This window comes from Acanthochromis polyacanthus, chromosome 19, assembly GCF_021347895.1.
Source record: "Acanthochromis polyacanthus isolate Apoly-LR-REF ecotype Palm Island chromosome 19, KAUST_Apoly_ChrSc, whole genome shotgun sequence".
Classification (NCBI taxonomy): domain Eukaryota; kingdom Metazoa; phylum Chordata; class Actinopteri; family Pomacentridae; genus Acanthochromis; species Acanthochromis polyacanthus.
The window spans coordinates 5,199,007-5,266,563 of NC_067131.1; the positions used below are offsets into that span (position 1 = coordinate 5,199,007).

Here is a 67,557-nt window from a genome sequence, read left to right on the forward strand (position 1 = left end):
CAGGGCTGACAATTAGGAGCTCAGTGGGAGGGGTTGAACCTGGGTGAGATTCATTGAGAAAGGAGGAGGGAAAGGAGGAGGAGGGTTTGGATGACAGGAGAGGAGAGGGAGGAAAGGTGAGGAAAGACGAGAAGATTTTAGTGGAGGGAGAAAATACAGGAAAAAGTGCAAAAAATACTAAGATGCAGAGAAGGAAAGGGAGACGCAACTTTCTCTGGAAATAAAACGTAGAAATGCGTCTTCTCTCTGCAGCATTACGTGTCTCTAAAAGCATCTTCGAGGTGGTTTATTTTGGACTGAAGCTCATAAAGGCGCAGCTTGTTCCACTGCTCCAACAAGCCTGAATGTTTGGCTGTACACAGATTAATCATTCATCTCTTCATTAATTAGACATTAATAAAACTCTCAGTAGAGACATCCACCTCTCTAACACCTCCCTTCTTCCTCATTTGTATCTAGCTAATGTGTTTCACCAGAATCTGAAGTATCTGGTTTGAATAAAGTGATGTTAAAGTTTCTTGGCGTCCCTCAGAGACTTGATGAGTGCTGACAGATGGAGGCTCTTTCATTCAAACACTGCCCTCTAGAGGGAGGACAAACAGATCCAGAGGAGGCAGGAGCTGGGATAAGACCTTCATCATATGGAGAGTGGAAGATAAAGACTAAAAGTGGAGATATAAAGCGGTCAAACACCAACAACATCCAGTCATTTCAGATGCTTCCATAATCACACACGTCCTCTTCGTGCTCCATGTAGTTTCATACCAGTCTTAAATCAGGGTTTGGAGCTGCAGCCACAACTCACAATAATGGATGGAATCACAGGCGACGCTAAATTAAGATAATTTTACTGCAGAACAACGTCAAGGCGGTTGGAAATGTGTTCTTCTAAAGACCGATGAGCTTTTTTTGAAATTGCAGTAAACCATTAAAGAGCAGCCTGGTGATATGAAACGCTGTATGAAGGACACCGTGTTTCATGTGGTGAGACACGATTAAAGAAATGAATCTAATTAATTAGAGGCTTTGTAATTAATTGCATTTTTGCACAAAAAGTGAAGTTTTTCAGTTCATATAAATGTTGTTTGAGACTGAATGGATAAATAGACATAGATGTTAACTTAAACAACTAAAATGTTTATGCTTCATTTCTATTTATCTGCATTTTTTATCCGTTTTCCACGTTCACAGATTACTGCAAACTCAAACTGGCATTATAGCCAATTTATTCAACATTTCCAGATTTTTTCCAAAGCACTTTCAGCGTCTTCTAAAGTAGTCTATTATGGGATGGCTACACCGTTAACCGCTACCAGGACTGTCCTAGCTAAAGCATGGTATGTTGCCCCAGAGCTCATTTGCATAAAGTAGCTTCATTTATACTAATGCAGCGCAGGAACGGAAGTCCGACGCATCGCAAAAGTAACTTGCATTAAACTAAACTATCCATCGCTTCACTAAACTAGCCGTTGTTTAACTAGACTAGCCGTTGTTTAACTAAACGAGCCGTTGTTGAACTAAACTAACCTTCGGTGAACTAAACAAGCCATCGTTGAACTAAACTAGCCCTTGTTAAACTAAAACCAGGACAGATTCAGCAGATTATTTCTCTGTACGGTGACCTTGAGTGTTCTGAAAGGCGTCTATAAATAAAATCTATTATTATTATTATTATTATTATTATTACATGCTTTCAGAAATACCTTGTGCTGAACAGTTTTTGTAACAGAAGAGAAGGTTTGTGACCGAGCCGCCATGTTTGTCTGACATTTCTGTGCTGACACCTCTCAGTGTTTATCTTCTTCACGGCTGGAAAACAGACTTTAGGTTCACTGCCGCCACCTACTGGGCTGGAGTGTTCATTGGTTTTAGCAGTGGGCAGAAATTAGGGAACTGAGGAAGGTACTATTAAATGCATTATTTTTTTACTGAGTCGATCCCCATGGAGCTCCAGGTTAAACTGCACAACTTCTCTCTGACAGAAATATGCGTAAAACGCATATAAACAAGGCTACAGTATAAACACGTGTACAGCCTTGTCCAGAAACCAGTTTCGGTTTTTATAGAAGCTAAAACACAACGTGTTTTTACACATAATTTATTAAATTGAATGGTCATGTGAATATTTTCGGAAAATGGTCTTTTATTTATTGTAAAGTGAATATTTCTTTGAATTAGCCGTCAGACAACCATTGAAAATTGAGCTTCAAAGTAACAAAATATAAGCAAATGACAAAAGTTTTGCAATTTAGCTAATATTCTAAGAAAAAAAACAACTTTTTTATGCATTTAGTCATAAAGACTAACAGTTGGTGGTGCTAATTCGTCACAGCAAAGGAAAAGGGGACAAAGAAATGGCAAAAAAAATAATGTAGAGCCAAAAACTGCAGTTCCTCAAATGTCCACTCGAGGCTGCATCCAAAAACGAGTCAATCACTAGCTCCATGTTAAAATGTACAAATTTGCAGCAGAAATAAACATGACTGGAGTCTGATTAAAAAAAGAATTTTTGGTCCCTAGAGATAATTTGCTCATTCATGACAACCTTACAGGAAATTATTTTTAATACAACTCTTCTTTTTAAATCATATTGAGGATATGGAGAAAGTTTGAGCTCTCGTATTTGCTGCACTTAAGTTAATAAAATATTCTCGGTGGAAACCTTGAGTTCACTGATGCTTTTTAAGAATGAAAAACAGTAAAAGCCAAAATATATATCTGTAATCTCTTGTCCAACTTTTCCATCTTGAGAACGGATCGTTTTCAACCATCGATGGGACTTTTCTGTTTGTGAATCCCGTCTTTGAGCGCGATCCTCCTTTTCTGATGCACGAGGTTTTAAAGTAAGTGGAGCAGACAGTTCTGTCCTCCTATTGTGTGGAACCCTCCAGCTCTGAGGTTGTGCCAGATTTCTTTTATTTTTTTCCTCATACAGGGATTGATGCTCCCTCTGTCTACTGAGCCAGCTCTGATTACAGCCTTCGCGCCGACATCGCGACGGATGTCAGTCATGCTCTCAATTTAGACCTCTCTGGGTTTCTTTATGGAGCCCTCGGGCTCCAACGCCGCGTTTTTATCATGATAACGGCACAATGAGGCCTAAATAACAATCAGATGCTCGGCAGATTGCAGGAAAGCCTCCAGCGCTGCAGACGACAGCAGACGGAGCTTCGTTGTTTTTGCAGAAAAACACTGTTTTCGGTCGGTAAACAAAGTGTTCCAGCTCCTCGTGCCGGCTGTTCGCTGGTGTGATTCATCACTCGGAGGTTAGTGATAGTGAATACAGAGATATTATTACAGCGTTTGGAACTGTGCAGCATTTAACTTGTAGTGAATTATTCATAATGCGTCCTCCACAATTATGCAAAGAAGGTTCAAATTCAGCTTTCTGGATTCTAAATCAACGCTGGACAAACGTTGCGGTCGGGGTTAAATTAACATGTAGGTTTGCTTTTTTCTGACACAAATGGGAACATGTTGAATAAAATGAACTGCGACCCTGAAGAACATTAAAAATCCACCGAGTTCCCATCGTGACTTAATGAGGAACTCCATGAAACTTTGCAGCTCTCAGGTGGAAAAGAAAGTCGTGCTTTTTTTTATATCATTAAGGTGAAGTGTGGGTCAGGATTCAGTGGAATCTGGTGAAGAATAAACACTGTTCAGTGCTGCAAACTGGTCAAACTTTCGTTTTCACATCTTTGGTTTATTCTCATTTGGAGAATTACATTTTTAAATGCCAATTATTTGCTATTTAAGTTCTTGAGCCTTTTGGTTTTGTGTTTATACAGCATCCAGTGGCTTCTTTTGTCATTTAAACACATTTTTTATTATATTTCTCGAAGTAAGTCATCAGAAATAGTACGATTTTGGTATTTATACAGAAATTTAGGTTGAAAAAACTGCTAAAAGCATAAGAAACCCTGTGGTGGTTGTTTATTTACTGTATGTTGCAATAGGAAGAAAGACAGAATTTGTTCAACAGCGCTCTCCAAGAGAAACACAAGCTTATTTATGGTATGACAATCAACACAAAACTCTTCTCCATTGGCTCGTTTTGACCAGTTTGAAAAGTGTAACCAATAAAACTCCAAATCTACATTATTTAAATTTAGAAAATAGCTTCTTTAGACTAGAATTTAACTCCTCATGAGAGCTAACTGTCTCTATTTTTGTCTCTATTTATTTCACACAAACACATCTGCTAAGTTGGAAGCAGCAGTCAGCTTTAACCTGAAAATGCATTTAGTTTCTCCCAAAATGCTGACTATGAATCGATGATTAGTATATATATATTAATGATAACTTGTTTTCATAGTATGTGCACTAGTATTACTAAGCATTATTTCGAAATTTTAAGTAATATCCAAAGTTAAGGCTGCAAAAATGCTCCGTTGTACCATTTTATTTTGGAAAAATACAGGAAACGACAGCTGTATCTCCAATTTAACTAATATTCTATGCATTTCGTATGTTAAGAATACCAATTGGTGGCCCTAAATCTTCACCACAGCAGAGGAAAAGGGCACAAAGAAATAGCAAAAAATAAATAAAATGCAGCACCAAAAAGTTGCTGTTCCTAAAATGCCCTCTAGAGGCTGCAACCAAAAGTGAGTCAATCCCCATAGAGCGCCATGTAAAAATGTCCAACTTTACAGCAGAAATAAACAAGTTCACAGTCTGGAAAAAAAAAAATGTTAATTTTAACTCACCTGCTTTAATGTCAATGCGGCTTAAAGTTGTGCATAATTAGGGATGATGTCACAGAGGATTCGTCCATCTTTACATGCAGTCTATCGGCAGAACAAATCCAGCTCCTGTCAATTATCAAACAGCAGGAAAAAAAGCAGTAAGTATACTAGAAATGTCACATTTACCGTGAGTCCAGTGCATGAGTTAATGTGAGGAAAGTTACAGACCATTTTTCTAACTGCCAGTTTGATGCTTCTACTACAAGTTATTACATATTGCTTCTTTTAAAACAGTGACTCTTCCAGCTTTGTGACATTAATGGTGAAGAAATAATAATAATCATCTCACACCATATCTCCTGATGCTCTGACCTTAATCCACCTCAGAACAAGTAGATATGAAACTCAAAACATGCCTGAAGTGGTGCAATCTCATCATGTTCTGTTGACTTTTCTATCTCAGCCAAGAGCAATAAGGGTTTCACAATATCTTAAAGGGTTTTTTATATGCATAAATTAAAACTGTGCAAAGATCTGCTGGTACATTGTTCAGTCTTGATCCATAAAATACAAGAGAAGAAGTTTCATAAACTCCATGTGATTCTCATTACAGGATCCGATACGACACAGAAGAACACAATCTGTTTAGAATGGAACCTGGGCTCCGTCACAAACTGGATACTTATGCTCCCCTCTGTGAAACATGATGTTAAACACAAGGATTCTGATGGGTTTTTGATACACGGTGATTATTAATGCGCTGATGGCTGTACGTCGTCTGAAACATTCTTGAAGCGCCGTCATGGAGCGTTTATCTAAAGAGAAACTGGACCGACTCCTGAATCAGGATCAGACCTGCAGGAAGGAATCTGTTGTGACGGGAGGAAGATAAAGTTACGCAGCAGAGCCACGATTCATGCAGATATTTATCCAAGTGTTTGTGGATCGTGTTTGCGTTTCAAGAAGCTGCACATCTGGACAGATTTAGTTCCGTTTTTAAAGTGAAAAATCTACTTTTAATGTCACACTATGGGCCGGTTCCACTCTTTAATCTGTCGCCGTCTCTTTTTTCACAACAAATAGTCTAATAACCACTCAGATTTGATGAATTACATAAATGTTTTCTGACCAGGCCTGGTTTAATTTTAACAGGATGCAAAAGTGAAAATCAAGCCGCACCAAAATGATCAAAAGCAAATATGTTCTCGCTCTTTCATCGCCTCCACATGTCGGGAATTTAAAAACCGTAACAAAGAGCCTCGTTCTGCTGCGAATGATCGATAACTGCATCGACCTGGACCTTTTTGAAAGAGTTTCTTTATTGATGGCTGCTCTGCTTTGCATCACTTTGTATGTCTCACTCTCAGATTTCTGTGCATTGTTGTGTAATGAAAATAATCTATCACGGAATAAAACCGCCGTGAAACGTCCTGACATGGATTGAGTTCAGTTTGGAGAAATGTGCAGACAAGAGGAGTGGAATTAAAAAGACGGTGAAACGGATTATAGCTCAGGATGCTGCCAGTAATGTGTATTTTCCTCATCCTAACCCGACGCTCAATCTGTTTGTCTGCTGGCAGCCCAGCCGGGTTCTTCAGGAGGTCACGGGGAGGCGAGCGACTGCTCCGATAAGCCTCTGAGTCCAAACTGGAATTCTTCTTCCTCCCTGATCTTTCATGTGATTTTCCACACAGGAAAACAGGAGATTTAACCATGGCTGTTGGAAATCACACCGCAGCCACTCCATTGTTTGTCTTTCAGCTTTTCAGAGAATCGTCAAAATAGAAAGTACGCCCATTGAGTTGAGCCTCGCAGCCAAGAAGAAGAAGAAGAAGAAGAAATTGTGGGAACTCGTCTGGCCGGACCTCAGAGACCACACAAAAAAAAAGCGAGCTTCCCATCGCACCGCTCGCCACCGGCACGCTGCTGCCAGCCGGCCATAGGCGCTATCCTCAGCAGCGACAGATTACCCAACAAATTATTCACTGCACAAAGTGGAGCGCTATCTTTGTGTGAAAGTCGCTTTTCTAGAACATAATAGTCCGGTGTGTTGTCGCCTGTTTGGTCTCAGAACAGGATATTTTTGCTTCCATTTCCTGACTCTGTAAAAAGCGTTTTTTGACCAAGTGGTGATGCGTTGTTGCACAACTAAACAAGAAGTAAAGACTGAAAATCTGCAGCACAGAAAACTAAATAATAAAAAATTCAACTTTAAGGTCATTTTAAAGCCATACAGACTGCTTGTCCAAACAAACGTTGCCACCGGGATTTAAATGAGCAAATAGGCAAAAAAACCTTCCATTGGATAATTACTGCACTGATGACAACAACTTCTTTAACCCAAGCTGATGCCGTGAGGAGCTTCTCATTTCTTAAACAACCACGTTGGAAGACATATCCTGTGGTCATGGAAAGGACGTTAATCTGTCTCTTGATCTGCATCAAGCCAAGAAAACAACTAAGGAGATTTCTGAAATGACTAAAATCAGGTTAAGAACCATCCAACGCGTTTTTAAAACCTGAAGGATAGCGGAGAACCATCATCTTCCAGGAACAAACGTGGTCGGTTGTGTGGTCTCATCATTATAGTCAATCATTGATGAGCTGCTACATCCTGTATGAAGTGCAAAGTTCCAGGCTTTCCAAAACTTCACTGTAGGTTGTGTATATGTATGTCTACGCTCCTGTCCTTGTACTGTAGTGCAAGGACAGGATGTCCACAAAGGGGATTGTGCACACTCTCGTAGAAATTGGGGAAGGATGAAAGTTACGTCAACAATGCTTTCTAAAGTATCTATCTATCTATCTATCCATCTATCTATGCAGGTACGAAGAAAACATGAAAGCTCAACACAGAAAGACCTTCATCAACTAGCAGGTTCAAATCCAGAACCTTCTTGATGTGAAGAACTGTGATAACCACCGCTCCACAGCACCATCCTGCTGTCTAAACTGTGTTATTAATAATTATGCATGTATTTCTAAGACTTGATTGTACATCCTATGCACAGGACGTAGTTGTTGTTTGCAGGAGTCCATTGGAGGACGCCGTTCTATAGCTGTAGGTCATATCTGCATATTCCGTGCATGTCCACTGTTGTCCTCGTCCTGTAGCCCCCATGTGGACACAAATTCTAGGCTGCATGTGGACGTACATGAAGGGTTCTGCTTCGACTCTTGTAAACTTTGGAACATGAAGGAATCAACCTTACATAGACCCTTGCAGACAGTACATTTTGTGTCTCTCTAAATACACAAAAATCCACATGCAGTCCAATATTTCTGTCCGTGCAGCGACTATGCTAGAATAGATGCATTCTCATTCATGCATAGACATGATCTAATGCACATGTATGCAGCATAGTTCTCTCATCAAGTTCCCACAGACTAGACAAGTAGTATAAAGTCCAATTAATGGTTGCCGCGTGACCAATGTGACTTTGGAAGCAGATGTTGTTCTGTTCGTTCTACAGTAGGTGTTAGTCGGTCTGCCATGCAGATGTCCATACAGATAAACACATGGAGATCTGGAGATGTTTTCCCAAGGCTCTAACTTTGGACTAGAGTTGTTGTGGCTGCTGAAAGACTGGGCTGTAGCACTCTGTCCAGGATGATTCCTGAGATGAACCGAGGACAGTCGGCAGAAATACCACGCAAGATATCTGGAGATTTTGGAACTTGGCACTGTTTGGGCAAAAGCATGCACAAATCAAAGTGACCCCACAGTCCTGACACAACTACTGCAATTACAACTCTTGCAGTGATGGATAAAAAAGGTGGGGATGACGGAGAATCTTTTCTTTTCAGAGAGTATTCGTTATTGTTTCATGTGTAATCCCGACTGTAGTCTAGAAGTGGATGCATGTCAAAGCCTAAACCACAGATAGGAGAGTAGTATCAATGTTCTCACTTTACAAAAGTAAAGATTTATATTTCAGAACATTTATATTTTCATTTAAAACCTCTAGAATTACTTTGACACGTTAATATGAGTAAACTAACTGTTCATTCAAGCCCTGATTCAGACTTGTACATCCTTTAGTTTCAGAGCATCTGACTGTATACAAGATCGACACAGGACAGTGATCCCCCATCTGTTTCTGCTTTACAGGTTAAATGAAGTAAATAAAACCCAGGATTTATCCACCCAGCATACACTAAATGTTTAGCAGCCTGTCCTATTAGTGTCATTCTGAAGGTGTTTCTAGCTGCAGCGTTCTGCTGACTCATGTCGTCCTGCAGCTTCCCTACAATCTCCACACTGTATTATCAAACAGCAGCGCCATAAAATGTCTAAATATAACCTGAGCAGCAGTCAGAGAGGCCAGGATTGTAATTTACACTGCAGCAGGAGGAGGAGGAGGACTGGAGACTGCAGTTTAGTGTCCATAAAGAAGCTGCTTTTAGCCGAGTTTAGACAGAGATGTTCTGCTCATATATATAGAAATACAGTGAGTTGTGTGTCCTATAAGGAGTAAAATACACTCTACTGCTCAAAAGTTTGGGATCATCCAGACAATTTCATGTTTTCCATGAAAACTCACACTTTTATTCATGAGCTAACATAACTGCACAAGGGTTTTCTAATCATCAATGAGCCTTTCAACACCATTAGCTAACACAATGTAGCATTAGAACACAGGAGTGATGGCTGCTGGAAATGTTCCTCTGTACCCCTATGGAGATATTCCATTAAACATTTCATGCTAGAACAGTCATTTACCACACTAACAATGTGGACCAAGGGTTTAGCATTCATTTAATGTTATCTTCATTGAGAAAAAAAATGATTTTCTTTCAAAAATAAGGACATTTCTAAGTGAACACAAACAGTAGTGTATGCAAGTTTCATGCTAATTTTAAAAGAAAAAGCTTTAAGAAAATCAAAAATTCACCTTTTTCTAGCAGATGAACAGGTTAATGCCACTCGCGTCTTTTGATTCAAAGATGAAATGCTCACTTGTGTTTTGAGCTAAACCAAATAGCTGAACTGTAATAAAACATATTAGTGCTGCTGTTAATGCTGATATTTCTTGTCAAATTTATAAAAATGTGCATTTTATGGGTTGAAACTGGCGAAACATGCCACCTGCTGTTGCTTTAAATCTTCCGAACCTTGTAAGGTGCTGACAAACGGCTAAATGTTTGAGATTCAATAAAAGAAGAAAATAAAATACGAAAACATACCAACCTCAACTTCATGCAGCCTTGTTTAGCCTTCCGTTTTAGTTTTTTCTCAGTTCAAAGTACTATTAGAGGAAGCTGTTGCACCACAGTCCACATTTTGTTTCCCCATGAGATCACGCGAGGTGCTGCTCTGCTCCCTTTGGCACCATAATCCTACTATTATTTCTAATTATCCTATTATAGTGTCATGCACTGTTACTCTAAAGTCTTGCAGTTTCAGGATTTCTGATATTAGGAGAGCATCTGTGAAGTTTCTCCTTAGATATTTCTATTTAGAGCTTTATTTCAAACACAGATAGTCTACATTAATAAAACCATTCTGTAAATGTATTTTAGTTAGCATTGGGATAAATTATAGTAAATATAAAATGCAAACCTCGTCTCTGGGTCTGAGAAAGGTAAGTAGAAAGAAAAATATCCAGTGTTTAATGTGACAAAATGGAAAAAGTTTGTTAAACCTGCATTCTTTCTTTCAGCCAGCAGGGGGCAAATCCTCTGTATAGAAGTGTATCAGACAACGAGCCAACTTCTCACTTGAGTTGTTGCCTCAGTAAACATTTTTCTGATGAATTTATGGCCTCAATAGTTAGCTTCAAGTCTATTTTAGTCCAAAATGATGTGCATTTCGTGAATTATGATCCCACTTAGTGGAAAATATTCGATACATTAAGGTATTTTTTAAGTCTCCTCGCTAGAAAACACCAAGTAGGCAACGTCCAAACTCCAAAACAGTAGTTCAGAAACCAGCGTGTGACGTCATGGTGGCCTCATCTAGCTTCTATATACAGTTTATTCCTTAAACTCATCAGAATCGTGTCAATATTTTCATCTTGCTTTCAACACCAACGCAAATAAGCAGATTTGCCAAAATATCCCCATAAACTGCAGACACTGTAAATACAGTTTGATTTTTCCTTTAAACTTTAATTTATACGGAGCTGGAGTCATTATTCATGCAACGTATGACGGCTATAATATACGTTGGAGCTTTTTCTCTGTTACTGTATCAGATGCCAAGTACTGACTGACAAGTGTTTTTGCAAGCAGAGAAAAAAAAAAAAAAAATCGGCAAGTTTATGGAAATATCAGCAGGAGCCGGCGTGATGTATGGAGGCGCTGAATGAGAAATTTGCTGCTCGTTCCTCCACATGTCAGATATCTCCCAGAATACTTTGCAAGGTGTGCTAATTAAGCATGAAAGTACAACCAGGCTGGGAGTCGTCGGATGCGAAGCTGAGAGTCGCTCCTGACTTTACAAGATTAATAAAACAAGATAACAAGCGTGTGAGAATAATCGTGTTTAATCCAATAAAGGCTAATTATAAGCAGAGGTCTGAGCAGCGGTCGTGCCTCGGCTCGTCCTGTAAAGGTGCTGCAGCTCGCCGTCGGTTCCAAGCCCACCCACTGAGCTCTGTCTGAGAAAGTCCAGCCTTTGTTTTACGCACAAATGTTGCTTCCCTGCACTTTTACACAAAGTTCGAAAGGGTTATTTGTGACTCACACTGCTGCACGCACCGCAGAAACCATCCAAAAAAGAAAAAAAGGAGCATTTGTTGGCTTTGAAGACAGATTTCTCCATAAACAGGGTGGATCCTTTTCCCTGCATGTGATGTAAGAATACATCAGGTGCACTTTGCTTGTTGTTGAAGGCTTTAAAGACGGCTTTATGATTCGTCATGAACAGGATATCACTCGGCTTCCGATAAAAGCTGCACACACATGCTTTCTGCTTCATTCCTAATGACTCAAATGAGCTTATTAAAACGGTAAACCGTGCCTTCTAGAGGAAAGAAAGGCTTCCATTAATGAAGTGAACACTGCTGCAGCCTGCATTAGCAATATGAGCCAGTTAACTCTGAGCAGGTGAAGCTAATTGAGTGGTACAGACCATCTGGAGGCGATTAAGGAAAACGTATCACTCAAACACAATTCCTGTAACAGGACAGGCGCGATCGCAGCAACGCAGACGAGCTGCAGCGCATTGTGTTTGTATAATGAACAGATATTTGAAGGCGGCAGTTTGGGGAATACTTACTTTTTTCTATGGTTCAGTCAAATATTCGACGTCTGGTGACACAGCGGGTTGACGATGTGCAGATTTTTGCAGTTAAATCCGTTTCAGAGCTGAAAACGAGGCCTGTGTTCCAACAAAGACACCCGGGTAGTTTCCACGACTGTTAAACGTCACTATGCAACAACAACGGACGTTTCTTTATGTTTGTGTTTATGGATAAGTTGAGGATGTTGTTCCTCCAACAACAATCCTATTACCAAAACTACACAGTTAAGCTAACCTAACTCTTTGACCAATTGGTTTCTTTTACTGAAAATTTGTCCAAAATTCTTTATTATCGCTGAAACTCTCACAGATTTTTCAACCTTCTGTTCAATTTCAAATGTTCCTGGTAGTTTCGTCCATGGTTTAGAGAGTTCTGATGCACTATAAAGGTAGAACAGCTGATGCAGTAGCTCTCTAGTCAGTTACTAGTCAGTTCCACCGTTTATGGATAAGTTATACTGTTAAATTAATGCCAACTTCATTTATAGTGAATTTCTGTTGGACTAATTGGTTTCTTTTGGATGGAAATGACATAAACAAGTAACAAAAGATGGTAAACATCAGGTTTGACTTGTAAACTGAATCTGAGCTATTTTTGTGCATTTTTTTATTCAAAATGTGTCACTGAAACTCTCAGATTATTCAACCTTCTGTTCAATTTCCAATGCTTCTGGTAGTTTGACGACTTTGCATGATCTTGATGAGATTCCTGCACAAGACAGGGAAAGACTATGAAGACATATCCAAGTAATTTAAGGTTCCAGTGGCCATGGTGCAAAGTATCTTCAAAAAGTACGAAGAGTTCCACATTTAAAGAATGAAAAAGGCCTGGTAAGAACATAAATGTGACCCAACAAGAATCCAAGGATCAGCACCAAGATCATCCTGATGAATGTGAGCAGTTCTGGTAGAAACATCGCAATCAATCAGACTGATCTCCATGAAGACCAAAAAGGACTAAACTTCTACTAAGATCAGTTGGTCAAAGAAGAAACTAGCTGATTGTCAGTTCTGTGGCCAAATCAGATGAAAATCAAAGAAATTAGAAGAACTTCCAACCCCTAAGAGCTCCATTAAAACAGTCAAACATGCTGAGCCATCCAGCATATCCATTGGGTTGATTTTATTACCTTTAATGAACTTGAAGTGTGTTATCCCGGGAAATTGTACAAAACTGGGACTAAATTGAATGGTTTGGATCTGGTTGGGGAAAAGAAAAAACTATTTTAACGACATTCCCGACAGAAAAAGTTAACATTTACCACTTAAATCTGTAACACATGTCCCATGTCCTATTTACCCCCCCCCAAAAAAAGAAAAAAAAAACTCTTTTTGGTCAAATAAAAGTTGACTATAAATTAAAACTGGCCGTTGATAATGATAATTTAGGTTTTTTTAAGTATTCAGGAAGAGAAAAACTATGGTTTCAGTTGATATTTCAAGAACTTCTTGAGTGTTTTTCTTTGGCAGCTTTAAGTTCTCGTCAGTCTACGGGTTTACGTCCAAACATCGGCCCTGCAGGATCAGCATTCAGCACAGCAAGTGCACCGAAACAGCACTTTAGAGATGAAACAAGCGACACCAGCCGTTTGGAAGAAGATCTGAGGATTGCTCAGCTCCGAGAGCCCATTCTCTCCTTCTCCCTCAATATTTTCTAATAATTAGCGCTGCGCCACAGATGTGCTTTTTTTTCCCCTTTTTCTTCTCACCACACTCCGAATGCGGGATATTAGGACTGAAAGCGAGCATCATGTGCTTTCTATTTGATAGAGCCATTAAAAAACGAGGACAAAGATTAAAGCCGTGAGCAAAAAGTAGTTTGACGAATCCTCAACATGTGGGTGAAAAGAAAGAGAAGACAAATGTAAGTAAATCAGCTGACTGGGTTTCGTAAAGCCGAAGGGAAACGGGACAAATGAGTCAACTGGCAGTAAAATTCTGATAACTTTATTTAGTGAAATTATGGGGAAAATTCAGCCTCATTAAGGCCTAAAATATCTGCAAATGATTAGATGTCCTGTTTCTCACCAATGAATCATTTCCCCCGTAAACAAGAATCAAACACCAGCTTCCACCCATATTATTCAAACATGACTCAGGTATGAGGACGATGAATCAGAGCTCACTTTCATCTCCGAGCAGAAAAAAAACCTGCAGATGTTCGGTTTCTCGCTGAAGCATGACACTTTATATTTGAAACTTCCTAAATCAAATCCGTCCTGAAAGTAAACACGCGCTTCCGTTGGAGTCGCCGGTTAAAAGTGTCGCAGGAACTGGTCTGCTTCGGTTCCGTCCTTGGCTATAAACATTTCCACGCAAAAAAAAAAGAAAACCTGCATAGCTGAAATAAATGGCACTTCATCACACGGGGCCTGTTATTGATGAGAAACAAGCATCCTGGATTCCTTCAAATAAGCAGCAGAGGGGGACCTATAACCTGCTGCAACACATAATCCCTCGTTTTCAACTCCCAGACCGACACTGTACCTGGAATATTTCTCAGTCTGCATGCTGAGGTTCTTTTACTTCCTAATTGTTCACCTTTCTCTGTGCAGTGAAATGTCATTTTTCTGTTCTGAGCTTGCAGGGATAGTTTGAATGGAGCCGGAGCAGGGAGGAGGTGGTGGTCCCGGTTTACTGGAGGCCCCTGAAGGGACCACACAGCTGGTCGGCAGTAATTGCAGTGCAAGAGAGCATGGAGAGAGAATACCAGAGCAGCGGGTAGAGAGAGTCACTCCAGCCCTGATGGATGTCACGCCGGTCCATCCCAGGTGTGCCGGGCCAGGCTTGTGAAACATAAAACAGCATTTGCATCAACAGTTGGAGACTCGGTCTTGGAAAGGCCGTTTCCTTCCCCTGTCATCTCCTTCCCACTCTTGATGTAATTTCCCATCAGACCCTGCTGCGTTCTCTCCATCTTTCTCTATTTACTGTCATTAGTTCTTGCTGGTTACGTCCAAGCTGAGAGTTTAAACAGGACGTTGGCTCCACCTAGTGGTCAAACTCTGCATCCTACAGCTGTAAACCCGGCAGCAACAACTTTAAAACCACTTTAAACCCAGGTGGAGTTAATAACACTTATAATCTCATTAAAATGACATGTTCTGCTGGGAATCTTTGGGTTTTGGCATCTATGCGAGTCCAGGTGTTCAAAAAGATTCATCTGGATCAGAGGTATTGAAGTAAATTACTGTGAAAATGCAGCCAAACTAACAGTAGTGTGTCGTTTCTCCAAAATCCGGTCAAACACTGTAAAGTCTTCAGTGAAGCCACTTACGTTGGAGCTGTAATGTTTACATGACAATTTATTATGCATCAAATGGAGGTTTTAGAGAAATTAGGCAGAAACGTTACTGAGGCAGCAGAATGACGTTAAAGGAGACGTCTGGAAATATTGACTCTCTGAAGCACTTCGACCAGCTGCTGACAGCTGCTATATAAACTTTCCTTGCTTTTAACTGAACCACGCTCATTTTAAGGGTTTTGTCTGCAGTACAGATCAATGGACTCAAGGTTAAAAGCTTCAGACAAGTTGGAGAAGTCAAAGTACTAAAAAAATAAAATTGCTATCCAGACGTAAACTTAACAGAAGCTTTCTTCTGTCATATGAGTTTTCCATGACTATATCGATCACTTTGTTCCTGATGGTGCCATATCATGCTTTTGTAAAATATATCAATATATTGTTGTCCTGAGGGACTCAAAAGCTCCTAGTTCTGCCCAAGTAGTTTAAACCAAATGAAACCATTTATTCCAGATAAAATCAAACACATCTGAAAAGTTCCAACCTGAATCCCTCAGAATCAGCTGATGTTTTTAAATGTACAGTAGTGTAGCGCAATTAATAAATCCTCGGAAATTGTATCTTCCTTTTTACCCTCCTAAAGTTATTGTACATAATAAATCCATTGATTCTGAGGAGGCCAGGTTGATTGTTTTTTCATGGACCGACCCTACTGAGATTAGTTTGCCAAAGGTCTTAAACTAAAGAAGTCTCCACTATCATATGGAATAGGGGCACAGGCAAAGCACTGACACGGATTGTATTTGGAATAAAAGCTACAATTTATAGTGTAAAAACTAAACGTATTCTAATTTTACATGATTTTTCTTCAAAATACTGTTTTGAAAAGAAAATAGTTTGCATTTTGCTATGATGGTTGTTTGTCATCTTGGTGGGCTGAAGGTTTCGTGTATGCATCCTTTTTGTTTTGTTTGCTGTACTTTCAATGTAGGTACCCGTAGCTGCAAAAAGGTATGAAGAGGTTTTCTTTTATTCTTGGTGGCATAAAAATATTTTTTAATTTAATCCTACATTAAAATGCAGCTCAACATGTGGGTGCCTCAATTGAATTCATGGATGTTTTTTCGGTATATTTGATGGATAGAATATAAGCAGGTACATGTGCATAGACTGAAAATACAAGCCATCCACCACCGTCCAGTGCAGCTTTAATTTCAACAGAAAACACTGTGCCGTAATTCACCAAACCTTAAAACCACATGCCTGTTATTGTGAAGCTTCCTCAGAAAAGACCACCAAGGTATGAATGTGGGACCTCTGTCGGTGTCCTGGTGCACTGGATTCCAAGATGGGGACTTTCTCAGGATTGTTCTGGTGCATTTTGTAGATCCTAGATTGGATTCAGATCTGTGGAACTAAAAGACTATGTCAGGAATTTGACCTCTTGGTTGTGTTCCTTGAGTCGTCCCGGTAATTTTTGTTGATTGGTGCTGAAAAAAAAATTCTGAGTATCAAAATAAACCACTCAAAGCTCTACGATGTTAATACCTCAGATAATTAGCAAGGGGGCACAATGACTAAGACTTCTGTAGCAGTTAATGGGTTCCGATCAGGGCTCCCATCTTAAAAACAGGATGAATTTCACCTGGACAACTTCTTGGAACTAAGTCAGTTCTGCAGCGGAGGTGTCCTTAGCCTGCAACAATGTCAAGGGCAAAAACATTTTGAACACCAAAACAACAAAGCACTCGTGACTCTGAGACATTAATACCTCAGCCATTTATTTCTTAAACATAAGAAAGAAGGGACTTCTCCAAGGTAAGAAAAATAACATTGCAATTTAAAATCAAGTGCACTTCATCGATGTGTCGCTCTGTAAGGGATTGTCCCTTCCTACTGTGTGAAGTGAGACAGACAAACTCAAAAACATATCTGAAGAATCGATCGTTTCCTGTAAGGCTTTGGGTGCCGAGTGCCGTGTCGTTGTGATGCTTTCGTTGAGATGTCAGCGGCGGTGACAAATATACAGTATATATAGATATCTATATTCAAATAAGTGAATATACCCATTGGCAGCCAATCCAACGTCACAACAACGTCCTCTGCGACATCTGTACACGAACAGAAACGGCGTGACAAGACTGTAATGGACTCCAGGAGGAGTCAGGCAGTGGGCTCATTTGTGCTAAAACTCCTGCTTTAGGCCAAGAAGATGACAGCTCTGCAGTCAGAACCTCACCTGGGCCAGACAGTATTTGTAAATAATCCCAGTTGTTTGTTGGAGGCGCCCTCAGGAGCTCCAGAAGGATGCAGCTTATTGCATCATAAGCTCAACCAGATGAGTTTCCATGACGTAAGGAATCAGCTGTCGGTCACTTTTCAGCGTCTTGCCTCCAGATGTTCGAGCTGTGCCACACGGGACGGCAAATTTGAATGAAAATCACAGGAAATCATTCGTAATGTACTTTTTTCCGCGATAATAAACACAACTACCTGTGTGATTGATTTAACAGCCCTCTTCTCCACTCTGGTTTTTGAAACAAACGGCGAGTTACAATTACAGCCTGGCCCAGGTCTGACCACCATTACGCAAGTAGGCGACTACATCCAAAAACAACACGTATCAAACTGAAAAATTACGTCGGAGAAGCAGGTCACAATCACACTTTCATGAACATTCCCTACTGTACGAAAAAATAGCCTTCTTTAGTTAAAATAATCAGAACTTATGCCCTTGCAACAGGACAAAAATCTAGATAAAGACAAACATATGTCACTAGGAGAAAGTAAGTCAAAACGAATGTTTCATCAAGATCCATTATCAAACTATGTCCTATCTTTACACTGTAATAGGCCAGTTATGACAGTAAAATGCAGCAATTCACAATTGCCTTATAGTGCGTGTTACATACTCAGTATATATAACAATATACATCAATGGCATTTCACATTTGACATTCTCGATAATACTTAATGTACTGTATAACCCACAAAATGATGCTGGTACCTTTGAAACGAACAAATCCATTGCTTAATATCGACGTTACAGGGTTTCACATTTGGGAACACGGGATTGGATTGTAACTATTTACTGTATGATGCCATGAGTTATAATCACCATAAATCAAAGAGTGTGCAAACTACTGGATTTGTTGAACAGCAGGTGGCAGTGTTTATCTGTTACTCAATGCATAAAGGAGCCAGCAGTGTAGCCATGATAGACATCTTCTTCTTCTTACGCGTGATTAGTTGCATTTTTGCTTCATCCAAAGAGTGTTTTCAGCGGCGGCAGAAAACGTCCACCATGGCTAGTTCGGCCACCACAGAGTGTTTGTGTCTCGGAAGCCAAAAACTGTCGATGATTTACTCAATGGGCAGGTCGGTGTAGGCAGTTGATGCTATAAAGTCAAGTCTGTCTCGCAAAAATGACATCGTTATTCAAGTAAACTGCATTCTCATTTACGATATGAAAGAAAATTGTATTGCATATTAGCTGTAGTACCTGGTAACACCATCAGGTGGAGCCTCTTACTATTTAAAGAGATGGAATACTGCACTTTGGGATCCCAAGAAGGCAGTCGCTCAGGCTATGGGCAGTTCTCGCTTTAGGTTTTTGTGCCATCAAAAGCATTGTGGGGCTTTAGCTAGCAAGGGGCACCATGACCAAGACTTGTGTGGCACTTAATGGATTCCCGCCAAAGCTAACATGTAAAACGAATCAAAGTTTACCCAGACAACCTCTGGTAACCAAGTGGCTAATGTATTGTGGTATATTAGCCACATTACATTAATACTTTGGTCAATTCTGTGGCTACATCAGGGATAGGGGTTGGCTATGCATCACTACAAGTGAAGTAGGAACGGTCACAATATCCATGTAAGGAGGTAGAAGTTAGCAACAAGACTTTACTTCAGTACTTTTCATTTTCACTTGTTGCTTACTTTCAGTTTTAACCCTTCACTTGGTTAAAACTATGTTTGGACATTTTTTGGGTTACCTAGGTATTGAGTTCCACCTTATCTAGTGTACAATAGGTGGGCTATAAAGGAACAACAGCAAATCAATACAATAAATGGCAAAGATAGGTTGATCTTAAATATCCTTGTGGTACAACATAGATATCATTTGGAAGAATATCACTAAAAACGTAAATAATAATGCAGTTTAGTTGTATAGAAATGTGATTTTTGGGAGACAGTGGTGTATAAAGTACGTACCCTCATCCTGGACCGATTTGAACAACTTCACCCCAATAATTCCCAAATTTAAAGAAACACCGTGTGTAAAACTGAACAAGGAAACTGTGCAGTTGTTGCTTTTTGTGTATTCAGAAGGAGGGCAGTATTGTAGAGCAGATGCAAACCCCAGGCCATTTGAATGACAACAAAGCCAATCATGAATGTTAACAGTACATTGGCACGAACAATTCTGGTAAAAATATGTGAGAGGTTTGTAGTTCTCTCCAGCTGAAGACTGAAGTCCAATCCTTCAATCTTCATTGCTGTGTGGTGTGGGGTTCATGGTGAGGTGATGGGAAAATGAAAGTATGACGCCATGCACTAAATTACACTCCTTAAATCTGAACTAGTGCACCTGATTTATCCTGCCAGACACTTTGGTGATCCCACAGGAGGAAGCAAAGGTTGCAAGATGTCTGAAAACGAATGTATTGCTGTAAGGACTTCAAACATTGTATGAAATGACCAGATGACAGAGGTCAGAGTTGACCGAACAACCTGCAGATGAACCTGGACCGAGACACTCACTCTGCAAGCTTTGCCCTCAGCTTTAACTCCCTGTGAGAATATTAACTTCTTCCTGGCCAGTAATGAGTCAGAGGCCACAGCAGAGCTGGACATTTCAGTGAATGTTTCTTTGGGATCTAAACACTGGATTTTATGACATCAGGGGCCTTTAAAATGGCTCCTCGGGCTGTTTTTATGTGCACTTGTGTGCACTTTATGCACACTACCTGGACAAGAAAGGCAATTACTCACTTTATCATTGATCTGGTGATTATTTTTGGGCTATAAAACCTCAGAAAACAGTAAAAATAAACTTTATATTGTCCTAGAGCCAAATATTTGTAAGAACTGACAGTCCAAAACCAGATGATATTAAATGTTCTTTGCTGTAAGACAGGAAGACAACACAATATACTTAACATTTTTACTTCCTGTCAGTCACCTAATCAAATAATTGAACCTTTTCTGGACACTTTCATACCTACTTTAAAATCTTAATTCCAAAGTAGCAACTGTGCATCTAGATCTGAAATCTAATCCACCTAAAACGCAAAAATTAGAAGTCTGACTTGTTTGATGGTCAAGTTTCTAAATGACTTTGTGCCCTGCCCTGTTGATTGATTGTTTAAGAAGGGACACAGATATAAAAAAAATGTAAAAATCCATTGTCTGCTTGTAAAACGACAGCTTCTAATACTTTGTTTGCCAGTAGGTGGTGACAGAGACTCATCTGCAGGTCTGAGCTGCAGGGATACACTGAAGGTCAACATGTTTAGAACTTCACAAAGTTATTCTACCTCAGACTGTGGCCTCATTTAAACTTTGTTGTCACACTTCAGGTCAATTTTGTCTCCAGATAAAACACTTTTTAGTGTTTAATCTTAAGCATAGACTGTAAATAAAAGATGGAGATGGATCTGAAGAGTGAAGCCAATACAGAAGCGACATATCTGTCCAGAAGGGGGCGACTCCTGGAGACGTCTATGAGAAAACGACCCTACTTTGCCTTTGATTTGCTACATCAGTAAACATTTTCCTGATGAGTTTATGGACTCGGTCACTAATTTCAAGAGTCATTAAATACAGAATGGTATTTATTTTGTAAATCATGGTCCTATTTCGAGTTAAACAGACGACAAAGATGTGCATAGTTAGATCCACACCTTGCTCGTCCGGTCTGGTTTCAAGATGGCTTCAAAACAAACCAATGGGTGACATTACGTCCATCTTTTATATACAGTTCATGATCTTAACTTGGACCATTTTGCCATGAATTTGGGGTAAATTAAGACTTATTTCAAGCTTTTTTCAAATGTTCAGCTCTTTCTGTTTACTCTAACAGAACTTGTTCGTGTTTTGGAAGAACTCTATAGTTGAATAATTTAGCAGTCAGTGTGACAACACAAAAACTTTAACCCTCTGAACCCCCAAAACCTTCCAGCAGGTTTGAACGTCATGTTGCCTTTGAAAAAAAAAATGAGCAAATGACATCATTCATCAAAGTCTTTCGAACAGTCTTTGAGCTATTCATCTGAAAAGTGACATTCAGTTGGAAAAATCAACCAAATCTAAGCTTAAAATAGTGGCAGGCAGTGTTTATACAAAGCAGAAAGATGATGAGAATCGAACCAAATTGAAAATGCAAATAGCAAAATATCTAAAACATGTAGAGCCACCATTTTTTTCGGCACCGCCTATGGACGCTTGGAAATATGTTGTACTTGTTGATTCCAGTATTTTCCTATTTCTGGTTCATGGCATTATACTTTTAATTTACTGCACAGAAGGCATTTCTTGGTTCTTCATGAAGGTGCCGAACTTAATATTGGCATGTAAAATGAGTCAAAATTGTGATCGAAGCAAAAAAAAGTCTAGAAACTGCTTGGAGTTCAGAGGGTTAAGTAGCATAAAAGTCTTTCAACTCGATAAATCTTTATCTTTAGCTCGTATTAGACGTATTTGAAGACTAATTTAAGGCTAACCAAACACTGAAATGTCTTCAGCAGCGAGCCTCTAATTCCGCAATAACTCAGCTGCTCCCCCTAGTGGAGAAACTGCAGCCTGCAAATGCAAAGAAGTTGTAGATCTGAACAGAAAAAAAATCTGATTCCTATCAACAAAGAAACCACTGAAAATGCGTTAAAGCACCATATAAATGGTTGATGGGACGATGTGATGGTTCGTACGCATATGCAGGACAATCTCATATGCATCTTATGCTGCCACCTGCATCCTGCTGTATCTGATGAATGAATCAGCATCACTAATGGAAACTCAAACCTTCACGAAACACTAGTAGAACACCATGATTACATGCCTCAGTATCCCAGCTAAGCCTGGACGAAAAAAACAAAACAAACCCTGCTATCAAGCTAGCGAGTTTTGCACAATTGCGATACCGAATATCACAATCACACAGAACGTGTTACATGCACATCGTACCTGAATACCAATGTGCATGTAGTTAAAACAGAAAGAAAGGAGGAGCTACTCCGTGATACGAATATAACATGATATATAAAGACATACTGACGATACCTACAAGTTATAGACACATTGCTCATACATTCATATATGTCAACACTTAAATATGTATATACAGTATACATGTATATATTTAGATGTATACAGATATATCAAAGGAGGAATAAATAGTGCCAATAATGAGGTGAGGCAACCTAGTTTTCATCTATCTTCCTCTGTCCCTCTTGGATTCATGCTAACATGCCTCAGACCAGAGAAATATGCGTCTGATGTGTTGGACATAGCGGCTGAACTGACTCTTTCCTGACTTCCCGTCTCACACTTTCCTCTCTAAACCCGGAGGAGTGATGCTGCGCAGCTTCTAGAGACACTCCATCACCCTTCCCTCCTGGCACTAGGTCTAGTTTACAGTATTATGTCCAGTAATAAATACAGTGTCTGTCAAAATGTACTGCAAAGTTGCCGTGTACTGTATGTGGCAACTACTGCCTGGTTAGTGGGAGTACATGTGGTTACATTCTATATATCTGATGGGGTATTGACATATATTGCAATGCTTTAGTACAAATGAAAACAAAGCTTTGTGAGGAGTCGTGTGTGCATAATTTAGTGTATGACACACACAGTCGGGAGTGAGACATGTTGTGTATGGACCTCGGACAGACTGTGTGGATGAGCAGTGTCAGGGAATTGGCAGTGGACAACTCTCTGGCGACAATGACTGGAACTTTCTGTTGGGAGCGGGTGGCATCTTTCCCCGGTGGAAACTGGAGGCCTCTAGTTTGAAGCTGAGCATTATCGGCTTTAAACAACCCGATCGCCGCCATGTCGAGCGAGACGCTGTGAATGGCTCAGGAATATTCCGCTAAAAGCGCTAACTAGCGCACTAGACGTCGGATAAATCTGAAAAGATGTCCGATTCTTTCCATTTAGGCCTTTTATTCGTAAAAATCTAGAGCTGAAAGAAGCTGGCAGATCAACTCAATCAATGAATCTCCTCTTTGTAGTATCCTGGTTGGTCGAGGTGCTCCCATCTGACCAAACCCTCATTAGTTGGACCACCTCTGGTGCTACATCAACAGGTTTTCCAGGATTAATCCATTATTTTTGGTGATGGTTAAAATAAACAACCTGTGAAAACCCCCAAGATGTTTTAGATACCATTCACCAGCAGATTTACAAAAACTACCAAGGCAGTCTTCATGAAACTTGGTGAAACATGGGCTACCGACTAAACTTTTTGTGCAAATCTGGTTTGGTCTGTGAAATACCGTGTCGTAGAAGAGTGGACTATTAAACTTGGAGAAAGTCCTTCTAGTTATAGTTTAATTTTGAGAGAAGCATCTCCGAATATCATTCCAGGTTTTAGTGACAAACACAGAATCATGAGCAAACATTTGGCCTCTTCATTAAAGAATTGGGATGGTTCCTTGTAGTGCAATGACAGCTCTGCTTTTATTTTAGCTTAGCATTTTAGCTGTGTGATAGTTAAACTAAATAGCCCTAACCAAAATATAAAAATTAAAAAAAAAATGGTCAAAGCAGCTACATTCTGAGACTGCAAGCATTCACCAATTAATCAGTTGTCAAATAATAAAATATTTGTCTATTGTGATTGTTGTTTGATCGGTTTCACCAACTTTCCAAGAAAAAAAAGTTTGAATTCACTGATTCAATGTTCTTAAATAAGAAAAAAAAAAATTTCCTTGCTACATTATGACAGCAAACTGAAAGGATTTGGACTGGGGACAGAAGATATTTCAGGATATCATGTTGAGCTTTGATAAACACTGACATTTTTTTTTTTTACAACAAATGAACTGATAAGTTGAGAAAATAATCTGCAGCCCAAAGAACTGAAAATAATTGCTCCGTTACAGCACGACAAAGAAAACATCATGAAAAATTATTGAAAATGACTGCAACCTTCAGGAATTTAAACCACATTAAGGTTCTTTTTAAGTCTTTATCCAGACTTTATAAACTCTAGCAGGTAAATAATAAAGTGTTGCTTATAACACACAAATTCAATCCTCAATTTTGTTTTAGATGTACACTATTAAAGAAAACAGAAAAACAGCCTTCTGGCTACTTATGCGAGTAAAATAATGCAAATCCGAAGCTGCTTTTATGGCAGAAAATTAAAGCAACTTCACATGAATGTCTATTTTAAGCAGAAGGAACTGCAGGAGAAACATTCGGCGCAGTGTTTCCCTCAGATTTCTGTACCGTGGAGGCCGACTGTCGAGCTAAAAATCAACATCCGTCATATCTGCTGCTAACTACGGCCGCCACACGAACAGCCAGCGCAGCTCGTTATTTTTAATTAGCTCGACCTTTGCTGCTCCCGGCGCCGCTCCGCTCCGTGTCAACAACCGATAAATTTCATGTCGCCGCCGTCAAACTAGAGGCCGGAGGACCGAGACGCTACGCAGAGCTGCAGCTTTGGAGTCGTTTGTGCATTAAACATCCGCCGCTACGGGCAGAAGAAGGAAAAGAATCGAGGGTTTTAGAAAGAATCTGGGCGTGTTTTTTTAAGTTTTCATGGAATGTTTGGGATTTTCCTCCTCCATCCACTCTTTGTTGCATCTCGTGTGGCCATCGATGTTTAGGAGTTTGGAATCTGAGGATCACTCCTGCTGGCGGTGACATCACTGACATTCCCGGCAGTGGAAAACTATGGAATGATTGTGCTATCATCGTTTTTTTTTATTTTTCCTACAACTCTGTGAGAAAATTCCTAAAAATCAGGGCAAAGTTTTCACCTTCTTACCTCGCGGGGAATCGAAGGAATGCTTCAAAGTGGCTCGAAAAGTGACGGAAATTTGGTTCGAATGGCGAGTTAGAAAAAGAGGGGGGGTTTTGTTTTTGTATTTTGAGATCACACTCTTTCGTAGGACAGCAGTGAGAGACTAAAAAGGAAACGGAATAGGCGTGAGACGATTATCTACACGGATAAATGCATGTATGTTTGTGTTTCAGATACCCCTGGTGTGTCGGATGGGTGCTGGTTTGGTCTCCGAGAGCAGCTGAAAGGCATGATGGGAGGAGACGGTTCGGAGAGTCTCTTTCTGCCTCCTTTTGCTCTCATTTGGTCTTTAGTTTGCCCACCTCACCGTTCAGCTTGCCCTCCTTCGCCAGCTTCTCGTTCAGCTGGCACAGCTGGCGGAGGAAGCCGTCGTTCGGCCCGATCTCCCTCTTGTGCCTCACCGTGGCGACCGCCAGCCGGGCGTCCATCTTGTGGCGCAGCATGAGGTAAGCGACGACCATGGTGGGGGAGCGGCTGTAGCCTTCTCTGCAGTGAACGTACACCTTCCCTACAGGAAACAGGAAACAAGAAGATTAATGCTGCTGTATAGCCAGCGTCGACAACTCCGCAGTAAGGAAAGTAGCTATTGGCTGTCCTAGAAGTCACTAAATTACTTCATCGTTTAATTTGTATGTATTTGTAAAGGACGCTGTATGTTAGAGTATCAAATTTAATCAAAAGATCTAGCCTAGCCGCGCTAGACAACCCACAGCAACGAATTTAATTCTCTGCCAGGGTGGGTCTAGTTACCCTCCATAAGGCTCGAGGCTGGATTCTCCTAAAACTGGCCGGACCAATCACCATGAAGTGTAGAGTCAGAAGGCGGACGTAACTAAGTGACGACAGAGGTGCGACGATTCTGACAGAAACAACCGGCGCACAATAAACAGTTATCTTTCAACTTGGCTTTGGCCACAGCCCTTAAAGATTTGAAGCTAAAATTCAACTTGAAAGATAAACAAAGGACGCCACTGAAGTGTTTCATTGAGAAGAAAGACGTATTTGGACTTATGCCGATGGGATATGGCAAATCCTTAATATACCAGTTGGCTCCGCTGGTTGGGAAGCTAATGGGACTTAGCCACAATCCGCCAGCGCTCTAGGAACTACGTCAGCCTATTCGTTGTGCTGATTAGTTGTATACCTACCCAATTGCTGCAGAGTGATTTGAAAGACCACCTTTTAGCCCGCCTCCCTCCCTGTCGAGCGGCCCTAGACCCTTGTGCCTTCAGAACATGGGCCTAACGCGGCTAGGCTACAAAAGATCACTACATAGGGTGGAATTTCCAGCATTCTGTTTATTTATATATTTCTTCTGTGTTGTTATCTACACTATGAAGCATCCCTGAGTCTCTTAAAAAGCACAATACAAGTATTATGCATTATTTTTATTATTATTCATAGTTTAGTTATATCCAGGAGTGACTCTACCTTCCAGATAAAGGAGTCTTTATACTACAATCAAGAGACACATTCACTACATTCAGACTCTTTGTTTTTACTGTGTGACTTTTAGCACCGATTGGCTACACCTGTGTGCACGTATGCAAGCCATTATTTTACACTTTTAATTCATCTGCGTGACTTTGTATAAATCTGCAAAATATGTCAAGTATTTTTTGTAAATTTTTGTCGAAAAAAAGTCAAGTTAAATTGACCAGGATTCAATGCTAAAAAATAAAAAGGGCAAAACGTCTCACTCTCCAGACGCTGAGTCCAGATATAAGACACCCCAAAGAAGAACACAAATCCCACAAAAAGACCAAGACTAAACCAGAAACTGCTAGGTAGTGTATTTATGGTAAACAGACTGAATTTACTACCTGCTTCGAATTAGAAGAACCTCAAGGAATTGAAGACAAACTCTAGGAACTGTACTTGGTCGTGGGGTTTCTAGAGGAACCTTTAAGACCTGAATGAAGAGAAGATGGTATTGGAAGAACCTTTGATGATTAAAAACTGGTTCCTGGAGAATTTTTGGTTGAGCTACACCTCTTTCTTTTAGCTGTTTTATTTTCCAACCTGTATTTTAGTTCATTAATCTTGCCCCCAAAAACTGACAAAAACAAAGAGAAATGGGAATATTTACATGATTAAGACCTAGCGAATTCCATTTTTTTCTCCGCTGTGTCTAAAACACCATCCGGAAATGTTAAATGTCCAGTTCTGTATTAAGACCAACAGGGTTTTTCCTGCATTGTAGCTTTTTCTGTAGGACTGCGGCTAAAGAACACGAAGAAAAATGAGGAAAGAAGTTGAGAAAGAAAACAAAAGACAGTAAGAGTAGCTGGGGAACATATGCTGCGACTAAAGTTGCCGAGCGAAGCAGCTTCTCTGCCAGGAGATGCAAATACTCGACCTGACCTCTGCTGCAGACTCGGCAAAGTCAATCATCTTCACTGCAGCCACAGAGAGGGAAAAAAAAGCCGCTTCCTGCTAGAACCCTGTCAGCTGCATGTCCACGCTCTGTGTTTGTGTTTTCGTACACGTTTGTCTTGTTTGTTTCAGTACGCCGAAGCCCCACCTGGGATTTCTCTTGGCAACCTTCACAGAGCAGCTGAGCTCAGGTCAGATCTGCACATTCTGCACTTTGTCTGAAACCCAACACCTCTTCTGGTATCGTCCCTGATGTCTCCGTCCTCAGTACCTCCCTCTAAACTTGCCAATGACGCGACCTCTTCAATACCTAATCAGCCGTCTGCCAACGATCAATGTAGATTCCTCTGTAGCCTCTTGTTCGACACCAGGAGGATCTTTGGCTCGTTTTCTCTCCATCACTCTCCGGTTGATAAATCTCCCTGTCTTTACTCTTTTCTTGTTGCCATTTAATGCAGTTAAACACTGGAGCAAATTGATGTTTGATTGCAGTTTTGAAGTCAGATCGGAAATTTTATGGATCGTAGTCGTGGATCAGGTGCAGATTTAACTGAAATTGGAGGGATTTCGAGACTCTATTTTTAACAAGATTTTCTTCTTCAGATTCTGAGTGCAATCCTAGAAAAAAGGTGTGTCATGTGACTCCTCTTTTTCACAACAGTGACCAATCAAACAATAAATACAGAAGAAAAACAGGAAAAGCACTCAGGCAGCACAGTCCTCCTCCAAGGCTGCTCATTCCCTCATAGGTCAGAAATGTAGCATTTGTTTATTAGTTATTGATGATCAGAAATCACAGCACCATAGAATGTGTCCATTTAATGCGTGTCACGCTATGTACTGATACCAAATCATGTGACCTAAATATGCAGTGGGCGGCAGGAATTGATGGAACTCAGAAGCACCCCCACAATTTAATCAGTTGTTCCTTGTATGATTTCCAGTGGATAACTCCCAATAAGTCCTCAGCGGTGGATTTGTAGTAGGATCACAATCGTGATCGTCAGCAGGCAGCTGATGTGTTCACTTGTTGTCATGGTTACAGTAACGCCATGCCGCTATCTCACAATAATACAGAAATCTTTAACAAATGCGTGGATCCAGACTATAAGCTGCATCACTGCCTAAATCTAATCACTTGGTCCTTGTATCATTTCTGACCTTCCCTGAAAATTTCATCCAAATCCATTAGTCTGTTTTTGAGTGATGTTGCAAACAGACAGACCAACACTGACAGTCACGCAACTCTGTCGAGGCTCCACCTCCTACCAGGAGTAATAACCCCTGCAATGCTGTTATTTTGCACATTTAGAGGAATCTCTGCAAAATCAGAATTTCTACAAATGCAAAATTGCTGGAAAACCGAAAGAACTTATGCATATTCTATGTTTATTTCTTATTTGTCCACTGCATTTTTTGCACTGTCCTCTTTCTTGCCATAATAATGCAAATCTCCAGGGATTAATAAAGGATTATCTTATCTCATCTTAAGCCACTTGTTCTATTCTTATGCATACAAAAGACACACCTACGGATGACCTTGCAACACCTGCTGAACCCATTCATCTACATAAACTGGCAGCAGAACACAACATTTGCCGTTGGAATCAAGGTTGGTAGATCGGATTGATTGGAAAACCTTGATGCAGAAGAAGCTGAAGTCCTTCTCAGAGCAGAGTTGAGTCACATTCAATGTGCTTCAGTGTGAAAAGAGCAGCATGAGCTTGAAACATGTCCACTTCCACGCTGCAGCCTTGTGTCTTCATTACGTGGAAGCTCAAGGGGACGATACATCAATGCGGCTCCTCATTAAGACCTCGAACCTGCGACCTTTTCAGAGCCGAGGGTCCCAAAATGTCACATATAACGTCGGACAAACTGCAGCAACACCACACGCTTCTTCCTTGTGATTTACCGCAAACTGCCGTTGTGATTTGTCAAACTGCCGGCAAATTAAGATGCTTTTCTGTGTCAAAGCTGCCGATAAATCCATCCGGGTTCAGCACAATAATTGAACACATCCATCACGTGCCGGAGACTAAATTTAGCTTTGGGAGCATTGATGCCTTCTGGGATTGATTATTTCTTCAATCTTTAATACTCTACTTTCCAAATAGCACGTGAAATGTAGTAAAATGTGCTAAATTCTCTCTAACCTCGCTGCTAAATCAAATTTCCCTCATGATTCATGCTTTGATTGCATCTCAGCACCTGTTCGACGTGGCTACAGGTGTTTGAAACAGTTTTCTTGCGTTCGGGGACTTGATCTGATAACAGAATATGGAACAGGACTCGGGAGGACGTCAGATTTAGCCTGAGGTGTTCAGGGGCCGCAGTGATTATCTCCTGTCTTCACTCCAAGATCCACAGCGATGAGATCGGATCATTAAAAAGACGCCTCGAATCTTGTAGCCTTTGTTGGACGAGCAACAAGAGGAGCTTGTTTTCACGTCTCAACTTGTGGGAACAAATTACTTTCAAGCGCCAGCTACTGAAGTGAGACAGACATTGTGTTCCCCTTTGATCTCTTGCACCTTTGAGGGCTTTTGTGAAGGAATAAATTGTTCTTTTTGGGGGTTTAGATGCATTTGGGTGTACGGATATCAGGTTTTTCTTCTAATATGAAATAACCTTAAACTTTTACAAATATTTTGACCATTTTAGGGGTTTTCTTGGCTCAGAATGGGCCTTCAGACACATTTTTTGGAATTGGAGGTCCACCTACAGTAAATGAATAAACTTGTGTTACTTAACAGAAATCTATGTAGTTTCCTGTTGGTTTTAAGGGTCCATGCAAGGTACATGGACATTACCAGAGAAGGAAGCAGCTGACATGGCTAAACAGTCCAAATAGTGGTAAAACTGAGAACAAATCATTAAACCATTAAAACCACTGGGAGCCACTTTGGATTGCTGGATGTCAGATTTAAGTTGTTTATACACCAATCACCCACAACATTATGACCAATGACAGGTGAAGTGAATAACATCGATCATGTTGGTTCTATGTGGTGTTCTGCTGGAAAACTTTGGATTTTTTCGTTCGTGTTGATGAGACTTAGAGACCAAAATAAACATTGTCTCAGAACAAGCACGCCCCTTCAGGTAAATGCACCCCACCGCATCGCAAACATCAAACTATCAGGAACATCTTGGGGAACATCAAAGTCATCCAAGATGTTGATTTCACCTCCAGACATCCTAGACACCATTCTGATCAAGCATCAGCAGGATGCAGTGGAACAAGTTTGATTCTCAGAGCACCCAAAGGATCAAACGTCCTGGTTCCAGACCCAATAGGACTCCCCGAGAAGGCCCTCTGGTCCAGGTTGAATGGTTTAGAACATTTTTGACCACATAAGGGGGAACAACACAATCTTAGGCACGTGTTCATGTTATGTCTGATCGGCGTACGTTCTGTTGTTGAACAGTTGATCGTTCAGTTGCTATTAAAAACACTTTGGGAGGATTTGAATTGCTATTTCGATACTCAAATAATTCCATTTTTCCTTTGTTGCCGACTAGAACCTCTTCAGGAAGTACCAAAAGTTCTGCATAATTAAACTAATACATTCACAGAAATACATCAGTTCACTTTCCACCACTGGAGATTTCTTGTCAGAAGGAACACAAGCCAAACCGTCTTTGTATTACTAAAATACAGCTGAGTTTTTGGCGATTCTGCAAGTTTCCGCCATGTTGGTTGGGTTTCATATCTAGGAACAGACAGTTTTGGTCTGGTGCATCCAGTGTTTACATGGTTTTAGTAAGATGTAGCCTGGATTGGTTTCCTTTTCGAGAGCACCTTTCAATCAACTCGAAAAAAGTTTCAACAGCCTTAATAACAACCAACAGGTTGATTATATTTTAGGTACAACATTGAATGTCCTTTTTGCTCTATTTTTGGTCTGTACCAATTCCTAATGTTAACATTTGGTTCTTTAAACTGCTAAATGTTCCACTATATTAACTCACTAGTTGCTAATTCTGTTTGTCTGCAGATTGGTGCTGAGCAGGTAGTAGGAAGTGATTTTTTTTTTGTAGAAAACATCTAACGCTACAAAGCCAAACAGGGAAGAAGTTGTGAGATGGAAAACAAATTGGATGATTCTTCTAGCATTGGGCATCTTTATCCTATCAGAAAGACCATTCCTGCACCTTGAAACAGAAAAGGGTAACAAAAAAAACCTCAAAGTAAACTCACCTTTGCCATTATTGTGTGCTAGGGCCTTGTCGATAAAATCAGCCCCCTCCTCAAAGAAGGCACTGAGGTCGAACTGCTCGGTGTCGTTGGCCTGGATGCCGTGGTACGTGATGCCGGTTCCGGCGTAGAAGTCTGCACTGGTGTTGACGTGCATGAAGGAGGTTCCCTCGGCCACGTTGAGGACATGCGTCACTCCGAGTTTCTGCAGTCGCATCGCATTCTGGGCAACAAACCTGCACAAGAAGAGGCGAAAAACACATTAAATCGGTTGCGCTAGCAGGTTGCTGATGTCTGTAACAAACCTGTACACCAGTAAAAACTCAAGAGTTCCTCCACTGACAGCAAAATAAAACTTATTTTGTTCCCTCACAGCCCAGAATGATGAGCACACAGCAGCAGAACAAGACATCTGAGACAAATAACAGCACTAATAATAACACCCAACAGATACAGCGGAGCGGTGTGTCAGCACAATTTATTTTAAAGTGATATTTTGACAATATAGGTTGCGCCTTTCACGACAGGCAGGATCACAGCATCTCCAGAGACGTAGCTGAATGCTGCAGCGCTGCATGTTGCTGCTTCAAAAGTAGGCTCAAACTAAAATACTGTCGCTAGTAGGACAGATACAAATGAACGGATAGATAGAGGCTTTAATTAGAGACTGAAACTGAGGAACACCTGTGAGTCTTCTGTCATCTGTTAAATATCTTCTGTTGAAGGTGTGGGCCTAGAAAGCTGCAAGAAAACTTAAAAACAGGCCCCTAAAACAGGAAAAAAAGGTGATAGAAAACAGAAAAACAGCAAGTTGTCACACACCAGAAGCAGAATTCCGACATGTTTGGCATTTTGATTCAACAAATGTTCATTATCTGGGGTAACAAACAACATTTTTTAATCATTTAATGCACCACTGATGTCAAAATTAGCCTCCCCTCTGCCTGCACGTTGAAACTATTGACTGGATTAGTAAATATAACTCTAGATCTTTATTTTACGTCATGAATTTTGGCTTCTTACAGGTACAAATGCTGATGTGTTCCTGTTTTCAGTTTCCTTTTTGGTTCGTTAATGCTCTTTGTCTTGCTTTATTTTGAGGATGACGATCTGGTTTCTCCAGATTTTGTTAGACAGGTTAGTTTTGCAGTAATTTTGTTAAGTTTGGGTGAAAATTGTCGGTCTTACAGCTTCACTAGTTCAGTTTCCCTCCAACCTTTTAGTCTTTCTGGCCTCTAGAGTCCCAAAGTTTCAGTTAGAATCTGGAAAAATAACTCCTCTCCGTATGTTGTTGGTCACTGGGTAAAGTAAAATGCACTTGTTTCACGCATCTAAAAAGCTGCAATCCCCAATACTTCAATCTTTTTAGATTAAATAAAATTGATTACAGTATTTTTTAAAAGCGACACCATGCAAATCCTAAAGGGCAGCCTTTGCAAGTTGTTGGATCATAACATGACTGTGCTCACTGAGGAAAGACCTTAAACTTCAAAAAACAGTTCTTTTCATTTGGGAGTAGAAGAATTTCAAGAATCTCAACTCAACCCAACGTATTTTTAATGAACTTAACATTGATATTATCATCTAGTACCATTGCTGGACTTTCCTGCAGCTGGTTTCAACATTTTCTGGAAATCTTAAATGCTTTGGTGGTTTCCTAAAGAGAGAGAGCGATCCAACAAACAAAGGTGTCCAAATACTTCATAAACTGTTTTACAAGTTGGCCAGCTCTGGCAGAAGCCCATCGGACACACAAATTAAACGGAAAGACCAAGTTGAGGAGTCTTAGTAAGGTGTTGGGGTACCACGTAAACTGTCCAAAGATATTCCTTCATTTAAGGTTTAAATGACGATGGTTCAAGATCTCCCTTAGGTGTTCAATTTCATCAGACCATTCAGTGAACCTTGTGAACTGTGGATTAAAATGACCACTTCCACCAGGACAGAAGTGCTCCATCACAGAATAAAGAGCAACTTTGTATTGATTTGCAGCGACCCTTCTCTCTGAGGGAACCCAAAGCATGGCAGGCAAGAGTTATGGAATAGACGCTGGAAAAAGACACGCCAACACATCATTTCAGAGCTTTTGCATTCATTAATTTCAAGCACAACAGATTAAAAAAAAGACCATTCTCCTCTCTGGCAGCTTTACCTCCCTCTATACCCACAATAAAACCACTTCTGTTTACCTCTTTTCTAATAATCTTTGATTTTTAACAACTACAATCCTGCAAATTAGAGCCAACGAGTCTGTACAACAAACAGAACACACAAAGCAATACGGGGTTCTGGCTGCTCGGTCCCGCTTGGACCGATGCCTACATCCAGTGTTGCCGTCCAACCTGGCCAAAGGCATCGATTCTGAATAAAGCTGCTCTTTGTAAATGTTATTAAGGTTTTATGGAACATTTAGTGTCAATAATTGTACATAATTTATGTTTGAACAAGAAAAACTGCACCATATTGTTGCTAGAAAAGACAACCAGAGTACACATAACGGAAGATTGGTGGTTGAAGCAGAAGATATCTTGCTTTAAATTCCACACAAGGATCAAAACTATATTTGTGTTGCTTTAATTCGGGCCCAGTCATCATAAATCTCCATAACCGTGTAAAACGCTCAACCTGACAGCGTCATGTGCTTTAATTTTACTGCTAGATCTGCTTACAGTCAATACAAGGCGGGGTGAGGCGAGGCTAGATGACCCTGGGCAGCTCCCTGGAGGTGGTGGGTGGAAGAACTGAGAATAAAGAAATCCTCTCCACCACCATTTTGCTTTACGGTCATCGGGGGAGGGATGAAGGAGGCCATCTGTCTGCATGGTAGCTGAAGGGCAGGGACTCAGACATGTGGTGGAACAAAGCCAAACGCTCCTTTTTCTACCAAGTTTCATTCACGATACGCATATTTAGGCCGAGTTCCTCTTCATAAATGATTCAATGAATGCTTACATATACAGTACAAGCACTAAAAGCAACAAAAGTAAAGAGGGAACAATGCTGAGGTGTCCGTGTGCGAGTGGATGTGCCGAAGCTTTGTTCCTTTACTGTACTTCCACACAACACAATGCGGTGGGTTCACCTGGGTTCGCCGCCACCGGTTTCCTTCCTCCTGTCCCAGCCTCCTCACCCTGGGATCTGCAGTCCCAACACATCCATTATTAAAGAGCAGCTTCACAAAGAGCCAGAGTGTTTCTCAGAGCAAACAACCACACCTTTCAGTCTGTCCCCGAGCTGCTGACTACAACCCATCTGAAAAGTGTGCAAAGTGCAGCCGTAATCCATTTACGGACCGGAACGTTTTACCGACTAGTTAAATAAAGACGAGTGCTGCTCCGGTCGGCGTCTTGTTTTACTGAAATTATTCACAGGTAAGCATCTTTAACTTTGCGCTGGCAGTCTGCATTAAAAGTTGAAGTAGGAAGTTTGCACGCACCTCAAGAGGCCATGTGATGTTTGTTGAGGTACTTATATATATATCTGCCTTTACGTGCACGTAAAAATGTCCCAATCAGGTTTTTTATTTTCCTGAACAGAGTCATTGAATATTTAGTATCACCTGATAACATTTTACTAGATTTCCTACAAAGTATATTCACTGTAGTACCTTTTATTTACCACCAGGTGGAGCTTTTTACTGTAAATGAACATCGTGACAAAGACTTAAATAAGACCTATGTTTTTTTTTAAAATATGACATAGTTTTCCTGTGTTTGGTTTTAATATTAAATTTGTATCCATTGGTGTTTGTTGTATTGATTAATTTTGCAAGTCTTTCACCAACGTTAACTTTTGTTTCTTTCGGTTTGGCCGCCTGTTGCAGTTGGTTTTCCTTTGTTAACCCTGTTTGAAAGGTGCCATATTAATACGTTCATTAAATTATTAATCAAACTATAGTAAATACCATGGGTTATGAGAATAACAACTGTTTAACTGTGTCTTGACCTGAAAAAAGTCTTGTATTTATAGACCTCATGCTACATATTGAAGCCTAAAAATGGTTAATGGGTCTGATTCTTTGGGGAATCTAACATAAAACGGTTAATTTTAAGGTCAGATCTTTTTTTCTATTTGAGTCACGAGCTGCAAAAAGAACAAAACGAGCTGCACCGTGTACTCGCATTGTGTTAATCGCTGCATTTGTTTTGATTTCGCCGGCCAGCTACACAATTAGATTTGTACCAGAGAACAACTAATAGGATGCATCAGCAGAGAGGCTTACTGGGTCCCAGCGGTGGAAACGGTGGACGAGGTTCAGGCTTTAATCAACAATCGATACCGCCCCGGCTGGCCTCAGTAATATCACTTTACACTACACGCCGCTTTCAACCTGTTTGGACACAATATTCAGTGTTTACTTTATAATCAGCGGACATAATTTCCTCGTCAGGCATCAAAATCTTCCCTTCAAAGCGAACCACAGAGCTGAACTGGAGGTTCTCTCTGATGGGCTTCGGGAGTGCCAGCACTTTGTCTGGAGACTTGGCCGCACCGTTTGGCATATTCAGATTGATTCTGTAGCAGCGCCGAGCTACAGTAATGTGCTTGTATTCAGGGCTGGAGCCACATGATGGACTGCAGAGACAACGAGCTTCTCGGGGGGCATCGCTGCATCGCTTCTCTACCGGGAATCCATAAAAGTAGCATCAGGAGCAGCTCCGGAAAAGCTTGCATCACATTACAGCTCAGAAAAATGTATCAGAAAGGTAGATTTTCTGCAGCTGTTGTTGTTATTTATTCAGATTTGACACTAGAAAGCAGAGAATGTTCGATATTTTTTGCTTTACGCTGCAATAAACCTGAAAGTCCACTACTTATGGAAAGGTTGTTTTGTACATTTAATCTTCTAAATTAGTGTTTATCTTTGTCACAAGTCCTGTTCTGGTCATTTTTTATTGAAAATATGAACAGTTAAGCATCTTCAGCTTTGTATTTGTTGTTTGAATGTAGAGCTGAAGTCAGAACTTTACAAACTCAAAAAGCCAAACGACAAATTTTGTATTTTTCTATTTCCATCAATGTGCTATACAGCTGCTTTAATGTGCATGTAGTAATGTACCAATCAGGTTTTATTTTTAATTTTTTCTCCTCATCAGAGTCGTCATATATTTAGTCTCTCATGAAACCCTTCCCCTACATTTCCTTGACTGCACCCGAGCTGTAGTGCCTTTTTGCGCCACCAGAGGAAGTCCACTGCAGGAGTAGTCTGTTATAAACATTATTTTTCCTTCAACAATTTCCTGTTATTTTACCAACCTTATTCCCCATTTTGTTAAATTTCTGATAACCAATAAAAAATCACAGAAAAATTGTTCTATGACTAGCGTAAACTTTGTCGAGTCTGACTTGCTTTAAGCACCTGAGATGTAAAAAAAAATAATGTCTAATTTTTTTACCTGTAATTTCTTCAACAATTTATGTTTTTTTATTCTTATTTTTTACAGATTTCCCCTGTTTTGTTAACTACAGGTAAGAGCTTGTAAAATCACTGAAAAACTGTTTGAATTTACAATTATTGAATTATTTATATTTTTACAGTGTAAAGCTTTTTCTATAATTAGGACTGGAATGTGGTTTCAAAAACATTTTACTATTATCATTTTTTAAACAGATTTTCCCAGTTTTGTTGAATTACAGATAATAATTAATAAAATAACAGGATTTTTTAAAATTCCCTAGTTAACTATAAAATAAACAAATAAGTAAAATAAAACAAAACCTGCAAAATCTGTATTTTTACACATGAGAATTGATGGATGGATGGATGGATGGGTGATGGATGGATGGATGGATGGATAGATAATGGATGGATGATGATATAGACAGACAGATGGATGGATGAATAGATAGACGGATGATGGATGGATGAGGAGCGTCTGGAGAAGTAGTGATGATGGAGGGATTCTCTGAGTTGAATCTGGTCCTGAATGTCCTTCACGGATCCGTTTCTGTGGCTGATCACCGTAGCCCGGTTTCTCCGGTACTAACACCTCTTTTTTCCGGTACTAACCCCTCGTTTCTCCGGTACTAAACACCTGTTTTACTCCGGTACTAACACCCCCATCCCGGTGCTTGTTGTGGGGCTCCGCCGTTACACAACGTCCACCTGTGCGCCGCTTCCTGGAGGTTATTTGTTGACAACAACAGGCGGTCGGTCGGAGGGAGGGAGGGAGCGGAGCCGCCACAACAACACGCCGCCCAGCAGGACCTGCGACACGGCCGTGACCGCCCCAACCTGCCGGTGCACCTGTCGGGCTCCGGTGTTTATTTATGATTTTATTATGTGGACTCACGCGTTGCCGACGTAGATTCTGGGGAAGACCTCGTTGAAGTGCTGCGTCGGGAGGCTGTAGAAGCCGCTTCCGTCCGACAGCAGCTCGTTCAGCGTCTGGACTGTCGCCTCGCCGCCCGGAGGAGCCGCCGCCGGGACGTCGGGCGGCGGCTGCGGCTGCTTGGAGGGGCTCAGGTGCTTCTTCATCCTCCGCGTGGTTCCGGTTCTCCGGGGCTAAACGGCGGACAGCAGCTCCGGGAGCCTCCGCCGCTCCTCCTGCATCTTCACCTCCACACGTGAGGCTCCGTCTGCAAGGCGTCTGTCTGAGGAGGCGCGAGCTGCTCCTCGGCTTTGACCAATCACAGTGAAGCACGCGGGTGTGTCCGCGGGAAGTTCCGGATTTTGCTGTCACAATAAAACACACTTCTTTAAATGTTAATAAAGGCCACATTTTTAATGCTTATTTCAGATAGTACTGTTCACATCTGGATCACATTTAGTCCATTTAAAATCAGATTTTACAGCTGAATCTCCTATTTTTAAAGCATTAAGTAATATTTGTTCACTTTCAGATTTTTTTACAGATTCAATCTTATTTTCTTTCAGTTTTAGATTTTTATTTTATTTATTTATTTTATTCATTTTTTCGATTTTCAGGTCATGTTTTTTTCAGTATTGAAACTTAGTTTTTTCAGTTTCAGATTTTTATTTTATTTTTATTGATTGACCTCCCCATTTTTCAGGTCATGTTTTATTCAATATTGGATTTTTTTTTCATTTTCTGATTTTTATTTATTTTTGTTGCTTTTTACTGTATTTTTCCATTTTTATATCATTTTTTCTATATTGATCTTGTATTTATTTATTTATTTTTACAATATTTTTTTCATTTTTCATGTCACGTTTTTTCCAGTTTTGAAACTTTCAGATATGTTATTTTTATTTATTTGTTCTTTTTTACAGTGTTATTTCATTTTTCATGTTATATGTTTTCAATATTGGATCAGATTTTTAGATTTGTATGCAATTAATGAATCTATCCATCCTCTATACACCGCTTTATCCTCACTAGGGTCGTGGGGTGCTGGAGTCTATCCCAGCTGACTCGGACGAAGGCAGGGGACACCCTGGACAGGACACCAGTCTGTCACAGGGCTACATACACAGAGAAACAATCACACTCACATTCACACCTACGGGCAATTTAGAGTGATCAGTTAACCTCAGCATATTTTGGGTTGTGGGAGCAAGCCGGAGTACCCGGAGAAAACCCACGCATGCACAGGGAGAACATGCAAACTCCATGCAGAAAGATCCCAGGCCCAAGCCGGGATTTGAACCGGGGATCTTCTTGCTGCAAGGCAAAAGTGCTAACCACTACTACACTGTGCAGCCTAATTAATGAATCAATTTGCTTATTTATTTGCTTATTTATACATTTATTTGTTACAGTATTTGTTTTCCCCATTCTTCAGGTCATTTGTTTCAATTTTCCATCATATTTTTTCAGTTTCAGATTTTTTTATTTATCAAAATGTCTTCTTTAAGTGGGACCTGAACAAGACAGCACACAGTTATAAGACAAAAGGAATTTTGAAATTACCACAACGAAAGTAAAGACACAATAAAACTAAATCTAATTTAAGAAAAGTATTTGCTGAAAACTGATCTGCTAAAAACCACCTGTATTGTAATTTCTTACATCTTATTTCTACTCAGCAGTCAGTTATTCATTACCCAGAATGAAAACAGCAGGAGTCCTTACAGTGCTTTTATTTTTTCGCCAGTGTGGTCCAGCTTCCGGTGGCCCCATACGTGTTTTCCGGTGACTTTACATCTCCCAGCAGACACACCCCACCGGCGGTCAGACTCTGAGGAGACTCCAGGCTGGACTCGGTGGTGCCTTCAAGTGCTGCTAGTGTCTTTTTAAAACCAGTTCGACGTTTAGAGTCAAACTGGGAACCAGTCTGGAGCCTCTCAGACAAAAAATACCCACAATCCCCTGCTGCAGATGTCAGCTGTTTGTGGTTAATTCAGAGTAAAAACTGGAATCTGTGACTCATTTTGTTGCTCTGGTGGTTTCTATCCATGCAGGTCCTTCAGCACAACAGGTGATCAGTGGTTTTATTCTTTAGTTTTAGTCAAAAATGGAAGAAAATCTGGTTTATTTATGAATTTATTGGCATAAAAACGTTTATGTTGCCAATAAAATTCAGATTACATCATGAATTCATAGCATAAATGGATAAATTTAATTCATAATTGTCACCTTAAGCTGCTTTCTGGTGGCTTTTAGTTTCATTATATCGCATTATAATGCTAATAAACCTGCTTTTAGATCATATATAATGTATTTTGCATTATATTTCACTGTAGAAATGTCTCAAATTATGAAAATAGTGGGTTTTTTACTGCTCAGAATGAATCTTTGGGGGGTTAAATGCACATGTGTCACCTTATTGATAGAATTCTCTGCATTTTCTTTTAATTTTTGATCATTTTATATGCAAAACTGGCACTTACGCTCAAGAAAATGAATCTCTAATTAACAGGAGTGGCTTTAAAAAGCTGATTTCCCAGTTTTCTTGTTATTTTAGTGCAGAAACATCTTTAAAAGACACCAAAATACCCTCTGTGCAGAAAAAAACCCCTGAACTAACACCTGTACATGTGATTATAAACAAGATTTTACTCATATATTCTGAAGTAATGACTTTTAAGTCACTGTTTTCACTTTAAAACAGCATTTTTAAACATTATTTTAAAAAAATGCTGTTTGAAAGTGAAAAAAATAGATATATGAAGATAAAATCATCAGATAAAAGGGAGGAAAATAAACAGGAGGAAAATTAAAGGTGCGAAAAGCAAACTGTAGGAAAGTGTGAAGATAAAAGAAGAGCTGAGCTGATTTTCAAGAAGGTGTGAAATAAAAACACCTCAGTCATCGTCTTAGAATCATAAATGAATCAGATCAAAGCCTGGATTCTGTTTATAAATCATTCTGAGGAGACTTTCAGCTTTTTATTACTGATGTGAGCTTTTCTTGTTTGCTTTTTTTAAAATGCTAAATGTTCACTAGATGTATTTATTTCATTACAGCTGCTTGTTGAGGCCTGAAGGATCTCATTAAATTTAACAATAAGACAAGAATATGGAGAAATCTGATCTAAAACTCTAAAAACCAATCAATAACTGCAAAAATAAGATCCAAAGTTGAATAAAAATGACTTTAAAATGGGGAAAAACTGATGAAACTGTCAAAACTAATTAGAAACTTAAAAAATACGATCCAAAACTGAAAAAAATGACCTGAAAATTAAAGTAAATCTGATATAACATAGTAAAAACAAACTCAAACTCACAAAATAAGATGCAAAAAATAATTCTACTGCTAATGATAATAATGATAATAATACATTTGACCAGAAAATAATTTCTAAAAATCTGATATAAAACTGTAAAATCAATACAGCAATTAAAAATTAATAAAAATGTGACCATAAATAAAAATTTGATACAAAAATATGAATCTACATCTCAAAGTAAAATAAATGTTAATAAAACTGATATTAAATAAAATATGAGCTTAGAATAAATAAAAAGATTGAATTAAAAAAATCTTAGACTGAAAAACATCAAGATTTAAAAAAGAATATAAAGTTTAAATCTGATGTAAAAATGTGAAATTAAATCTCAAAGTTAAAAAAACAAAATTCAAAACAAAACGTAAAAAGGATTTGAAAATTTAAAAAATAAAAATCTGATATAAAAGAATGAAAACAAATCTCAAACACTAAATGACTTTGAAAACTAAATAAAAACAAATTTAACCAGAAAATAATAATAATTTTCTGACTCAAAATTGGTCTAAAAACGCATGAAAAGAATCCAAGATTGCAGAATATTTGTCCAGAATTACACTAAATTTGTCAGAAATTACAAAAAAGTCTTCCTAAAATGACTGAAGAATGGTCCCAGGACGGATTTGTCCACAACTAAACGATATTTTTGAGAGAATTTTACTAAAAGGAGAAACATGAAGTCTGATCGGCCACAAGATGGAGCCACTTTTCTGTCAAATAAACTGAATAAAACTGCAAATCTGTAATTTTCAACCAGCAGGAGCCTCAAATCAGAGAATAATTCTATGAGGTGAAGGTAAATAATGATCAGATTGACTTAATGAGGCGTTTATTCAGTAAAAAATAGTCATTTAATGCAGAAAAAGTGACTCAAAAAGATGATTCTAAAGGTTTTTATTTGTTCTCAGGTAACTTTATCAGTTCTAGTTCACTTATTAAAACTGAATGAGAATCTCTCTAATTCTGTGATTTTATCGACACGTTGCATCGTTTTTAATCAGATTTTTAGGTAAACATTCATTATTTCATGACTTAACAATAGTTTTCTGTATTTTTTAGGTTTTTTTTTTCAGTTTTTGGGCCTCTAAATCCCACTGAGACGCTCCTTCTCCACTCAGATGATCTTGACCCATTTCACTCGCAGCCGGTCATCGGTTTTTTTGTGTTGCCATGGCGACGCGGGGAGATGCTGAGCGACGCCATGGCAACAACAGATCTGGAGGAAACGCAATCTGAGCTCCTGTTGTTCTACACCTGCATGTTTCTGAGCTTCAGTCTGACCCGAATACGAGGAATGTTCCAGAAACTCCAGCTGAAGTTCACTTTATCGCTACTTTGAGGTATTTTAGGAGATTAAAAAAAAAACATAAAAACTCACTTTTTTCAGTTAAAACCTGTAAATCATCATGTTTAACCTAAAAAACTTCCAAAATCGAGCCTTCAAAGCTACAAAAACACAGTAAAGAACTAAAGTTCGTGTTAAAAAGTCACATTTTACACTTTTATTAGCTGCTAAAAGCTCCAATAAATACAGATTCAACTTCTCATACGATTCAATTTCAATGAAATGATGCAAAATCTCAGCAAAAATGAATAATTTTGAGCTTCAGAAATATGCTTTTTCTACGTTTTTCTTCCATTAATCATCAGATTTATCAGTTTTTTCTGTAGATAAAGTAGTTGAAATCGTAATTAATTAAAAATCTCATATTCTATCAGTTAAAAGGACCAAACCTGGACTCTCAGAACAGAGTATTTTTGATACTTTTACTACAGAAAATGATCTGAATACTTCCTCCAACTCTGTATACACGTGAAACCGATGAGAATATCATTAATTTTGCAGTTTTCTGAGCAAAATTTGGCCTTTTTCAGTTCACTGAAAGAGGAATTTAATCAAATACAGTCAATAATGAAGATACTTTTCCATCTACATGCTGTTTTTACGTGAATGTTTTTGTACTTCTGATCTGAATACTTCCTCCACATCTGTACACATGATACTGATGAGAAGATCATTATTTTTGCAGCTTTTGGAGAGAAAATTTTGACTTTTTTGAGGCATTTGAGAAGAAATTTCAGTCAAAAATAAAAACATTTTTCATTTAATGCACTGTTCGTACGCGAATGTTTTGGAGTTCTTGCTTAAATAAATCATCTGAAGTCTTCTAAACTGGGTCATATTTATGAAATAAGAATGATAAAATGAGAAAAAGATGTTGATTTTTATATTTCTAGGGTTTCTACATGATGATCAGGACGATGGTTTTTACTCGTTTGGACATGTAGTTTGAATTTTTCATCTTTTTTTGATTTAATATCACACATTAGGCATCAAATACAGATTGAAGACGGTGATTAAACCTAGAAAAGCACCAATAATATTGTAAATATTGTGAAATATTGCTCCATGTTTATAATTTAATGAACATTTCCACCATTTTTAAACCCAGTAGTTTAAAATCCGCCGTTTAATCTCCTGTTTTCCAGCAGCTGTGACCTGTTTCAGTCGTTATTTCTGGGTTTTATTGCCCGTTTTACACCAAGAATGAGCAGCAGAAGGAGATAATGCAACATAAAGATGCAGATCAGATAAATTATGGTCTGGATCTGTGACAGAGCCTCGCCTGGTTCACAGCAGACTCGACTTAACTCTGATTTAGGAGCGTTTTTATTGACAGTTCCGCTGCTCGGCCGGTTAATTGGATGAAAACCAGCTGAGTCCTGCAGCAGAAACCAGATTTAAAACCTGATTTCACCGGATAAATGTGAGATTTTATTATTCTGTTAGCTTAAGATGAGAAACCTGCACGTAGGAGGCCGACGGTGGAGGAAGATTTCACAATTTATGAGTTAGATGCTTTTATTTAGAATCAATTTGATGTTTTCTCACCAGAAAGTCTCTACAGAAGGAGAAAACCTGGACGTGATATTCAGTAAAACACACCGTGACGAAAGTAAATAAACAAACAAATAAATAAATAGAAAACAACGGTGATAATCTGGCAGCAGGAGCGTCAGAAAAAATGTGTTAAAAAAACAGTGGAATGCTGTGATGTTCAAAGTCTGATGATAACGGCAAATATCTGTAAAATACATAAAAACATTGTAAAACAATTAAAATTATATGATTTACACACAGAGAACTATAATTATCTGGTTGCTTAGTATGGAGCTGAACTTTTTTGTAAATGATTTTTGTTTTTCTGTGATTTTTCTGGATTTTTTCTGTAATTTAACAAACAGAGAAAATCTTGAAATAAAAATAACAAAGCTGAATAAACTCTTTTTACATATTTCCGGTAAAAAAAGGTTGATTTTTTTTTTCCCAGTGAAGATCCTCAGAGCAGCTCTTCTCTGGAAACCGTTTCGTTTTCCTCCAGAACGATTAAATCTTAACTGCAGATCTTTAAGCAGAATATTGATTTGATCTCTTCTGGTGAATTTCCAGTGGGAAGATGATTTTCATGTCGCTGCCAAGAACCAACCTGCAGGATTTATTGTTTGTTATTTATTTAAAACTGTGTGTGGGAGAAACGTGTTCTGAGGAGCTTTTATTTTTAAACTCCAGCAGAGGTCAACCTGAAAATGTTCTGTAGAATTCTTCCTCTTTTCTCCTCCAGATGGAGCTCAGAGGAGCTGGACTGAATCCTTTATGATCCATCTTCTAGTATCAGTCTCAGCCTTTTATTCTGCAGCTTCTTCGTCTTATGAGGAAACAGAACAACAGATGTAACATCTGATTAAACCCAGCGCTGCAGAAGACGACTTTTAGTCACGTTTTTTTTTCTGTGTTTCTTCTTCTGGGTGGCCTCGTTCATCTCCCAGATGAGAGGTTTTTCTTTTATTCGAAGTTTGTTTCAGAGCTTTTACTGTTTTTCCGTCACCGGTTGATTAAATGTGAGGCTTGCAGACGACTGAAATCACAGAGTTGGTTTAAAACGAGAAAAACACAATTTAAGTCACGTCTCACATGGTTTAAGTTAAGATTTTGATGAAATATTAAGATTTTAAGACTAGATTTGGCTAATTTTTCCTTCTGTTACACATGTTTAAGTTTAAAAATTGTAATAAATTTGAAAATACAACAATTTATTTTGGTTTTTACTGTTTGAAGCTCTCAAAAATGACGCAATTTTGATGAAATGTTGAGATTTTAAGCTTAGATTTGGTTCATTTTTCCTCATGGAACAACATTTTACGTATAATTTGTTCAAGAAATGTTGAAAAATTAAAAATCTGATCTTTGTTTTCTGTTTCTACAGTTTCTAACTCTTCAAACTTGTTTCATTTTGATGAAATATCAAGTTTTTAAGCCTAGATTTGGTTCATTTTAATCTCTAAACACTATAGTGAACACGGTTAGCTCAAAAGAAATGTGACAAAGTTCATAATCTAACATTTTTGATGAAATGTTAAGATTTTAAGCTTAGATTTGGTTCATGTTACCTCATGTTTCAATAAAAAAAATACTTTAAAAAACAGAAAATCCAACCGTTCTTTCTGGTTTTACTGTTTCTTCCTATCAAAAATGGTGGCATTTTGTCACTTTTTAAAAGAAAATCTGATTTCTAAGCTCATGTTTTGGGGTTTGGAGGGTGAATTCAGAGCAGATCTGTTTTTATTAGGAGAATTTATTTTAATAAAATCACTCAGAAGGACACTTAACTACATTTTCTCTCCTTTTCATCCACATATTCTCTAAATTCCTGTTTGTATTTAAAGCTAACAGTAAATGTGAGTTTAAAATCTTCTTTTCTGTTTGAACTTTTCTACCTTGACTGAGCAAACATCTTCACCTGAATTATTAACATTATAATAAATAAATCCAGCCTCGTGATGTTTTATTTATCAACGTCTTTCATTTTACTCTTAAACTCGACGACCTCCTGGTTCCACATCTGGAGCAGACATTCAGAGTTTTAACTTTATTTTCTTTACATCCCATAACTGACTGAAACAAGGAGAACCTGCAGCTCAAACATCTGGAGAACACCGATAACATCCTTCTTCTACCACAAACACCTGGTCGGTCTCAGGTTTTAGGAGGATTCTGTTCTGAGATGTGATCTATGGATGATTATTTTCAGGTCATCTGGAGGAAACCGAGCAGAAATCTGTGAACTCTTGACTCCAGTGTGACGCTCAAATATTCATAACTTCTCCTCATGTGATGTTCAGGACTTGTTGACCCGTTTATTTTCTATATATTAGAATCATCCGAGTTACATAAGATCCGGTTCGATCACAGGGAGAGGATTGTTTCCTGCAGATTATCTGGATTTATAGAACAGATTATATCACCTCTGATGTGTGTTCGCTTTCTTTGTTTTCTGGTCTGGATTTAAGCAGAAAATGTGTTAAATCTAAAAGTACTGCAAACTGTAAAAGAAAAAGAAAGGGAACGCCAGACCGACAAAAAATATGATTAAAATCAAAATTTAAATGATGAAAATAGCTGCAAATATTGGAAAAGGAATCCTATTTTTAGCTGATTTAAATACAGTAAACCAGTTTTATTTGATGTGGACTTTTCTTTTGTCTTTTATTCTGTAAAGTAATAGTTGAAAATGTATTTGCCATTATTCAGTCCTTAAAATACATAATTATTTGTAAAATAATGACATCTTTAGCTAATTTATAAAAAAGTATAAAGTGAAATTTTATGTTGACAAATTTACCGTTATTCAATCCTTAATATACATAACTATTTGTAAAATAATGACATCTCTAGCTAATTTTTTAAAAAAGTATAAAGTTAAGTTTTATCGTTTCGTTTGTAAAATTAATTTGAGTAAAAATACATATTTTTGATGTGGACAAAAGGTACATTACTCCTTGTTTTTTTGTTTGTTTTTTGAATAATTAATTCTTTTTTATTAGTTAATATCTGTGATTAAGAAAAACTGAAAATCTGTAAAATGGTTTCAAAATGTTTCAATATTAATATATAATATTTCTTTCCAATAACAATGAATATCTGCACAATATATTTTTTTAAATTTAAAGATGGTTAAAAAAAAAATCTGTCATTTTATGGTCAAACAGAAAAGCACTAATTGCTATTTGTAAAAAAAAAAAAAAAAAAAGAGATTTTTTTCTGATGTGGACTTGAGGTACTTGTACTTTACAAATTGAACTTATTTAACATAAATGCATCTCTTTATGCTGCAGAAAAAGCTCGAGGAGCACGACCAAGAGTCGCCCCGACCTCCAAACTCCCCAGATCTGTGTCCGATTCAACAGGAAGTACCAGAAGAAACCTGATAAACAGATTCCTGAAGGACCCAAAAGATCCAGAACCGACATCCTGGTTCCAGACAGGAGCCTCCAGATGGTTTTAATGATCTGGCTGATCGATGTGGAGAAACATTTTTAGCCCATTTCTAAATAAATCCGGTTGTTTCGACCCTTAAGACCCCAGAAAAGCCACAAATCAGCTCAGCGTTGCTCCGAGGAGCTTTAACTAGCTGTGATTGACCTCATGCCTGTGCTTAGCGGACTTTTGGACCGTATCCATTAGTTCTGCTCTATCTTTAGCGTCCGGCTATTAGCGAGCTGGCGAGACGTATCGACATGTGGCTGGAGGGAAGTAGATCAACGGGTCGCCTCTGCTGGTGATGTAACTTCTGATTAATTCAACACTTAGCCCTCACAGAGTTTAAAACGGGGCCAGAATGTGTTCGTCAGCGTCAGATTCTGGATTTCTGGGTGGAAGATCCGTCCACTGGTGACTTCCTCAGACGTTACAAACTCTGGTGACAGAAGATCTAAAAGTGAAGCTGAAACGTTTTGGTATCACAGCAGACCTGATGAGACTCCAGACAGTCAGCCGTGGTGTTCTGTTCTGGTTTTATAGATAAACTCACATAAAGATACTTTACAGCAGAAAAATGCAGTTTAATCCAGACACCCTGTCCAGATGACACAATGTTAGATATGTGGACAGACGAAAGGGAAAGAGCTGAAGAAGATCCCTGAATGGTTTAATAATTATGAATATCAAGTGAAATAGATGCTGTGATCTTTGTAGTAACCAGATCTTGAATGTTTATGGCATATTTTTGAAGACTTTTGTGCGTTTTGACATCTTCTAGAAAAGAATTGTGACTGATGAGCGTCAAGGTTGTTCTCAAGGTTCACTTTATGTAGATTTTTCTTTAAAATGCCAGCATTTTTCAGTATGAAACAGTAAGAAGACTTCTTGTTTAAGGAAGAAAAATACACTTTGGAGGTGGATTCTTTGATTTAAGGCACTCCGGTAAAAAAGTGAACTAAGCCGTTACGTGCATCATAATATGGATCAGTTTCCATATTTGTAACGACAAACAGTCATTACCCACTGAAACATAACAAGACTTACATTTTGGAGTCATAATGAAGTTAGCGAATGTAAACAAAGTTGTCTTATAGCGCTGCGTTACTACCGTACATACAGTATTAAAGGCATTATGGAGGAAGTTTTTTTTGTTTAATTTGTCTGATTCACATAAAATGAATATACTGACCTTTAGTGGACTTGTATGTATGGTTTCTAAAAGAATAAAAAAAATAACTGTGGACATGGCAGGACCTGAAAAACATCAGCCAATCAACGCGCTCGGACCGAGGCGTTTGGTTTGCTCCCTTTCCTGTCAATCAAAAATCTTCCGGCTCAGGCCTAGTTACGTAGATTACGTACGCCTTGGACTTACGTGTTTTCTGTATGTGTTGCTTTGGTATAGCTTCGTAGTTAGCTGGCGACTTGTTTTGCTCATCTTTTTTTACATAATGGCAGATAAAGATCCAGGGGGACCCAGCCGTAAAAGACAACTTCACAAGTCCTACGCAAGTTTCTGGAGGGGGGCATTTCTTCGTAAATGTTAAAAGGGGGGAGGTTAGAGGGGGGTGAGGGAGAGGTTGTATGTGCGCATGCGCATGCTGCGTTCAAAGTCGTAGGAAATTAAATCTCCTCTAATGCCTTTAATCCCTTCTACTCGCCAATGACTTCCACTGAATTAAGTCTGACATAACAACGAAGCGGGCTACACAGTGGAATAGTGGTTCGCACTTTTGCCTTGCAGCAAGAAGATCCCCGGTTCGGGCCTGGGATCTTTCTGCATGGAGTTTGCATGTTCTCCCTGTGCATGCGTGGGTTTTCTCCGGGTACTCCGGCTTCCTCCCACAGTCCAAAAATATGCTGAGGTTAATTGGTTACTCTAAATTGCCTGTAGGTGTGAATGTGAGTGTGATTGTGTGTCTGTATATGTAGCCCTGTGACAGACTGGTGACCTGTCCAGTTTGCCCCCTGCCTTCGCCCGAGTCAGCTGGGATATGCTCCAGCACCCCCCATGACCCTAGTGAGGATAAAGCGGTGTATAGAGAATGGATGGATGGATAACAACAAAGCGGCGTACGTTAAACCGAGGGTTGGCTCGTTATCAGTTACTAGTCAGGTGGTTCTAATATTGCACTTAACAGTCCGGTCTCTCACGTGCAGCTTCCTCACATCCAACAATGTGACTCAGATTTTCCATTCTGCAGAACATTCACACACTTTTCTGTGTTAAATCATGAATATTCATGTGTGACATGCCGCTCCTTGATGCTATGGATGATATTCTACTTTAGCCCATTAACTACCTGCTCGGTTGTTGTACTTCTAGTGTTTGGAAGGCCTCCTCGTGCCCTTGCTGCCGTCCCTCTGCATGCATGTGTGTGTGGGTAACCTTGACAGGCTTCGCTGAGTGCCTGCAAGCGCTGTGCTATCTTTAGCTTTTGTTGAAGCTTTTACCACTGGCCTCCTCCTCCTCCCACTCTTCCTCCTCCGCTCCCATCAGCCCACTCACTGTTGGCTGCACATGCAAACATGCACACTTATGCATGCTTGCACACAACCGTCGAGCCCGTACGCACACACTCGCCATCATACATTTGCACACCGCTGAACTGTTACCGGGCAGATTAGAGGAAGCAACCTACTTCTGGGATAAAAACATGAAGCTGATGTTTGTTTCTCCGTGCAGAGCGAAACACTGACTCCTGTTTCCCCGATTCCTGCCTGAAGGCAAGTTAGAAACCTCACAGGATTCACATTTGTATTCCTGTTGGCCCACAACGTATTAAATTCAGCCGGTAGAGCTCTCAGAGACTGCAAACTATCACTAAAGGAATTCACCGTTACACCAAACTGTAATGCAACAATCCAACAGCACTTACTCTACATTTTTATTTCATATTATGCTCTTTTTACTGAATCTGTGCGATGCATTCTGACTTCACATGCTGTAATTAGATTCTGCTGCAGATTTGTAATACTCTTGCTCAATGTTTTCCTCCAAAAAGACTTTAGTTTCAAAACTAAAGCTCCTTCTGAGGGATTATCGAACAATAAAGTCTAATCTTTCTGCTCAAACAATCCACAAATAGCTCGGCCACCGATCGAGTGTTAATCACGTTAATTGCTGCCGTACGGAGGGTAAAAGGAGGCCGGTTAGCAGGTGACGTGGTCGAGCTAATCCAATCAGAGATGTTGGTACTAAGGGATCAGTTCCCACGAGGCTTTGCTCTTTAAACATGCACGGGCTCTTTCTCACGCTACATCTCCATACGATGGAAGCAGTAAGAGATGAAAGCAGTGCATGTACGATAGCTGTCGGTTTTAAAATAACTATCAGAAGGAGGTCAGGGTGACTCAGATTTCTCTAAACTAAAACCCTGTATTCTGTAGCTTCTACGTTCCTGCCAGAAACAAACCGAATAAATGGAAAGCTGCAATAAAAATGCATTAAATACAGCCTCCTTATCATGCAAGATCTTTAATAGAGAGCAGTTAGTTCATATAAATGGATGGAGGAGGACGTGATGTTTATGATAAGGAATGAAAATTCACTTTAAAGCAGTTATTTAGCACAAAAAAAGCACATTAAGTGGATTGAAATAAGTTTCCTGTCATTATTTTGTTGGGGAATGCGTCCTTCCCATCAATTTGACTGGAACTGTTTAACCTTAAATACTTATTGACGTCCAAGGAGAAACTGCAGGCAGTAAAAATACAAGACAAACAAACATTACAGTTCAAAAGTTTCATGCCCAATGTAGCATTAGAACACAGGAGTGATGGTTGCTGGAAATGTTCCTCTGTACCCCTATGGAGATATTCCATTAAAAATTCCAGCTAGAATAGTCATTTACCGCATTAACAGTGTCTACACTGGATTTATCATTCATTTAATGATTTCTTCAGTGAAAAACACAAGTTGTTGTTTGGGAAGTCTGTCCAAGGTTTCCCAACAGAACACTGATCAGTAACGAGATAATCAATGTCATTCACTTCACCAGTGATCCCCACTGCTTTAAATGTCTTTTGCTGGTTAGCGTTTTTAATTTTGAAAAGTGCTTAAATTAGGGCTGCAACTAACGACGCGTCGACTAATCGTCTGAGCACGATACGTCATCAAAAGTAGAAGTGAGCGATGCAATGCAACAGAAATCAGCGTCCGACCGGAGCGCGGAACACGGACGGACATTGGCGCTGCATCGTGCATGTATTATGTATGCATGATGCAGTGGTTTTAATGAAGTGGCTGATTGGTCTACACTGATTCTAGTTTAGGCTCCACATTTAGTCCAATTTGATCTCATGTTTCCAGTAAAATCAGAGCATACCAACCTGTAAATAACCACAATTCCAAATTTTCCTCCTTGTTTTAGTGCATTTTATTGAAAAACTGAACCTTCTGGCCGGCCAGTGTTGGCCCATGAGTCATATGGTTAGCTTAGCTCACCTTAGCATAAAGACACCAAACAATTCACTCTTTGTCATGGTCTAGACGGTGCCTACCTTTATCTTGTGTTTCCTTATCTCTATTCCTTCTCTGGTGTTTCTCGTTTGTCCTCTCTCCTGTCTGTCTCCTTTGTTGGTTCTTGTTAGTTTGTTTGACAAACTTTCCTCAGCTGTTAATCATCACCTGAGCTTCATCAACCAAACAGACACCTGCAGCAAACAAACCTCCAACAGACAAATCTACCTGCTCCAGTGGAAGGATTGTCTTAGTGACCTCCACCCCATGTTTGTTTATTTGTTTACTAGGCGGAAAGAAAAAAAGATCTTCCACCTCCTGTGCCTCAGATTCCCGCTTTCAAGTCACCAACCCACCAGAACTTTCCTTCAATTCATTTATTTTTACCGTACATCATCTCATGGCACTTCAAAATTGTGCAGAGAAACCCAACATTTCCTCTGGAAGAAGAAAAAACTCTCCTTAACAATGAAGAAACCTCCAGTAGAACCAGGTTCAGAGAGTAAAGGGATAAAAAGAGGCTTGATCCACTGACCAGATGTCCATCTACAGCGTCAGAGCTCAAAGCTCAACCACCCCAACCTGAACACTCTAAGACTAACCACACCATCCTCACCATGTACCTGCCACCCACCCAGCAGGAAGTCCACCTGAATCACTTACCTCTGAAATGAGTCCATCCTACTTCAAAGACCATCACATGAAGCTAATCTTTTAATCGATGCTGCTGGATCTTGGGTCCAGGTTGAAGTTTCCTTTTACGTAACAACTTGGCTCCATCCACTCGCAGTTTTTACACTTGCGGATTAAACAAAAGAGAGATTGTGAGTTTTAGAAGGAAATAAGAGAGATTTTTACCTCTAGCTGTAACCAAACTCAGTGTTTCTGCCTCCAGTTCTCATCTAAACTAACTGTCTCCTGGTTGTGGCTTCATAAATAACAGACAGATATAAAAGCAGTAGCAGTCTTTAATAATCTAACTCTGTGCTCTCATAAGTAGCTTAAAGTTCCTCTCCAGTCATTGATTAAACCCTCAAAAACTCATCTCTGTTCATCAAAAGTACATGTGATGAAAAAGTTTATTGAATCAAAAACTGAGGTTTCAAGGTGGAAATGCAAAGCCGTGGCACTGAGTCTTTTTTTCACCCATAATTTCTTCTGCTGTTCAAAAAAAAACACACCAAAAAACTGACAAGTTAACACAAACGTTAAAAAACTAAACATGTTTTGTTTTGCTGGGACATGCATGCTGCAGTGATAGGAAGGTTTAGCTCATCTAAATTCAATAAAACTGTGTAATTTCATACATTGTAAATTGTGTTTTTTCAACATGTACATTTTTTATTTAAATTTCTTTTGGCCAACGTGTAATTTTTACAAATTGACATTATCTCCAATTCAACAAAACACAGAAAGTCTGTAAAATACAAGTTAAAAAAATTATCAACAATTTTTCAATCTTTAATACATAAAATTTTTTTCTTTTTAAATAGCAAATATATGTATGCAATTACATTTTTTGCTCATTTAAATACATTAAAAATTGTGTAATTTTACAACCAAGCTGACTTTATCAACATATATACAAATATAGAATTTTTTTATAAAACGGGAAAAATGCAAAAAATGAAATGTATTTAAAACCCTTGATTTCTTTTCAATTCATTAATTAATAATTAAATAATTTAAATATCATTTAAATAAGCAACAGCAAATATCTGTACAATATTTTTAGGTGATTCAAAAACAGCAAAACTGTATAATTTCACGCATTGTAAAATATATTTTTTAAATGTGTGTACATTTTTTGTTTTTTTTATTTTTTGATCTAAATTTAATTTTTTTAAAAATTGGCGAATTCACAAATACAGATTTTTATTTTTCAAAATGGAGAAAAAATATAAATTAAGAAAGAAAATTTTAATCTTTAAGATATATTTATGTATATCTGTAAAATAAAAATTAAATAATTAAATAATTTCTGTTAAATTATATTTAAATAATTCAATAATAACATTGTTTTAAAAAAATAAATTATATCTGTAAAATGATGTTTAAATAATTAACTAATAATATATTTTAAATAATTAAAAAGTATCTGTAAAATAATTTTTAAAGCTGATTTAAATACATAATAGTGTAATTTTATGTTTACGTAAAATGTTAGGTGCACATTGCTGTTGTTTTTTTAAGATTTTTTTTACAATTAGCATGTAAAGCAATGCATTTTTTAACCTGTAATTTTACTAATTATTGTCTGTAATTTAACCAATCTAGAAATATGTAAAGTAATTGTTCAAAAAGTATAGCTATTTTTTTTTACAGTGTATATAATTAATTTTTTTTTTTTTAAAAAACAAGCTGGTCTAAATGAGGATTTTTTGTGGGATTATTTAAGATGCTGTGAATAAACTGAACGTAGAACCTTCTGATCTTCATTTCTCTGTATGTTTCTGTCTGAACTGAACGTCTCTGTTCCCCAGAATCCCGTCATGCATATTTAATATCCGCTCAATCATGTCAGTGTGAGATTCTCTAATAACAGTCATTTTAGTTTGTGGTGTCAGTGTGCACCTGGAATTCTAGTCTCCTCCTTCCTTCTGCTGTTTTCTGCATTGCAGCGTCTCAAACTGTCAGGCGAACACACCAAGTGTCACCTCAGACCTGGTTTATGCGAAGCTTTGCCCAGAAAGTCCTGCAGATTCTTCTTTGCTGACCGTGTTCTTCGTGCTGTGAAGTCACTTTGTTTGTTCTGCTCCTTCTGGGGGTTTTCCTGCTGGTTTCGGCCCAGCTGACTCCCAGTATGTGTGCAGATAAAACACAGCTGCTGAATAATGAATGGAATCGCAAATTGTGGTCTCCGCCGGCTGAACTGCATCCAGCAAGAGCTCCAATCCTCTGCCTAAAATTGCAGCGTGCCCTTGACAGAATGACAGGGTATTTAGTGGCATTCAGCTGCAGCCCGAGGCCTCCATTTTATTTTTTTTTTTGCATTATTTTTTCTCTCCAAGTTTCCATTCAGGTTTAATAAGTTCCTAATGAAAGAGGGCCGCAGGAAACTGTTTAAGTCAATCTCCTCTGCACAGTTACAGATCATTGGATGCTCCATTTAGGCTGATTTAAATGTGTGCCATGGGACATATTCCTTACAATGGCTTTTCCATTTACTTCCCTGCTTCTCCTCTCCTATCACAGTAATGGCAGCGGGGGTGTCTCAGGCGACAGACAAAGGAAAATCACAATGCTGATGTCGCTGTTGGTTTTAAAGTGTGTAAAATACTCGACTGAGGAAAGAAAACTGGAGCCAACTCACTGCATTTCCTCACATTGCACCATGTGAGAAAAATAACAAGCGGAGGTGTGGAGTAATGAAGGTCACTGAGGGTTTTTCTGTTCTTTCATCAGCTCAGATTGATGAGGAAAAGGTGGGAAATGGTGTGTGTGATTTTTTTTAAGGCTGAAGAGCTCTGAGGATGCACAAGAAAAGCGATCCTGTCCTTTGGTTTGCTCACTGTGCAGCTTACTGACAGAAATAGTTGGTTGTGGTTTAGCGGTTCAAGATGCACAACCTGTTATTACGATTTTCCTGGTTTGATTCCAGCAGTTGTCCTCGGTGCTCTCTCTGGATCTTCTTCTGCTCTCAGACGAAGGCAAAAAGGTCAGAAGAGAAACTTTGAAAGTCTTTGCACTTTTAGGATAAAAAAAAGTTTGCATAGGTTTTTAAAAATGACTACAATAGCAGTCCTTTTATGCTAATCGTCGAGCAAATCCAGCTCTAGTTGTGAACAAAAGTTTAGGTACAAAAAAAAAATCACAAAATACTAAACCACAGCCTACCTCCTGTTTATGAGAACGCCTTCAGGTATTTACGCTAAATTAAGCTAACTATCAAGTTAACATGAAGACACTGAGAAACAGCTAGCTTGGTTCTGTCCAAAAGCAAAAAAAATGGCCTGTTTAATATGTTATATCTCTTTTTTTCAAATATAAAATACAATTCTACAGCTTCTTGTTTTCAAAAAACACCTACAATCGCAGTCCAGCTATCGATAAAATGCTAAATTTAGCTAACTGTCATGTTAATCTAGCCTCATATTTAACAAAACAGCTAGCAGAAAAACTGAATGTATATATACATATATATATATATATGTATATATATATACATATATATATATATATATATATATATATATATACACATACATATTCACAGAAACAAGAACCAAGCTAGCTGTGAAATCTCATTGTCTTTATATTTTGCTAAATATGAAGGTAGCTTAGCTTAACTTTGCACAGTGAAAGAAGGAACACTATCAGGGTTGTGAAGAAGGAGATTGAATGGACGACATCCTCAGTGAACCCCTTCCTGTTTAGCTTCCTGGGATTGAACACAGTTACAGTTGTGGTTTCATTTTGTATTTTAGAAGGACGTAGGATGTACTAAACAGACCTTATTGTCTGTTTAGTACATTGTCCCATATCACTCCTGTGTTATCAGCCTTACACTGGCTCCCTGTCAAATTCAGGATTGATTTTAAGATTTTAGTTGTCACCTTCAGGGCTTTGCATGGTCAAGCTCTACATTATATCCTGGAGATGTTGACTCCTTACTCTCCTGGTCGTGCTCTTCGTTCCTCAGGTCAGAACCTGCTTGTAATCCCTCGTGTAAACTTCAGAATTCGAGGACAGAGATCTTTTCAGTTTGTGGCCCCCACGTTGTAGAATGCTTTGCCTTTGTCTCTGCGTTTTGCAGAATCTGTGGACTCTTTTAAAAGTGGACTGAAGACACTGTTGTTTAGAAGAGCATTTGGTTGACATTTTTCTTATTTTGTTTTATATATGTATTTTATTGTTTTATATATGTATTTAAAATTGTTCTCCAGTATTTTATTGTAAAGCACTTTGTGATTTTTATCTGTGAAAAGCGCTTAAGAAATAAACTTTACTTACTTACTACTTACTTACTTATTGTCTTTAGACAGAACCAAGGAAGATGTCAATGTGTTCACATTTTGTTCACTACAAAGCTAGATTTTCTGGACAGTTAGCATAACTATTGAAGGAAGGATTGCTTTTGTAGTAATTTTTTAAAAACTTACAGCTGTGGTTTTGCATTTAGTATTTTTAAATATATCTATAATACGCCTTTTTATGTTTTTAGCTAGTTGTTCTGTTAAATATGAGGCTAGATTAACTCGACCGTTAGCTTACTTTGGTACAAATATCGACAGCTGGACTGCGATTGCAGCTGTTTTTATAAACAACAAGCTGTAGAATTGTGTTTTGTATTTGAAAAAAAGAGATATAACTTATTAAACAGGACATTTTTGGCATTTGGACAGAACCAAGCTAACACAGTGGCTTCATGTTTTGTTACATTTTAAGCTAGATTTGCTTGACAGTTAGCGTAACAATCGAAGGAATGCCTGCTATTGTAGTCATTTTGAAAACCTACAGCTGTGGTTATGTACTTAGTGTACTGCAGTGATTATTTTCATACCATCACCATCATTACTGTGGCACAGATGATGAAATACAGCTCACATTCCTCACATTCTTTAGCAATGAATGCTGTCAAATTCTTGTTGGTTGCTCCCTGCAATACTGGAACATCTAGACCTTAACATAGGTCGAAATTAAAAGCCTTGAAGTGACATGTTATGATTTATTGTCATATAAATAAAGCTGAAATAAATTTAATTGATTTATTAACTGTTCAGTCTGCAAAACAACAGCAGTGGTGGAAGATGCATTTAGTTACTTGAGTGAAAGCACGGGAGTGCTGGCATGAAAATATACTTAAAGTAACTGAAAGTACTTGTTGTACAAAAAGGCCTATATCAGAATCACATGTAATATATTCTTTGGATAATAGTTGTTGATTCATTAATGGATTTATCACTTTAATATTGCACCTGGAATTCATTTTAATCACTTTATATACCACTGAGCAACTTAATTTACAATAAAATGGCATAACTTATGTAATAATTAGCGTCTAAAGCTAAAAAAAAAAAATACATGTAGTGAAGTACGATATACAATATTTGGATCCAAAATATAGTGGAGTTGAAGCAGAACGTAGCATAAGATGGAAATACTTGAGTACAAGTACATTAAAACTGCATTTAAAGACAGTATTTGAGTAAATATACTTAGTTCCATTCCATTTCTGGGAAACGACCAACATTTCCAAGTTCAAAATAAAACAATAAACAAATAATCATTAAATCATCAAATTTGAGATGCTAACTGCAGACAATGGTGGATATCAGTTAATTATCGGAAGTTATTGATTCATTAGCTGCATTTTTTTTGTTTATCAAGCTGTGATTAAGCATTAACTAGAAAATTCAAATATTAACATTAAGAGATCAAAGTTAGAATTCCTGGTAAAGGTCCAACTCTCAAAGCAGTTAGCACAAATTTAGCTGCAACGTTTATTGTCAAAAATCCATTTTAACTCTCTTTGACCTGTTTAGTTAGCGCTTAGCCTTGATACTGATGCATTCAATCCAAATTTCTCACCACCTAATGTAGAACAAGAGGCAGATTTAAATATGAAAGCGCTCGTTTCATCACACGTCTTTTACAATTTTTCATATTCAAATCCACAGTGACTGGAAAAAGCCCAATTTTCATTATTATCACAGACTAAAAGAGCATCAATGATCCCATTTCTGCAGCTCGACTCTTTCAGATGATTTTTTAATCGTTTGGCAGGACATGTAGGGCTGCACATGAAGCGTGTTAGCATCCATTAGCTCTCCTGTCTAGACAGGACTTAAGGCTATTTGCGAGCAGCTGGTGTCGTTCCACCGCTGACTGGCAGCGATCCGAGTTTCAGGCCTTCCTTAACGGGATTAAAATCAGCAGGAGTTTATCTGTGTCACCTATGAACGGCGGACATGTGATCACACAAACAGCTTCATACCCCCCAGACGCTGGATGCAACGTTACGTAAGACGGAGCAGAAAGAAGACTCTATTATTCAGTGTTATATCATCGTCAGGGAGATAACGTTCAGTCCTTCACCCCGTCTGCAGGATGAACAGGAAAGAATTCAGCCTTAATATCACTCTAAATACGCAATAGAAAGTACATTCAGGTTGTGAAGCTGAGAGAGAAACTAAAGGAAAAGTTTAGAGAAATGTGTTAAATATGCCCAAGAAGAAGTAGAAGCCAGAAAATTATTAGCTTAGCCTAGCATATAAACTCAAAACACTAACAGATAGTTAGCTTGGTTCTGTCCAAAGACAAATTTAAGGTCTATCTCGCATTATATCTCTTTTTTGCAAAATTCTAAATAAAAAACTACAACTGCCTGTTTTTTAAAACAGCTGCAACAGTACTCCTAGTATTTAAGCTAATATATGCTAACTGTCAACCAAATCTAGCTTCATATTTAGCAAACTATGAAGACACTGAGCTGCAGCTAGCTTTAGATTTAGAATAAAGTGGTAAAGAGAATAAATATGAGAGGTGAAGGGAACTGACATGGCTAAAAACAAACAAATTATTAATTAAAGGTAAAACAAAGCAAAAGCCTTGTCTCCGAGGCATTATTTCATCCCGTTGTTAACAGAACAGTAGGAATATTCAGTAGAAACAGCATCAGTCTCTCAAATGAGCCCGGAAAGTGGAGATCGGGCCAAATCACGAGCAAACATGCGTGATCATTTTACGGCCAGCTGCTCATTAGAAACCAATTTGCTTCCAGGTTGATGCCGATTCCAGTCAATGCTTGCATCTTCAGCTGTCACGTATTGGCTCTGAAGGTCCTGTGTAGTCATGGTCACTGGGTTTCACCGCTGACCTCCACCGCTCAGCCTCCATCCGACCGTCTGTAACAACCTGAGAGCGTCCAACAGTGAAATCTTTGATAGAATAACACGAAGAAGCAACAAAAGGAATGCTGCGATGGCATGAGAAATACCACCGTGACGAACAAAAAGGCCAGTACGGGCGCCTCATTTAGGAGACGGAGCCCCAAATACCAGATCTGATCCGCATGGGTTCCCCCTCACAACCTCGGTCAAGACTCCTGGTTCTTCCCTCCACAGAGCAGATCTCAGTCCAGTGCACTAAAATAACTAGCATGTGAGCTACCGACACTCAAACAGGAGATACTGACTAAAATATGACCTCACTGGACATCAAGATCAATAATATTTAGCATCATCTAGGATCTGTACTTGGATATATGATGTTAGTTCGTCATTTTATTCGTACGGGTTCATTCAGGCATCTGATATTTTGACTGGATGTGGTTTATCTGATACAGTTGGGAGTGTTTTCTTTCATTTTCTGCTTATAATGTAGGTTCAATGTGTTGGGATACCTGTTCAGTATCAAAATTAAAGCAAAAAAAAAAAGCAATGCTAAGCTCATTTTAACCCTCTTAATCTCTAAAATCTGTCAAATGACACCATTCATCGGAGTCAGAAACTATCAAAACAAAAACAATTGACAGATTTTCAGCTTGCCAATAGTCCTTGAACAAATTATTTTTGAGTTCTGTTGGGAAATTTAACCAAATCTAAACTTAAAACTGGCCTATTTAATCAAAATTTGTTTATTCTGTATGTCTTCTTTTGAAAAATTTCTACAAATTAACCACTTGCAACAGATTATGTCCAAAAAATGGTCCAAATTAATTCAAAGTTTGCCCACAATGGCTCAAAATTGGTCAAACATGACTAAAACCTGCAAACTTGCATGCAAAAAATGTGGACCTTTTGAAGCCATTTAAGGACAAATTAAAGGTTTATTCAGGCATTTGATATTTTGACTGCATCTGGTTTATTTGATACAGCCGGAGGTGTTTTCTTTAATTTTCTGTTTATAATGTAAATTAAATGCAGTGATACCTGTTCAGCATCAACATTAAAGATGCTAACAATGTAGTTTTAACCTTTCCAACTCTTATATAATGCCCACAAAATGATCCAAATTAACTCAAAATTTGTCCAAAATGGCTCAGAATTGGTCAGACATGACTAAAACCTGCAAACTAGTCCAAAAATATTTGAGAAAATTGCTCTAAAATGGTTTCAAATTTCTCCAAAGTAATTGAAAAATGGCTAAAATGACTTAAACTTCTTCTAATGTCTGAAAAAAGGTGAAAAATGATGTAAACCCAAAAACTTGTCCAAAATAATTAAGAAAATTGTTTAAGATGGCTTCAGGTAAAAAGAAAAAAAGGCACACATTTCTGCAAAATAACACAAAAAAAGGTCTAAAATGACTTAAATTTGCTTTATTGTCTAATAAAAATGCCCAGAAAGACTCAATATTTGTCTAAAATGATCATGAGAGGAAAATCAAAGCGACTGAATCAATAAAATAAATGCGGCATGGCTTAAAAATGGTAAACAGAGGAGCAAGTTGTTGGAAAATACATTCAGCATGGTGAAACATCTCTGTAGAGTTGATGTACAAGGTGGTGTCGAGGTCGGAAAAATGTAAAATATGCATGGTATGTCGGAGAAAGTCGTTGGACGATACATTCAGCATGGTGAAACATCTTTCTAAACATCTATTTTCACTTTGCTGTATTGCTGCTTCATGACCTAAAACTTCTTCTAACTCTGACTGTACTGATGTCATTAGTTTTTGAAGCTTTTTTTGGTCCAATACGGAAAATTTCGACCTTTTAGAGCCATTTAAGGACAAATTAAAGGTTCGCTCAGTTGAGGATATTCATCAAATGGTCAATACTGATGATATTTTCACTCCAAACCACAAATGTCAAACTCACTGGAGACACCGGAGGACAAGTCAACAACATTTAGTCCCTGGAGGAGAGCGACTCGAAGGGCGAAGAAGTGCTGAAAAGTTTGAACATTTCTGCGGAGACGGAGGCCTCGTGCTTCACGAACAAACCGGTAAGTGGACCTTGAGTGGAGATATTCCTGGAATGATGCACTCGAGTGGCACTCTGCTTTCTTTTCCAACAACAAAGGGAAGGACAGAAAGCGGCAGCAGGGAGATGCTACCAGCAGACATGAGCTGCATACCGCCGGCTGATAGCAATCCACGCACCGCCGCCGTTACCAGCAGAGAAACCACTTTCTCTCTCGGTCACATTTCGCTTCGGCCATGAGCTCCTCGGCTCACGTGCAGCTCCACTCCCACGTGCTCCTCTGGGCTCTACGAGGGCAAACTAAACCTGGAGCTGCTCCTCATGCAGAGAAGAGTCACAGCTGAAGGCTTCGGCCGGCTGGAGGTCTGAGCTCCATCCACCAGCAGAAAACACAGACCGACCAGACACGTTTCAGCCGGATTTTTCCTCACACAGAGCTGGATTTAACCCTTGTGTTGTCCTGCAAGTCAAACTGACCCATTTTGAAGTTTGAAAATGTGGGAAAAAAAACATATTTTCACGGTAAAAGTTTTAACATTTTCAACATTTTTGGGAATTTTTTTGGTGGAAAAAAAAAGAAAATGTAAAAAAAAAGTTTTTTTTAAGAACATTCACAAAAAAATCAACCAAAATCCAGTGAATTTTGGTTGATGACTCAGCTCAAACAACGGTCATTGACAAATATCCAGTAAATTATAGACAAAGCCAACAGGAGACAAGTGGTGCAAAAAATAGCCACTATTATAACCATGTAACCTTAATCTGATTGTTCCTTTGTGGTTGTGAAATATATATTCTTTTTGCACGTATTTGGTTCCGTTACCGATACGGTAAATCCGTAAAAAACAACTTTACTTGACTGATTGGGTCCTTGTTGGCCATTTTCTGCTCTAGAAGTTGTTCTTTTGTTATATTTCTGGCAGATGCACAACATGTAGAATCACAGCAGCATGTTAAAAAATCGTGCTACATGGACATGTAAGCACACGTTTGATCAGATTACATTCCTATATTGGAATCTTTAGTGAGAATTTTTTCAATCAGACTGACTAAACTCTGTTCATATAACAGTTTATTTACATTTCCAGCCATTCACGTGGAGCTGAGTTTGAATTTAAGTCCAACATTCTCCCATTTTTAGCTCCGTTTTTGGTCGCCACCACCTCCTGAGGTAAATATCTGCTTTTGTGCTACATGTGACGCCAACTAGTACCGAACTGGATTATTCTAAAGGGCTTTTTTCATATTTTTTCTAAGTGAAAACAGTCAAAACCTGCTGTTTCTGAGCAGAAACTATGACTAAAGCAGTGAAGCTGTGGGCCGGACCGCTAACAGCTTTTATTCTAATGACAGAAGTGACGCTATCAGTGACTCTTAATGCGTTTTATTACAGCCGACTTGTTTGTAATTTACTCTCACAGCTGCGACTGCTCAGCTCCCTGACTCACATCCTGAACGGCGGCGATTATCCAAGTCTCCTCCGTCGTATTAAATCATCGCCTTACATGAAATCAAGCCACACAGTTTCCACGTCAGCACATTCCCAGATTCCACCCACTGGCAGCGACTCGAATAACCCGGCTCAGTGTTCGCTCCTCTGCAGCCGAGAGGCTTTCAGCTGCAGAAACACTCAGGATTAAGGAGACGCTGGTGTTTGGAGGCCACCGGGCGACGCTCAGACTGATGCCTGGCAGGAGACAGATGGGTTTGTGGGTAATCCCGGTGTGGGATCAGGGGTAGACCCAGAATCTACCCGGATTAGCTGCTGCCACGTTAGGACAGGAAGGAAATAAAGAAGCATCGAACTCCCAAATTAGTGTGTAGGAATGAAGCCTGGGTGATAATAACCCAAAACACAGCAGTTTGTAACACTAGTTTCTGCCAAAATGTTGCTTTTTTATACTTTATTCAAAACAGCTCAGTTCTTTCTAGTGAAAAAGAACAAAATTAGCATTTTAATTCAACTTGTCAAGTCTAAATATTGGAGTTAAGGCATGTGATTTTTCATATTAGAGACTAAAACCCAACAAAAATAAAAAGAAATACTGCTTTATATTTACAATAACGCACATTAATGCTTGAAGGCTTGGAGATAAACCAAACAACTGTAATAATATCTGTACCTCTGTGTAGATATTCCATTAAAAATCAGCCGTTTCCAGCTTGAATAGTCATTTACCACATTAACAATGTCTAGACTGGATTTATCATTCATTTAATGTTATCTTCACTGAAAAAAACCTGTTTCTCTTTCAAAAATAACTACATTTTTGAGTGACCCCATGGTAGTTTAGACCCAAATCGCTTTAATCTGCCGTGTTTTCTAAAGTTTAGATTTGGTTAATTTTACTGATTGAGCCTCAAATGTCACACGATACATTAAAAGACCATCGGAAAGCTGAAAAATCCAAAAATTCTTTTGGTTTTACAGTTTCTGGCTCTGATAAATTGAATAATTGTCATTATTTTTCAAAGAGAAAACATGATTTTAAACACACTGGCTGGTTTTGGGGGTTCAGAGGGTTTAACTTTAACTTCTTGAATCTTTCAGACTTCACGTGGACGCATGAAATCACTCATGAGGTCATATTTAATCCCCCTACAGCTCATTAAACCAAGGAGAAGTTTGGTCATAAAGTTTAAATGGAGGTAAATATGTTGTCTATTATTTCCTTATGGCATTAAATCATGTTTGGCTGTGAGTCTTTGGATAAAAGCTCCCTGATGATGTGATTTCTGTCCTTTAGGCGAGTCATTGAGACGATTGGATCCATTTGTTTTGGCGACTTGACACAAACACAGAATGGCCTCCTACTGGGTCTTTGTCTTTGCTGCAAACAAAGGTGTTAATTCTGTCTTCATTTACGGCCCTGAAACACTCGGAGCTTCCTTTGCAATCCCTCCACATCCATTCAACCCCGGCGGCCAAACGAAGGCCAAATGGCAGCTTTACGACCTCTCAGGAATAAAAGCTAATCCAGAACCTCCCACAGACGCTCGCCAACCCTCCTGAAGACCTTCACTTGGACTAACAAGCAGCTCCACAGCGGTTTCGACCATTTCATGGATAAAACCAAAAGCAGCAAACAAAGCCGAGCAGCAGAGGCAGAACGGACGGTACGAGGTGACTTCAGGGTTCCAGTATCGATCCCAGCTTCTCTTTTCTAATCCCCCTGCCCCCAATGGACATCCAGCCACCAAAAAAAAGCCATTTGACCCCCAATGGGTCACCCTTTAGTGACTGCTGACTCCTGGTTGCCATAGCGATGGAAAAATTACGTCTCGGGCCGGTCGGTCACATTAAAAGGTTTGGATTCTTGCCCAGCTCCCCCGTTGTCTGTTTTCATCACAGAAGCTGCAGCAGTTTGAGGTTTCTGTGGATCTTTGTCAGTTTTGTGACTCTTCTTTTTGCTTTTTTTCTTATATCTTCCAGTTAATTAATGGAAGTTTGGGTCTGATTTTCGTCCTGATATCTGCAGGTTTGCTGGTTCACAGTAAAACACCCCCAACAACAATCAGATGGATCACTGGGAAAACTTGAATAGATTTTCTTTGTCCCCAGAGAATAAACCTTATTGACTCTGGTCATTGTCTAATTTTGATCCAGTGTTTCCATCTGATTAACGATTTCTCTTTTCACTGTCAACCAGGGTGCAATTTTTTTAAAATGTTTTTTAACATTTTTTTTCTTAATTTTTTAAAACAATCTGCTCTTATTTTACAAATTTTGTCTGCACAGAGCAAAATATTAATTGTAATTTCAACTCTTAAACAAAAAAAAACAACCACAAAATCCATTAAAAAATTGTCTGTAAACAATATCCACATAAAATATTTGTAGTTTTACAAATAATCATTTGTTCTTTTTGTGTGTGACCATGAAATTATACTGATGTACAGTACCTAAATCTTAATAAATACCTTTATTTTACAGATATTTGCTGCTATTTCAAGACACTAAGCATTAAAAAAAATTACGAAATTAAAGAAATGTTGCAGATTTTTTCAGTTTTTTACGCTAAAACTAAAAACATAAAAACAACCCCAAAAAATAAACAAAAGAGGCCAAAAATGTAAATAATGTCCACATCAAAAATCTGTATTCTTTTATAATGCAACTCTGAAATTATTGTTTTATTGTTGTTAAATTGGCAAAAAATAGAATTATTTTACGAGCTGTATCTGCAATTGCTTTTTCTTCATTGCCATATTCAGTGTTTTTAATATATTTTTTCATTTTTACAGATTTTTTTCTTGTATTTATCTTTTCATCTATCTTTTATTTACTGTCTATAGTTCGCCTAGGGGAACTCGGCTTCTTTTAAAAGTCCCAAGCTCTCTAGAAAACAGATTAAAAACATTTAGGAGGTCTCTGAAATACTGACTCTTTCTGTCATGTGTTTCTATTTCTCTGTATCTTCATCATCACAGATCGTGCGTAAAATTGGACATTTATTGATTTATGATTCATGCATGAAGGTGATTCATCACGAATTCCCTTCAGCAGAAATGCCAGCATGCAGGCTTGTTGTGGCAAAATATCAGAAACTTCCCTCACTGGAACGCAAAATCAGAAAAAAAAAAAAAACTTTCTTGACAGAAGGACAAATCTAACCCTTTATGATGCTAAAAGCAGGTGCGGTTTCTTATTTTTCATATTCTTATTGATCAGGATGAATTAAGATAAATAAAATCCTAAGGAAGCGCTTTATAAATGCTGTATGTGTTTTTTCTTCGATTTTATCTGTTTTTATGTTAACTATTTACACGTTAGCATCGGTATTATGATGGTGGTAGCATGCTGATATTAGCGTTTAGTTTCATAGCACCACTGTGATGAACTACAAGCATAAACTTAGTCTTAGTATCATCTCATCTTTATTTAGCCTTTCAAGCTACATCCCACATTTGAAAGCTACTGAATGAGAATGAAATGTTTTTATGTTAAATATCTACATGTTAGCATTGTTATTATGTCCATGTAAGCTTGCTAACATTAGCATTTAGCTCATAGCATCACTATGCTAAAACTCAGTCTTATTTAGTGTCATCTTATCTTTATCCGTTTTATGTTAAATATCTATAAAGTTAGCATTGTTATTGTGACCATGTAAGCATGCTAATATTAGTATTTGGCGCACAGTAATGTACCGAAAACATAAATGTAGTATTATCGTTATTTAGCTTTTCAACCTACATCCTACGTTTTGTAAACCACTAAATAAGAGTGAAAATTATCAAAGACTAAACAATTTCATCTGTCATTAAAGAAATATTCTCCTATTTTATCCGTTTTATGTAAAATATCTATAAGTTGTTGTTGTTAGTGTGACCATGCAAGCATGCTAACATTAGCTTTTCGCTCACAGTAATGTACTGCAAACCTAATTTTAATATTATTTAGCATCATGTCATCATTATTTGTCTCTCAAGCTACATCTACTTTGTAAACTATTAAATAAGAATAAAAAATGTCAG

The 67,557-nt window shown here is 38.6% G+C and overlaps 2 protein-coding genes across 3 annotated transcripts in view; both read right to left on the bottom strand.

The window, feature by feature from the left end:
* sost (sclerostin) overlaps nucleotides 1-5,567 on the bottom strand; it is an 11,258-nt gene extending 5,691 nt beyond the window's left edge. Inside the window, exons 1-2 of one of the 2 annotated variants that reach the window (XM_022199281.2) lie at nucleotides 4,713-5,567; nucleotides 1-39 (exon numbers count right to left, since the gene is read on the bottom strand). The exon at nucleotides 1-39 is cut by the window's left edge and continues 417 nt beyond it. The gene's annotated coding sequence lies outside the window, so the exon portion shown is untranslated. The remainder of the gene's footprint in view (nucleotides 40-4,712) is intronic. The other variant, XM_051939779.1, reaches the window with a different exon arrangement.
* Nucleotides 5,568-16,945: 11,378 nt separating this feature from the next.
* dusp3a (dual specificity phosphatase 3a) lies at nucleotides 16,946-38,448 on the bottom strand. Its single transcript, XM_022199283.2, has 3 exons — nucleotides 38,091-38,448; nucleotides 31,801-32,033; nucleotides 16,946-25,728 (listed from the first exon to the last, which is right to left on the bottom strand). Exons 1-3 carry the CDS (start codon nucleotides 38,273-38,275, stop codon nucleotides 25,499-25,501), a joined length of 648 nt encoding a protein of 215 aa, XP_022054975.1. The 5' UTR covers nucleotides 38,276-38,448; the 3' UTR covers nucleotides 16,946-25,498.
* Nucleotides 38,449-67,557: the final 29,109 nt, after the last annotated feature.

Excerpts from the sequence above, each read along its gene's own strand:
- dusp3a (XM_022199283.2), bottom strand. The coding sequence starts at position 38,275 with ATGAAGAAGCACCTGAGCCCCTCCAAGCAGCCGCAGCCGCCGCCCGAC. Across the intron at positions 32,034-38,090 it reads AGAATCTACGTCGGCAACGC|GTTTGTTGCCCAGAATGCGA; the intron begins GTGAGTCCACAT and ends CTTCTTGTGCAG. Across the intron at positions 25,729-31,800 it reads AGCACACAATAATGGCAAAG|GGAAGGTGTACGTTCACTGC; the intron begins GTGAGTTTACTT and ends TGTTTCCTGTAG.